This window comes from Zophobas morio, unplaced genomic scaffold (genome assembly GCF_036711695.1).
Source record: "Zophobas morio isolate AGI-343-1 ecotype UQ-CSIRO unplaced genomic scaffold, CSIRO_AGI_Zmor_V1 ptg000404l, whole genome shotgun sequence".
Lineage (NCBI taxonomy): Eukaryota > Metazoa > Arthropoda > Insecta > Coleoptera > Tenebrionidae > Zophobas > Zophobas morio.
The window spans coordinates 746-72,834 of record NW_026972508.1 but is presented as its reverse complement, the minus strand read 5'-3'; the positions used below and the strand labels follow the sequence as shown (position 1 = coordinate 72,834).

Sequence of the window (72,089 nt, the reverse complement as noted above, 5' to 3'; positions counted from 1 at the left end):
TTAAACAATTTACCTAATTCTAACTTAAACTATAAGAAAAGTTAAAAAAAAAAAAAAGAATAAAAAAACTATAATTTTTGTCTATAAAAATAAGATACACTACAAAAGTTTAGCTTTATGGTTGTTTCCAATATTAGCTTTATTGGGTAATAATGGTGTTTATATTACTTACAGGATAGAATTGTAAAAACAGCTTGAAATCTTATAGTATATAAATAGTTTATAGACTTTCGCTAACAATAAAAATATTTTAGTGACAATGAGACCTGCCTCAATAATTTTATCTGAAGAGGCCGACTCACAAAGCACGGGAGTGCGTTTGTAATGGCATTTTTTTTTTTTTGTAAAACATTTAACCCTCAAAACTCCTACAACAGCCCACAACCCTAGGGAGACCTGAAAAAACCCTGTTACAGTAATACTAATTAAATATCTAGAAAAAATAAGCAGTATATCGCAATATAATACGTTTATAAAAATATTTTATTTAGCTCGTCATAAAACTTTCCTGATCGGTCAATTTGAAACTGGGAATGTTTATTTTAAACTTGAACGTAAACACCAATCCAGTTATTTTTAATGAAATTAAAAAGGAATTCAATATAAAATAGCATTATCACGTGGTATTCCCAGCCCGTGCTACGATTATTTATTATAAAATAAACTATGATTAATACAAATTTATTAAAACTTAATATAATAAACCTATAGAAATATTAAGTAAACTAAAGAAAATGTACATTTTGTTAATAAAATCAAGTTAAAAAATTATATTTACTATATCTCTTCAAAAAAAAGTAGGAATTACTATTTCACTTTTATTATGTATAATTCCCAGTATTTCTCATTAAAATCATGGGTAATAGAAATTGTTATAATTTTTTTTATATATAAAATAAATAAGTATATTAATATAAATATATAATAATTGCATTCTTAAAAGTTCTTGACTTTCATGTAGTATCATTATATTTGATATCATTATTTTGAAATTTTTGTGATAATTATAAACTTTTTTAAAAAAATTCTATTTATAATTATTATTACAACCCAAAAAGAAATTAATTATAATAAAAATTAGTAGTTATAAAGGAAATTAAAATTAATGAATACAAATATTCATTAAATACAACGAACTTAAAGAAATTTATGATCAAAGCAGTGTTAAGTGACTATTCAAAATAAAAAAAATTTATATAATAATAAAAAATTTTTTTATATATTTTATTTATTATTTTCATTTTTTCTTATAAAATTCTGGTAAAAAAACTTATATATATATAAAAATAAAATATTACATGTATATTTTTAGCGAAACAAAAAATAATAATAAGTTAAAATAATATCTATTTATAAATATTCATGAAAACTAGAAAAAGTAAAAAAAATAAATATTTATTTTCTTTATAAAAATTGTATTACTTTATATCTTCTTCAAAATAACAAACGAAGTTATAAACTCAAAGAAGAATTTTTAATAAGAATAAGTAAAAATAATTTTTTATTATTCGGTTAAGGTTTTTTATAATAATACTTCATTATTCATAGCATTAAAGTAAACATATTAGGAAATTTTGCGTTATTACTTTTGACAGACTAACCAGGGAAGAGGTGATTAACTTGCGTTAATATATAAAGGTACGAATGCAAATATTTAAACAATTAACATACACAACATTATTCTGCAAGTATTTAAGAGCAAGTTAGTGTCAAAAGTGGTAATTATTGTCAGTATGCCGCTTGCGGGCTGTCTCTTTGCCGTACTCATATTTATTTTTCAAGGGAAATGGGTGTATTCGCAGTATGCACAAGAATCTCACTGCCCAGGGACATACACCGCCCATGAAAAAATGTAAGTATCCATGCCTGCCTTACAAATTGCTGACACATTGTGAACGTAAAATCCCTAAGACCAGAATATTAATGATCTTAATTTAAAGTCAGAAGACCTAGTTAATGTCTTATTAATAATATACTTTTGACTATAATTAAGTATCTACTCAGTAGAACTTTTAGCATTATACTTGATGTTGTAACGTCCTTTACGATAATGCATACATATTTTAAAGGTATTTAAGAGGGTGCAACTTGGATACTTTTCCACCGAAGGGAGCAAGTTTAAACACTGCTGTAACGTCCATGTAAGATTTGACTTCCATTATATCTTTATTTTAAGTTAGTAAGAAAAAGCTATAGAGTAGACGTAAATATTCTCTAGATAACATTTTTTTTTAATTTAAGTGTTTTTTTAGCGGCAATGTATTTTTTTCTAATAATAACAAGGAATTGTAAGAATATATTTACTTAGAACTATACATTGTAAAGTTTCTATCATAATTATTCCTGACTTATATTATAAGAAATTTGGTAGATAACGCTCTTACCGTCATCACTAAAAAAATGTTTGCTCGCCTTTTCAGCTTGACTTTATTGTAAGGCCATAGTTATGATCCTGTCATTAAATATTTTATTATATAATAATATTCTGTTTACTCATGCTATTCGTATTAATCATATATTGTTCTCCGTACTTTATAAAATCAATAGGCTACTAGAAAAATTATATAACTTTTTGTAAAACTATTAATAGTCTTAATAATCGTTCAGTATTTTTTAAAACCTATAGCAATGATAATAAGATATTACATGTAGAAACTTAATGAATAACAAAATAAAATCAATTGAAGACGATTCGTTTTCTCATCTCGTTGCTTTGACTGAATTGTAAGATTCCTATTCTTTTTTAAAATGCTTGTAGGTTAATTCATAGGCCAATTGATAAATTTTTATAGGTACTACCTTACTAATCTATTCAACTACAGTCCTCTTCGTTAGCTAGAATTTAATTTTTCTGAGCTTTCATACTTGCTATACATATTGTTTTTTCACTAATATTAAAGGACCAAATGGATGGATTTTAAGCTTAATAACAACCATATTAATTTTTAAGTTTTCTTCTAATATTACTACTGACATAAACTATAAGGAATTTAGGTTCTAACAAACTTACCTCCATCAGCAAAGAATTGCTTTCTGGCCTTCGTAATTTGACTTCATTGTAAGGCCATAATTATGATCCTATCATTAAATATTTTGTTATATAATAATATTCTGTTCACTCATGCTACTCGAATCAATCTTAAAATGTTCGCTGCTTACTCGATAAATTATAGTTACTCCCTTGTAATATAATTAAGAACCTTAATCGTGTTCAGTATTTTTTATATCCTATTGCAATGTTAGTAACATATTACTTGTAGAAAATTATTGGATAACAAAATAAAATCAATTGAAGACGATTCGTTTTCTCATCTCATTGCCTTGACTGAATTGTAAGATTCTTATTCTTTATTAAAACGCTTGGGGTTATTCCATAAGGCAATTGATAATTTTAAGAGGCATTACCTTGCTAATCTATCCAACTACAGCTTTCTTCGTTAGCTAAAATTTAATTTTTTCTGAGTTCTCATATTTGCTATATATATTGTTTTTCCACTAATATTAAAGGACCAAATGGATGGATTTTAAGCTTAATTATTACCATACTTATTATTAATTTTTCTTCTAATATTACTACTGACATAAACTATAAGGGATTTAAGTTATAATCAAATTACCTCCATCAGCAAAGGAATGTTTTCTGGCCTTCGTAATTTGACTTTATTGTAAGGCCATAATTATGATCCTGTCATTAAATATTTTATTAGATAATAATATTCTGTTCACTTATGTTATACAAATAAATCATAAAGTGTTCGCCGCTTACTAAAATTATATAGTTACTTCCTTATAATATTATGAAGGGTCTTAATAATTGTGTTCAGTATTTTTAAATTCTATACTTATTTTTAACATATTGTAGATCTTTATGGAATAGTCAAATAAAATCAATTGAAGACGATTCGTTTTCTCATCTCGTTGCCTTGACTGAACTGTAAGATTTTATTCTTTATTAAAAAGCTTGTGGGTCATTCCATAAGCTAATTGATAAATTTTTTTTATTTTACCTTGCTAATCTATCCCAACTACAGCCCTCTTCGTTAACTAGAATTTAATTTTTTCTGTGTTCTCATGTTTGCTATACATATTGTTTTTTCACTAATATTAAAGGACCAAATGGATAGATTTAAAGCTTAATTTTTAGCATACTTATTAATTATTCTTCTAATATTTCTACTGACATAAACTATAAGAAATTTAGGTTATAACCAAATTACCTCCATCAGCAAAGAATTGCTTTCTGGCCTTCGTAATTTGACTTCATTGTAAGGCCATAATTATGATCCTATCATTAAATATTTTGTTATATAATAATATTCTGTTCACTCATGCTACTCGAATCAATCTTAAAATGTTCGCTGCTTACTCGATAAATTATATAGTTACTCCCTTGTAATATAATTAAGAACCTTAATCGTGTTCAGTATTTTTTATATCCTATTGCAATGTTAGTAACATATTACTTGTAGAAAATTATTGGATAACAAAATAAAATCAATTGAAGACGATTCGTTTTCTCATCTCGTTGCCTTGACTGAATTGTAAGATTTTAATCTTTATTAAAACGCTTGTGGCTTACTCCATAAGCCAACTGATAAATTTTTAGAAGTACCTTGCTAATCTATTCCAACTACAGCCCACTTCGTTAGCTAGAATTAAATTTTTTCTGTGTTCTCATGTTTGCTATATATATTGTTTTTCACTAATATTAAAAGACCAAACGGATGGATTTTAAGCTTAATTATTACCATACTTATTATTAATTTTTCTTCTAATATTACTACTGACATAAACTATAAGGTATTTACGTTATAACGAACTTGCCTTCATCAGCAAAGGAATGTTTTCTGGCCTTCGTAATTTGACTTTATTGTAAGGCCATAATTATGATCCTACTATTAACTATTTTATTTTATAATATTATTCTGTTCACTTATGTTATACAAATAAATCATAAAGTGTTCGCCGCTTACTAAAATTATACAGTTACTTCCTTATAATATTATTAAGGGCCTTATTAATCGTGTTCAGTATTTTTAAATTCTATAACTATTTTATTAACATATTGTAGATCTTTATGGAATAACAAAATAAAATCAATTGAGGACGATTCGTTTTCTCATCTCATTGCCTTGACGATATTGTAGGTTTAATTTTAATTTAAACGCTTGTAGATTATCCCACGGTGAACTTTATTTGTTTTATTTTTCTGTTTTGATAACAATAAACTAATCAATAAATTAAAGCAGCATTACCTTGTTAACCTATTTCAACTACAGCCCTCTACGTTAGCTAGAATTTAAATTTTCTGTGTTCTCATATTTGCTATATATTGTTTTTTCACCAATTTTTAAGGGCAAACTGAATGGATTTTAAGTTTAATTATTACCGTACTTATTAATTTTACTTCTAATATGACTACTGACGTAAACTATAAGGAATTTAGGTTATAACCAACTTAACTTCATCAGCAAAGGAATGTTTTCTGGCCTTCGTAATTTGACTTTATTGTAAGGCTATAATTATGATCCTATCATTAACTATTTTATTATATAATAATATTATGTTCATTCATGCTACTCGAATCAATCATAAAATGTTCACTACTTACTCGACAAACTGTATAGTTACTTCCTTGTAATACTATTAAGAGCCTTAATAATCGTGTTCAGTATTTTTGAATCCTATAACTATGTTATAAGATATTACTTGTAGAACTTTATGGAATAGTCAAATAAAATCAATTGAAGACGATTCGTTCTCTCATCTCGTTGCCTTGACGGATCTGTACGTTTGTTATTTTTATTTAAAATGTTGTGGATTATCTCACGATGAACTTTCTTCCATGAGCTAATTGATAAATTCAAGCAGCATTATTTTGCTAATCTTTTTCAACTACAACTCTCTCCGTTAGCTATAATTTAGCTTTTTAGATAAATTATATAGTTACTTCCTTTTAATATTATTAAGAGTCTTAATATTCGTGTTCAGTATTTTTTAAATTCTATAACTATTATTAACATATTACTTGTAGAGCTTTAATAGATAACAAATTAAAGTCAATTAAAGACGATTTGTTTTCTCACCTCACTGCCTTGAAGACATTGTAAGATTCTTATTTTTTATTAAAAAGCTTGCGGGTCATTCCATAAGCTAATTGATAAATTTTTTTTATTTTACCTTGCTAATCTATTGCAACTACAGTCTTCTTCCTTGGCTAGAATTTAATTTTTTCTGAGTTTTCATATTTGCTATATATATTGTTTTTCACTAATATTAAAGGACCAAATGGATGGATTTTAAGCTTAATTATTACCATACTTATTATAAATTTTGCTTCTAATGTTACTACTGACGTAAATTTTAAGGAATTTAGGTTCTAACCAACTTACCTTCATCAGCAAAGAATTGTTTTCTGGCCTCCGTAATTTGACTTTATTGTAAGGCCATAATTATGATCCTATCATAAAATATTTCATTATATAATATTCTGTTCACTTACGTTATTCAAATAAATCATAAATTATTCGCCGCTTACTAAAATTATACAGTTACTTCCTTTTAGTATTATTAAGAGTCTTAATAATCGTGTTCAGTATTTTTTAAATTCTATAACTATGTTATTAACATATTGTAGATCTTTATGGAATAACAAAATAAAATCAGTTGAAGACGATTCGTTTTCCCATCTCATTGCCTTGACGGAACTGTAAGTTTTTTATTCTATTCGTTACTTTTCTTGGGGACGGTTTATAAGGCACCTTAATTTGGAGGCGACTATATAAGATAGGAATAAACCAATCGTAGGAGCTACGTTGCACTAAGTTTGCTACCCATTTTCACTTCAATCTTTGACTATTTTATGCATTACATTGTTTTTCTTTAGTACTACCACTGGAACTCCCTATTTGAACTTTTTTTACATTAATTTTAAATAAGGTGTAGTAATATACCTTACATTTTATCTTAACTTTGAACTTCTCATCTTTTTATATACTTTTAGAGATCTTGTTACTGTACGTTTTATCATATTATATAGCTTCTTTCTTGCATATACTTATCATGTTTTGTTGCTTTTGAAGGCATCTTTTCATATCTTGTTATACTTTTTCCAATCGTTTTCTAAACGTTTAGATTTATTGTTTTTCCAAAAACTTTCTGTTTGTAACATCTAAATAAACCGCGTAAGCCGAGGCTTCGCACAGTTTATCAGTCTAGTCAGGTTATTAAAGACCAATATAATTGCATTTTAGAAATAATTTTAGTAAAACTGCTTATATAATAAGACCTATCGGGGCGACGGTGTTGTTCCAGGTGTTCCTCCTGTTAAGTATTTATTAATATTTATCTTTTACATAACCATTAGGGATCTTACAGAAAATCCTTTAACTGAGATTGGGGCTAAAGCTTTTGTGGCTTCCTGGTACCCTCATGGCATGTAATTTTCTATTCCTTAGTATTGCAGTCTTACAAATTTTTTTTAATTACCTTTTAAAATTTACTAGTAAGTTAATACTTGACCAAAATTTTCTTTGCTGCTCGCGGGTGCTCTACAATGAATTAAGCTATGTTAATGGAAACTGCACTTTTAAAGGGAACCTAGAAATCTTTCATGCTTTTAATAAAGCTAAGTGCCATACATCAAGTTAGCCAGGATCTACTCACACCACGAGCAATAATACTGAAATCATTTCCTGATCTCCCTATAGTGGGGTAGGGATAGTAAATAAACTCATTTAGACGTATTACGCTCTCTTTTACATGATGGTGCCGGTATTTTCTGTATAAACCATAAAAGGCGATGTAATAATAATTTTTAATATAGTTGATTTTTTAATATTTTTCTGTACCTTACTTACTCCGAAACTCTTAGAATAAGTCTACTATATGTTTTTACTTTATCATCTATTTAGTACAACGGTGTTTTTAGTAGAGCATTGCATTGCATTAAACGTTTCAATATATCGGGATAAAGGGTTAGGTTTAATAAAAAATAATATATGGATATATGAACTTTTGACTATAATATTGCCAAAGAGCACGTAATAGCAACCCCTCTCGAGTGAGCACTCTTCAACAATGCTACCCCTTGTTATACTCGAGAAGAGAGTCAGAAGCAGTGTAAATTGGGGACAAATATTAAATAATTTTGATTTACGTGCAACGATTGCAAGTATTAAAAAAGTTTTTTAAAACAAATAGGAATTGTGCCTTCTGTTGCAGATATTCAAATACTGTACTTTCCGAATCTTGCTTTTCTTATTCAAGTCATTCAGTAGAACGAAAATAACAAAGCTAAAAGAAAAGTTTTTTTTTGTATTATGATAAAAAAAATTACTAGAGCTCGCGCTATCAAAACTTTTAAAAAGAAAAGATAGAATAAAGTAGGTTAAATAATTGCTACTTCACAGAAAACCAAATTTATTAGTACACTTGAATTTCTTATTAAGTTAACTTATCGGTAGCGTGTAAACTAAAAAAAAGTAATTAACTTTAACGAATATATAAAAAATTGTCTATTATATTAAGAAAACACAAAAGGGAACAAGCTGGAAGCGGTTAAATTAATAAATAAAAAAATTTCTATACCCAAAACCAGCACATCAGCTCATAAAACGGTTTGTAATAAATTAATTTACCCATAACTAGCATAAGTAAGAAAAAAAATTTATTGGAATTTAAAAGAATTAACTGAAACATAAAAATTAATAACTCTCTTTGCTAAATTAATATATTTAAAAAACTTGAGCTATCAAAACTTTTTGGTAGAAAACAAGCTATAACACTGTTAACGAAGATTATGTTACTAATTTTTACAAACCAGCTTATTAGCATACAAAACAAATCATTTAGTAAATAAACTATTATCAAGAGGAGAGGAAAAAACAACCTCAAAAGTTTTAAGAAATAAACTTATCGTTTGTTCATTGTTATTTAAATTAGATAATGTGAGTGAAAATCAAGTATATTAACTATTACTATTTATTAAATTAACTTACTAGCAAACATTACAAATTTATAATAAGCTATGTAGTAGTAAGCTATTATTAAGCCGTTTGAAATGAAACGCCTTAAAAGTTTTTAAAGAAACTTTTTGTTTCCCATTGTAATTTAGAATAATGTAAGGGACAATTAAGTATATAAGCAAACTATTACTTTACAAATCTAACTCTAAGCACATGATTTTATAGAGTTATGTATAGGCAGTGAGGAAAAACGCACCAAAAGTTTAAAAAAAAAACTTCCTTGTTGTTCAATGCTATTAAACTATACAAAAGTAAGTGACAATTATAAAAGTTTGACAAATTACTACGTTACAAAATTCATTTATTAGCACACAATGATTTATACTAATAATTTGGTCTAATAAAATAAATAGTGCAAAAGTATGAAGTTCCTTTCACGTTTTCATTAATTATTATAACTATTTATATATTTTTATAAAACTGAGACTAAGAGGCTTTATTGGAAGTATTCTAATTAATGTTACACTGTTATATTAATAAATATAGTGTAAAAAATTTAACTCAAACTTGAGTTTGTATTTACCTTTTACTTTACAAATCTTATCTCTATTTTTATTATATAAATAATACTAAAAAACTGTTTTTTTTCAAGTATTTTCCTTAGTAATTATTATAATATTATATATTTAAGTAGTATAAAAGAAAATAATGAGATTTTTGTACAAATTTACTCTTTTATAAATTCTTTATGAGAATTTATTTTATATGAATTTAAATTTAAATATTAAAAAAGGCCTTTTTTTTTAAAGTAATTTTTTTAATAGCTATACATTACTAAATATTTAAAAAAGAAATAACTAAAATTCATAAGTTTACGTTTACCGATCTATATAATTAATAAATTTTAATTATATAAAAATACCAAAAATCTTTTTTTTTGGTTTTTTATTGAAAAATCATATTTCAATATAATATTGATAAATAGTCCACAAGAAAAAAACTAGATTCACCTTGTGTACTTTTTGATTTGTTATATAAAATGTTATTGAATATTAAACTTATAAAATTTTGTTAATTAATAAATTATGTTATATAAGAACTAAACTAAATTCATCTCATTTTTTGCTACTCGTTATTTTTACTCATTCTAATTATTTACTATATAAATTATTACTATAAAATAATGCTAATTTATTAAATATATTTTAATCAATAGTAGTTATATTATTAATAAATAGTATGAAAGAAGAATGTAAGATGCAAATTTTCTATTTAATTTTTAAGCTTAATATACTTCATTAAATTTTTTTACAAAATTATACTAAAAGTTTTTTTATTTAAAACTTTTTATTAATCGCTATTAAAAGAGTGTATTATAAAAAAAATTAAAGTTTCGCCAAATCAAATTATTATTATATGCACTTTTCTTCTAAATAATATATATTTCTAATTATAAAACTTTTATATTGAGAAAAAATATTGTTTATATAAATAATAGTAAAGCATTTGTAATTTTTATTTAGATTTTTGGTGGAATAAAATATTGTTGTATAATTTACAACGATGCTACCGTCTTGAATATTCTTTCTATGGTTTGCGAAATTTAGCACCTTTTTACCAATCCATAACAAATCCTTATAGAAATCTTGATTATAACGATGCGTAGCGTAAATGTGTTTTATTAAACCCAATGCGTTTCATGTTTACAAAAGAGTTTAACAGAATAAAAGTAACCTCATAGAATTCAGGTAAAAAATAGTCAAAACAATTTCACAGTTTACCTTTTATAAGTTAACTCATTTGCTGTATAGTGAAGTTAAAATTTGTTAAATTAGCGGTAAATTTTATATTAGTACTGTTTGCCTTTAAAAATATTGTTATTCTCCTGAATAGCTAGGCATTCTTTTGTACTTGTGTTGTATGGCTTTTATTACGATGAACCCAAACTTATGTTTTTTTGGAACAGATCCAACGAAAAGACTATTACTTTTCTCCAAATATGATGCATTGGGACCCTGGTCAAATTAGTTGTTTTCTGTATAGAATTTACCCTGAGTTAAACTTCTCACCTTCAGGGTGCCTTTAAGTTTTAAATCTATTTATATAAATAATAAAACTTACAACAGTAAACAAACTTCATTTGTATAGGTTATAATAAATAATGCAATCCTTACTGAAGGTGTATAGTTGTTTATAAAAATTTTATAAATTAGTAGAAGGCTAAAATTTTACTATTTATCTCTATTCTATAGCAAAAGTGCCTGGTTAAAACGCCAAAGGATTTTTTTTCTAAGTTCAAAACAAGAAATTCACTTTTCAAAAATAAAATAGCAGTGTGGAAAGTGATAATTACCAGCATTGTTTTTAACTTGCATATAGGAAAAAATATATAATTACTTAAGCCTTTTTTCTTTGAGATTATATTTAAGAAAATTTTTTTAAATTTTTAGTATAGAAAAAACTAATGTTAAAACGCTTTTACAACGTAATATTTCCAATTTAAATAAGGCACAAAAGGAGCGCTAATTCATGACTTATAAGAGTAATGCGAGAGGGACTGAGCTTGTTATTTTTGTATAACAGAAGGAGCCGGAACCTTCCTTTTACCTGTTCTGCTTTTTTCTTTACTTTCTGGGAAGGCAAAGGCTCTCAGATATTCTCCTCATATAAAAGTGCTTAGCAGTTTGTACGTATTTATTTTTGTGCGCCGTGCATTAAGTATAGAATTATAGAATTATCTTAAATAGTTGAGCATGAAGTTAAACTTTTGCAAGGCTTTAGGCGACCAATTAGTATCATTAATGTTGCAGATGTTTGCTAGGTAAATATTTATTTAAGACTCAGGCTATTAATTTAGCTAATATGATTAAGAAATAATATTTCTGTTAAGACCAAAACGTTTCTAACTAGGATATAAATGCTTCTAAACTTAATTATTATTAATAATATAATTAATTACACATTTATAATAATAGGAATGTATTGAATTGAAATCTAAGCTGTTTGACTGTGAACTAGTAGGCAGCCCTACTAATCTAAAAAAATGTAAGAGTTACTCTCTATTACCAACATTAAGAACTAATGCGTTAGTTTAAAATAAAGCGATCACTCAACAAATTGGATAGAATTATGCTTTCTACATTGGAGGGGCTTCATCTCTTGATTCTATGTAGGTTTATAATAAACATCTATTTGGTTTTAAAATATTTTTTACTATTCAAGGTTGTTATGGTAATAACTGTTTTTATGCAATATTTTATCTAAATTCAGGAAGATAAACATTTAATTTATTGAGGTCTGTGAAAGACATAACAATCAAGTTTCTTTTCTATAACAATTTACATCGACCTATTATTTAAGACATAATTTCTTATTGGCTTCCCTACAGTTTTTTTCTTAAACTTAATATAAATGATACTGAAAATGACGTAAATTATTAAATATTATTTAAACTGAGTAATATACTCTAAATAAGCTAGTAGAGTTTTTGTAAAAGCTGTACTCAACTTTACGGCTTATAATTAATATAACATAAAGAAAAGCATTGAGAAACGCAAATTAAAAATAATAATTGCTATTTAATGTTTTGCATTTTTATAATAGAAACTAAATTAGTTCGATCCAAATTATTTTTTGTCAGTGCGAAAATTTAATATTTTAGGAAGTAAGAAGTCCATATACTATATTATCACGATTTCTTATACTCATGAAGATAAAGCATATGCTTTCATGCATACTATTATAAATTTTATTTTAAAACTTCTAAATTAATAATCATAAGAAGACTTTTTGAATCAAATGAAATTAAGTATATCAGCCCCCAAACGTCTTCGAGTCTCTCTAGCTTGTTAGCATTGTAAGTTTATCTATTTATATCAACCGAAAAGTATTCATTTTTAGAAATATTCTTTTAGTTGTATATTACTTTTAAAGTTAAGATCAAAAAGAAAACCTTGTATTGGAGAAGATTTCTTTGTTTTACTTCCTTATATATTAGTATTTAAGTTTCATATGCATTAAAAAAAATAGGTTATTCAATATTTCTTTTGAAGTTAAAATAATATTAAGCTTGAAAGTTTTTATGGATAAGCCTCCCGTTGTAGGGACGCCTAAAATATTAGGCGACTTTCTTTCATTATTATTTGGTACATTGTTTAATATGTAGACCGCGCCACGTAAAGCTTCGCTTTAGAAAACCTTTAGTAATTTGAACTGTTTTAGTATGCAACGAGTCATGTTACACAATGTTTCAACACTTCTCCCACTCAGCATGTATTGCGGAGAATATTTAGGTACCTGCCAACAATTTAACAGCTGCATTATAAAGTTCTTAAGCAAACTTCATAATAATAAATTCACTGCCCTTGTCGGTTCTTATTTCCTCACAGAAACTGTGGTTGTTCCATTCATTTTTTAAAATTTTCTATTTATTGTGTCCGTTACTCCGTTAAATAGATTTTTTTATTTCCTGTTTAGATTTCGCATAGATCAATGGTGACTCGTTTAGCTCTAGCTACCGTTGCGTCTATAACATATTTATGTCCTCATGTGATAGTATTTCCCAATATGATATGCCATTATACATTAGCTGTCCTGAAATACGTTGGTTAATAGTTTTGCTTAATTTTTTTACTTTCTTCATTTTTATCTTAGATTTTTAACAAAGCCCGTGCTTCTTACTCTGAACACCGTTTGCGTTCCAGCATAGGAGGCTAAAGTGGCGGCACATCTTTGGCTTAGAAACCCTCACATTTTCGATTTATAAAATATGATATATAGGAGAAATCCTTTTTAAGTAAGGATAGCTAATATGCCCATATTTTAACTGTTCTCTATGATGGACTTACACTTCATGGTATTAAACGTCGTGGTCGTAGCTCTATATTCGTATCTGTAACCACTTATAAGGAATAAGCCATTTCTCTTTTCTATTTTAAGCAATAACTTTGCCCCCTTTTTTAATAAAACCCTGTTATTTATAAAAAAGATATCAAATCCTTTTTAGTTTTTTTTAATTTACCTTCAGAAATCGGATTATGACTTGTCATAAATAGCTTTACCACTATCTAAAAAATATAAGAAACAGGATTGATAGGCCTCAGTGCTATCATTTACTGTTAATAACGTGTTTATCGTTTCAGGAATCAGTTTAGAGATCTTGTCAGTAAATAACCCCCATATTTACTGACTTTGTATGCTGTTTAAGAGTGAGAACGCTATCGAGTTTGACAAGTTACTCCATATATAGGATCCCAAATTTTAAAAAATTGAACCAGGATTTTTGTTAAAGGGGAATACTTGAGTGCACTTTGGCGTGTACGTTACACTCAAAGAAATGTTGATATTTGATTCTTTCCATTTTATTATGTAAATCTTAACTTTCTTAAAACCTGTTCTCCTCTCTCTACTTCTTAAATCCTGCCCTCGAACGCTAACTCCAAATTTTCAGAAAAACTCCGCCTTTTGAATTATTTATATTGGTTTTAATTTGTCCATCCACGAGTGCGTAACCTTCGAGGACATTATGTTATAAGAGGAATGCCTAGCAAACCGCTTTTTTTTTTTTACTGGTGGTTTGCGTTGTTGGGTGGCGCGCTCCCCGAGACCGCGCTTTGAGTCTTTTTTTAACTCTATATTACAGTATCCTATAGTCTATACTATAACAATTTACCACATTAAATAATAATATACTAGCTTCAGAGCCTAAAGACCAAAAATATGAGACTTTGATTACATACCACATTAGTCAATTTAACAATAAAAACCGAAAATACTATAATTAAAGTTAAGACTTGCTTAGAAAGGAAGTTGCTGAATAACAAAGAAGACTGTTAGCACTAAATATAAAGTTTTAGTTTCACATTTATTACTGGGCTTTGTAAGTTTGTCAGTAACTTAGAATTAAACTAAAACAGAATCAGAAAGAAATAAAAACAAATGAAGAAGAAATTTTTACAAAGCTTTTCGCGTGGTTTCACTAGCCCGATTGAAGTTTCGTTTGTTAATTCAACTTTGATTTCAAGTACAAAAGACGTTATTGCCATTGGCGAGTTAAACAAAATAAATTGTTTTTGGTTTAGATTATATGGTAGATGAAAGCTATATTAGTTACAAGAATGCCCGTGAGTACCCTTTATCAATAATTAGAGAACAGAATGATTATCTCATTCTTGGAGGGAATAAGTTCATAACACTTGGAATGGCACAGCCAGCAGTTCTTAGAATACTGTGTGCTTAAAAGTGGTTAGTCACCAATTCCCCTATGGAATCGATTTATCGCTATAGAGAGAAAATAACGAAAATTTTAATTATAACTAGGTTAATATAAAGGATTGCAAACCGAACCGTGAAAAAAATGGTGTTAAAGGACAAATTAAAGTAAATATATAGGCTGAAGATATTGAGAGTTAAAACGAAGTTTAGACAGATAAATTATTTTGGTGTATAGCGACGAATGCAACCTACACGATTTTGACGACATAGAAAGCTTCACTAATACGATTACAGTAAAGGATTTAGAATCATGCTTAGAATTCTAACTGGGTGTATGATTAAACTTCGCTCGAATACAGAAGGGAGAGATGGATTTGGAGCTTCTAGAAGTAGAAGAAAGGTTACCGCCCGGTTTGAAATACTCATGTGACTAAAGATAATCTAAACTTATAGTGATTTAAAGAGAATGTTAAAACTTTCAAAAGTAGTGTTAGAGGAATTAATACATGACTAGGAGGATCAAGAGCAAGTGGTGTTAGCAAAACTCAAACTGTAATATGCTTTTGAATATGATCTAAATCGTGGTTGGATGCATGTGTGATGATTAAGAAGTTAGTTAAGACAATGTACCATTAAACTCTACATGGTTCTCAAGAAAAATTGATAAATATGAGAGCGAAATTAAGCAAATTATTTACTACGTGTGGTATTTTTAAAGGTTTTTACCTTGGAGAGCTGGACAAAGTCTTTACGATGCCTGACGGGCGCAATAGACAGTGGATGGATATTTTTGCCCTTTGGTTACGTAAACGCACTCTGTCTGTTACTGCCGGTTTGAAAAATACTTGTTTTGAGTAGATAATTGCCTATTGTATAGTGGAACTGAATTAGACCACCACAAAGCATTTTGTGACCTGGTAAGTAAAAATAAATGTACAATGCTAGTTTAAAGCTAAAAAATCTTAATTCTGTGAAATTAGTCGTTAACTGACTAGAAAGAGTACCCAAGCAAAGAAGGATCTGACAGAACGAATTCAAGAAATATGAAAACACCCGAAAAATAAAAGAGAATTGTTAAGTGTGCTTTAAATGTTAAAATGTTGGCATATGTAGGTTACGTAATTAAGTGTTATATTTATTTGAGCTAACTATTATTATGGAAAAGGTAATTAAATTTTAAAGAGCATGGGTGGAAAAGATAAAATTTCGCAAACATATTCCAATGATGGAGGTAGGGATGGCGTTTTAATGTAGCGTAATGAAGAAAGAAGGCACTATGTTGCGTTTGTTAGTTTGAATTTTAATATAGCACCAAAAAATCATAGTACCGCGAACAGGGGAGCACTAGCAGTGTTCTGGAGCGCTATTAAACTTATGGTCTGATTAAAAGGTCTGGAGGTAGATTAATAATAGAACCCGACTATGGAAATTAATTAGTTTTGTCCGAAAATGAAATAGAAAGCGAGTCCAAGGGAAGTAAACGACTGAACCGGGGGGATTGATGTCTTTGGAAGTTAGTTTGTCATTAACCCAATTACCATTAAAGACTGTTATTATAAACGAAATAAACTATGTCTCCTGTGACTAGTTTTTCTACTTTTTCATTTTCATTTACGTATAATATTTCAGCTTTTTATTAAACATTTCCATAACATTAGCCATGTTGTAATGAATTGGCCGCCTCATTATAATCTTTAAATTCTTTAAACATTTTTCAAAGTACAGGGCAGGTTTGTTAAGTATGGGGTCGCATAAGTTAAGTTTTAACGAAAAAGTATTGAAGCATCACCAAGACCAAATTTAAAAAGCAGTGGGTTAATTTTCGAAGCTAGTAGCATACAAAAATACAGGAAAACTGAGAAATAATATTTATGTTAGTGAATCGTTTTAAAAAAACGGATATTATAATGACGGAAGGGGGGGAAATGAATACAATTTTTTTAAGAGGTAAGTTTTAACGTTTACGGTCAGGCTGAGTGCCGCTAACATGGCTGAATTGGTAAAATAAAACAAAGATCAAGGTCTGAATCCTTTCGATTTATCTAATGATGATAAGCTGGGGGATTATAAGTTATTTCTAAAAGATCCAGACAAAATCTTTAAGCCAAATAAGCCAAATATATTTACGGCGTGTAAAATACTTAATGATTAGTTTTTTGTACTAAATTATCTACTATTTTCATATATCTTGGTAGATATTTTATTACTTCCTGTGTTCATTTAATTATTACTTCTGTCTGCCCTCTTTACTTCCTCAGATACTTCCTCTGTACCTAAAAATAGGCTCTTTTTTCATATTATTTTTCGGTTCGGCAATTATAATCCCTTTAGAATTCTTATGTTGAGTTAATATAAATTATTTATTTTTAGTTACTTTGCATTGAAAAGTTATACTTGTTGACTGGGGAGTTTTCAACGCCATCTTTAAGTCTCTAAATAAAGATTACCCCTCGTTAAAGGACTCCTCTGTAAATAATGAGGTTCTGCGTTCTTGCACTGAAACTCTATACCCTCTTTTAGTGGTAGTACTTTCTGGAACTTAATTTGAAGCTGGATTTACAGTTTCTACATATATAGCTTTTAACAAACTTTTTATCTTAATCTGGTAGTTTATAACATCAAAAGGCACCAGCACAAAACACAATTGTGTTTTGACAAATAAGGAAACTAAAAAATATCAAATTTAACTAAATTTCGGACAACACCATTGGCTAAAAAATTTCGGAATGATTGGCTGAGGTTTCTCGAAGTTATATGTTAAGCTCGGAACGGCTGTTCTATATATGGAGAAATTTATTTTACATAGATCTTAATAAAATTTTTTACTCATTAGTTTTTTGTTTAAATATTAATAGATTCAATAGCCTTCTGTAAAAGTTTTGGGTAACTTCGCCACAGAGCGAAGTGGCTACTGAGCGTTTACCTGTTATGAACCCTAGCATGACCTATACCACATCTTCATTGGATAATAGTTTGATTAATGCAACTAATCATAATAATTTTCTGGCTTGCGCTTTTTGGTGCTAAGCAGACATAATAAGGCTTCCAACCTGAGGGTGAGGGAGCTTGATTCTGTTACATTCTCAATATAAAGCGCCTTTTGTATGTTTTCTCTTTGAGTTACTTTTGTTTCCATATTCAAATTCTAAGTTCTTCTATTAACCTACGGCCCTTTCTAAGTTCTATTCCTCCTGTGCACTTCTTTGGTTTAGTTGTGCATAAGCTTCATTCTTGCTCAAAGATCCTAGTTTGCTAACTCTTTTCTTCACAGATTATTTATTTACATTTTGATTTTCTTATTATATCTTTTAATCATTATAAGTTCTCCTTGGGCGCTTATTATAGTCAGAGAACCTTATGATCTTTAAGGGGGTAGCATTATCTGAAATATTTCATTGATTAATTCAAAATATTTAGGTTACTCTATAAAGGAAAGATTAAAACCAACTAGTATCCTTTCGTCCAGGTAATATAACAAGGGTCATAAGCTGCCCGTATAAGTCGGTTGTTTACCTTTTTATTTTTATTGATTCTTCTTAATGCGTCCTTTAAATGAACAATAGACCTAAACCCAAAAAAATTATAGCTAGGATCCTTTAGGATTAAAGCAAAGATGTTTGTTTTTGAAATACCGGAAGGGAAGGGTATCTTATTTCCCCATTCCGTGTACAAGGTACTCTTGAGTGAGTTTTGTGAGCAATTAATTTCTGGATTATTACTTACATTACTAAGTAAAAAACATCTTTTTTCTCGCAAAGAAGCCTCAGAAGTAAAAATCACTTTATTTTATTAGAATTCGTTGCTTTCAACTTTTTTAAAATAAAGTTAAAAGACCTTGCGACAAATGTTAGTTAACCCCGCTTTTCTTGGATTAAACTTTGACTTCGCAAAGCGAGTCATACACCTCAAACGGGGGCAATAGCTGTGTTTTACTTGCCGAAGAAAAATTTCTGGAGCAACCTCAAAAAGAGAATTTTCCTTATGCTCCATTAATTCCTTATGCATAGATATGTTCTAGAATGGAGGGGCTCACAGGTACTAGTTACCCTAATATGTTTTTTTGTTAAGAGAAACAAATTTTTAGTTCTTTTTAATAATTCCTTTTCAGTTGTAAGAGGTTTAAGGTTGTTAACTAGAGAAAACGCCGTTTTCTTTTTTTTCGAAAGTTTAAGAAGGGGAACGGAATGCTTTTACCGAAACCTTTTTGTTAGACCAGAAAGTTCTTTGGGAAGAAAATGAATATCAAAGTTCCCTTTTAGAAGAAACTCTATTAGCATTATTTCATAAACGATCAGTTAAACACATTAAGGCTATATCAAAGGAAAAAAAGCCATCCATAATCCCCAAAAAGATTGTGTTTAAGGTCTCGGTCAATACTTGCGCTTTACAAAAGTGGAAATTAGATTTAGCTATTTTTTTTTCTCAGGTAATAGGAACAATTTAGGAGGTTTGCCAAGAAATAAGAAAAGTCGGAATTCTACTCTATACCATATGAAGACTTTAGCTCTTTTAAACTTTTAATTAGGTTTTCTAACTTTACTCCTTCCTTCTCAGCTCTCTTCCTTTTTAATCTAATGCTTATGCCCTTAACAATCACTGAGTAAGAGTACCTGTGAATAAGTGGGCACGAACCTCTTCTAATCTGCTCAAGTAATTTTACTGTAGCAATTAATTTAATCATCCGCTAAGTTATAAGAGAGCAGTTTACTTCTTTTTATGGGGAAAGTCCTTAAAGTGAGGTTACAGGCAGTCTGCAAAAAATTAAATTGAAGCCATGACGCATATTTTCTTGAGAAAGAAAATCCTTTATAATAAAAATTTCTTCGTTCTTGGCTTCAAAAATTTAGGTGGAAGAATCCAATTATTTTAGGCACTTAAAGGTTTGAAGGTAAGTATAACGAATAACTTTGCTAATAAGCTTCATTGTCTGCAAGGCTTAAACTTTTTTTTATTATCATAGCTTTGAAGAAAAAAAAAACTAATAAATTTCTTTTTAAGCAAAGTTACTAAAAAACTGAAACAACTTATATATATTTCCCCCTTAAATCTTTGTTGTCTTACATCAATAACCGTGCTTTCAGCTGCTCGAAAAGATCTGTTCACTTCAGCCTCAGTTTTTTTTAAATTTAGCAAAAAGATGGAATATCTTCAAATTCACTATCAAGGAAGGGACCCTTTTTTTTGCTTACATGAAATATTATTAAGCAACCCTGTAAAAGTTGTTGCCACCAAACAAGAGGCCATCTTTCTAATCTTTTGATGAATTTATTATCTATTTACACAATTTCGGTGCAGTTTCTGGTGCTCTTTTTCAAAATATACAAAGTCATATCGAAGAGTACTACAACCAACTCTTCAAAATTATACTTCAATAAGGGCATCAATATATATTATGTAGATGTATATAAAGTTATAATATTCTTTGTTTAACGTAACTCTCCCTGGCTCTTCTTCTTCATAGACTTTCCTTAAACACGTTTATTAAAAGGGTTTGTAGGACAATAAAAACTAACACAAACACGTTCAAGTATCTTAAAAAGTTTTATAACTAACAAAATTTTGGTTTGGTTGAGCTGTTCTTAACTTCAAAGCGCGTTTAGAGATGAAAGTAACGGCTATACTTTCACTTTGAATAATTAAATATTTAAATAAGTTAACTCACCTTGGTAGATAAACTTAACGTCTACGCTAACAGAGAATAGAAGTAAATCAATAAAACTTTTCTCATTTCCCAAAAAAACTTCTCTTAGAAAGTCACACTATTTTAAAAACTAGTGACTTGATGGAATTTACAAAGCTTAATAGATATCACAATCCCTCCCCTACCCTATGAACTTCCAAGCTTAACTCCTTACAAATCTGAACTGCAAAAAATAGCCACAGATATCGGTTATCAACCGTTTCACCTGCCGTGTAACAAGGATCCTCAAAGTTAAGTATTCGTGCTGTGCCGTTTTCAAAATGCGTTAAACTAAATAGTGTCAGTGACACATTATCTCGTGTATCTGACTGAATACTGTATTACTAGAGGAATAGCCCTTACTCATATGTATGAACTAAGATACAGTATAAAATACATAATATGACTTGCAATCATACACCTTTGTTAGATGCAAATTAGGAGTACCACGCAAAGTATTTCCATACTCATAACCAGTTAAAGCATACATTAATATTTCCTGCTTGGAAATTGAATATTGTTATATTAATACATACTGCTTACGTTAAAAAATATTTTATTATTATTTGTAACTACAAATGTAAAACGTAGCTACGCATCTTTATAGATGGTTTTTTATGACAACATTTATATTCGGTTTTTCTGTGTTCTACAATTAGCTTAGAGGCAGGGCCATCCACAGAAATAGCTACGTCATCAACTTCAGTACGTCTGAAATACGTGAGCAATGCACACAACCCGTCTTAATTTTTATCTAAAGCATTCATGTCTAGTGTAGGATCCTCTACAAGCCAGTGGATTACCATGTTCTCCATTTTCTGGCTAAATATGGCTATCCTTGTTATTTGGTTGTACATAGATATGGGCGGTTACCTGGCCTTCACATATAGGTAACTCTGAGTTATTTGTGACACACACCTTTACAGTAGAACCAGAGCTAGTTGGGATTGTTTTTTTTCAGTTATCATTTTCGTGGGTCTATAATTTGCAACCTGAACAGATTAACAGCTCGGCATCTATAGTAGTGTTATAGTTTCATACCTTTATCTAACAGACCTTTGAAACATTGCAGGTGGAATACGCCAAGTTCATTATGAACAGTTGATTTATCGTATAAGTCAGCTGGATAGTGGTTTTTGTAAGCTCCAGTCTACCCGATTCAAAATTTTTTGAAAATGCAACATAATCTTGAATTAAGAGGAATCTAAAAAAGCTAGGAACGTGAGTTGTCTATTGGCAATGTTAGCAATCCTGTTTAGTTGTTGATAGGCTATTTGGTTGTGCCCACTTTGCAGGCAGACTAACACCTGTGTAATTTTTTGTCTCATTTATACTGAATGAACATACCTTATTTGGAATTGCAGTTTTTTTTTGTTCTCCAAAAATTCTCATAGTCCATTAGCCAAATTATTTTTTTCAGAGTACTCAATATTATTTACAAACATGTCAGCCGCTACTCTAGATTCAACTGCTCTTACTGCTGCTTGATAAGCTGGCTTGCTAGTCGCAATGCTATATTCGAACCACCCTAAGGAAGTAAATATTATTTTTAGTATTACAACAAAATGTTCGTGACGGTGGGTACAGAGTATATCCGTGCCCCGTTACTGCTGTAACGGAGCGGAGCAACCTAAACAATATTATTTATTGACATGCTTTATTAATTTTTTTTAACTTTTTTTCAATTTGTTAAAATATATACTTAACTATTTTTACTTAAATAATTGTTTTCACATATGTTACAGTGTAAATTGGCTGTAGGTTTCTAAAATAATATTCAAAAACAATTCTGGAGTTATATTATCTAGATCGCATCCACTTATTAGCTTAAGCAGATTTCCAGAGAACCCAGACACCATAACACCTTTTTCTGTAGCAGTTATTGGGATTGATGAACTATCACGCAAATTCCAAAATACAATCCGAGGTAAGATATACCCATGTTCTGCAAACTTCATTTTTGCCACTTCAATGTTGGTATGTTCTGGTTCTGACGCTACATCAAATTCCATATCTGTAAAGATGAAGAGTGTTTTTGGAATCTGTTCTTGAGTTAAATTTTGGGCGACACAAATATCAAGTATCAAGGTAAAGACAGCATCAATATTTGTGCTATAACCCCAAGGCATTTGTTGCAACTCTTGAATTCGTTGAGATAATGACCACTCGGGATTCACCTTGAAAATTTGCGGTACTGTATCGAATGTTATACAGCAATAAGACCATGGAGGATTGATAAGTTCCATTGTTAGAAGAGTAAGCCCAATGGCAGCATTTATAGGGGCCCCACTCATAGAACCCGAGACATCACAAACTGCTATAGCCTGGTTAAAATTTGCATTTTTGAAATCGGAGACTAGATTCTCCCACTGCTTTTCTATTAGCTTCACAAGCGTATCATCTGTAGAATATTTCAAACTTGACACAAATTCATATGGTTTAATTACTGATCCATGGGCTTTTGTTTCCTTGCTATTCACAAAACCTGTGAATCGTTCTGTGTCGTGTTTTAAAAATGAACTTTTATGCAGCGACATACTCTTAGATGGTACATGTTCATAGCGTACTTCCGACCAGAGCGGGATCACACTTTCTACTATATGATTGTACTTACACATTTTTTTGATTGTTTCAAAATATTGCCGCCTATTTAGATGCGTTTGTGTTATCAGGCATTTTCCGTCAGGGTGCACAATGTTGTTAAGGTCTGCTAAATTGTTTGCAATGGTCGTACATATTAGTGTATACTTGTCGTGATGTTTCTGTAGAGATGGCCTCCACTTGCAAGCAAGCCCGATAGGAGAATTTCTTTCCGTATTGAGAGATTCTTCATATAAATCAACAGCAAGTAATTTTGCTATTGCATTATGAAGCATACGGTATTTGATATTAGTCAGATATACGAACTTGGCGTATGCTATCCGATGTTCGCGCATAACATACTTATTTACTATATCCTTATGCTTCAAGCCATAATGCTGCTTCAGTAAGTAGTCATATTCTCGTTTCTCTTTATAGTACCGGTTAAAGGGATAATAACACTTGCCCCTATTATTATTTTTAGGTTTATATTCCCTAAGTCGAGCTCTACACAAACTAAGATTCTCTTCATATACCAAGTGAGCTGGTAAATGTCCATTGAATGCGGTCATCATCAGCAAATGCAGTAAATCTTTCCAGCAGCCAATATTAACAAACTTTTTCAAATTAGCACTTAGTGTACTAAACATATTATCGTACAACCAATATAGAGAGTATAGATATGCAGTCTTTATGGATTTGCCATGTCGTACATCTCCTAAATTTGCGATAAGTTTTAGTGTTGTTAAAGGGTCATACTCCCAAGATTGTGTTAAAAGGGATTCTACTTTGCCACGATCAGTACTTTCAACAATTTGAAAAAGAAAATCCAAACATGGGTTTTCCGATGTCGAATAGGTTTTTGCGCCATTTTCTGTAAGTGCAATAAGTCTAAGTCCTTCGACAAATTTATCTTTTTCTGCAATTGGTGTTTTCTTTTTAAATACTACTTCAGTGATTTTTTCATCTGAACCATTAAACGGCAAAGTATAATCTGCAACTGTATGGCTATGACAAGTTGGTCGAAGATATGGTAACTTTATATCAACTTTATTATCGCATTCAGCACAAGTATTAATGGCATCTACTTGCAGTGGTAGCTTATCAAGTAAATTGCTTACATAGTTATGACATGACATAATTTCCCGTTCTGAATAACCTTATAAGTGTTTCCAAGTAACTAGTATACAATATTTTATTTTAAAATTGTTAACAGGCACGTTGGTCTGCAGGACGGCGCTTCAGAAAAACTTGAAAAATTTTTTTTTGTAGCCTTTCTTGAAACCAGTTTTAAAGCTACACAGGAAAAGCATACACATGTGATTAGTCAGTTACCACATTCTGCATGGCTACCCAAAAATTTTATGATGTAATAAGAATTATAAGTTCGTTTGAAGGCATCATGATAGTTGTGTCCACTACAAGCCAGTCATGATGTGAGTGTTATATATTCTAACATATAATAAAACTCCCCACTATCTAGAACCATAAGCGGGGTATACTACTTCCACAACCGCTAGAACCATCGCTACTATCCTTTGTATTATTAAATGAGATACATCCTCGTTTATATCTAACCAGGCTTCAATCTATGTTCTCTTTAAATTTTCTAGTGTAAACACAGTCTGTAATTTTTTATCACTTAATACATCCCCATCTCCCTTGTTTTTATCTCTTTTACTAAATCTATATTAAGTCTAAGGGTACAGAATTCGCTTCAGTCAATACAAGTACCACACATTTCGGTAAACTCAGAAATAAAATTATCAGATATTAATGGTTGCCAAATTAATACTAAATCTATAGCTAGCTTATTAAAAAATTCTCTACGAATTTTTGCTTAATTCTTCTTTGTAGGAAATCATAACCTCACATCTTTTATCTGTCATATCTTTCATAAATCCTTCGCTTAGAGTGTGAAATGCACCAACATACCATTTAATTTACTTTATCCTTATAATTAACGATAATGGTTGGTGATAGAACTCGGCGCTCATATATGCATTACCTGAAGTTCCCAGTGGCAGTAGTATCCAATATAGGCACGCTACAAACTTTAAAATTTTCAAATTTTTTTTTTACATGCATGGACAGGTCTGGATCAGCCGTTGTTTTTTTTTAAATTCGTGTATAACCTGTTTCACTCATGCCCTGATGTTGAAAATTTTATTTCCACCACATGATTGGTATGCTGTTAAGAAATATATTGCTTAGTAGTCGATATTTTAATATCCTCTGCCCAGTCAACGTGATTTATAAATTTGTTCACATACGCTCAAGTGCTGAAAATTGCATATTTTATCCCAACCGACAAGTTGTTTAGTTTATGGTTCTGTATGCATGGCTCATTCAACCTTTAATGCCGTGATTTATGATTTCAGTTAACTTTATGTTTGAATCTTAAATAAAATGCTTCTGAAAATTTTGGTTACAGAAAATATTGCCTTATGTAACGTTGGATTTCTAACACTCAGCCTTTTACATTCCCATGTAATGTACAAACCAGCAGTTCTTTAAACTTTCATATAAAATTCATATATTGTTTTCTACAAGTCGGTATAGTCCAATGAACACAATATTTATTACAATCAGTGAATATATCACTTTTGCTGTAATAGCATCAAGTATATCAATTAATTCCCTATTTTCTCTGTGTAATTAATATATAAAAAATGGTTAGTCAAAAAGAATTATACAATCGTCTTCCTCACGGTTGTTAGTCATAAACTTTTATATCTTTTTCAGATTGTTGCGTTATTGAGCCATATGGTCCTCATATACGGAGTTAATATACCCCATATTTTTTATTTTTATAGAGCCACTCGCTCGTATCAGATCCTGGTATTTCAGTTGCTCATCCGTTGATCGTGCTCATGGTCCGTAAAATATTTAGAATACACACCGTATATATCACAAGGATTGTAATTATACTTACGTGTGGAAAGATATCCCGTTATCTTGTCAAAAGTTCCCTTTGCTAACCTTGTATGCAATCATCATTTATTTACACTTTAAAAAGTAGCCACGCTGTTTGCCTTCGTTATTCCTTCCTTCAATTATCCAACGTTGTATTGCCTCCTCATATATGCTCCTAGAAGGGATCCTGATTTTTTTTTTAATGTCATCCGTATTGTGGCAACACTTTCCTTGTACACTGTTACTAATTTATGTTTGAAATCCAAATAATAAGTCGCAAATATTGTAATCCTTAGCGCTCTATTAATTTCTAACTTAGAAAGGACAATTTCTTCCATAGTTCTGAAGAAATGGCTATTAATTAGAATACAGATTTATTACTGAATGCCATATTAACTATTCTAGTAATACTAGTAGTGTCAATTTTTATAAATGGTGCTAGTAGAGTCAATGTCTTTAGCAATTCTATATCTAAGTAAGGCGTTTCATGTAGAGCTGTTTCAAGTGTGTCCTTTGGAAGTTGCATCAATAGTGCAGCATTTCTTCTGGCTCCATTTCTGGTATATGCAAACAGGCTGCCTTCTGTATGCTATATACCGGATAATACATGCCAAATATGGGTAACTTGTTATATCACAACAATGGTCTAACAAATACTTGAGTGCCATGTATAACAGAGCTAACTTTGCGTTTTGTGTTTTTAATCAGATACAGACATTGTTAGCATTTTTAGATATTTTTCTCGATGATCGTTACCGCATTTACAAAATCCTATGTTTAGATTATTAGCGTTGAATGCCCGACTCAGGATATAAGAATGTTTGAGCCTTTTATAGGAAGTGGAGACCTTTATATTTTGAAGATGTCGGAAAATAAAAAATTAATAATATGACCTGAGAAGATGAGACGTCAGGGATCTGCACACAGAATTATAATAGTTAAGTTATAAAGTTGATTATTCCAAGTTATTAGAAAAAACTCCCTAAATGGGCTTACCAGTAGCCTAGTCAGACTGCACAAGAGAATAGAGAAGAAGAAATATAGAACTCTTGACCTTTTTACTTTAGAAAAATCTTAAAAAAATATATTTGTTAGATGTCCGCTGTAATACACCTGGAGATACTTACGAAAAATTTTGACTTTTTGGTAAATATGAACTTTAAAAGGTGGATGTTGATATAAATAAAAAGTACATTTTGTAAGAAAGTTAGAAACCATTTTTACTTTTTACATTTCTTAAAGGTTAAAGGCTTTATTAATTTCTAACCCGGAGTTGAGCTTTACCGTGAAAATGAAAGTAAACTTTTTTACCCGTATGCCTGACATTATGGTTTAGTGTCGATTTGTGTATTTTTTTTTAATAAAAAAATACTAAAAAATACTATCTTATTTCCTTTTTTGTCGCAAAGAATCTAGATTTATAGTATTTTTATAAAAACATGTTAGTTTTAAACAAGGGTGAGAGAACTGGAAACTACAAAAACTGAGCTAGCAGTTCAAACAGTAAAAAATATATTTGGCAAAAGATCGTCTCTAACGCTCATGGCTAAGCTTAAAGAACTGTGCAACATCACAAAATTAAAAATACATATATACTACAATATAGAAACGGGCTAGACTACCTTGCAGCAATGGTGCACGAACAATGTACAATACTGGAAATAGCCCCCTAACCTGCCAAAATTTAAGGACCTTTTAAAGATAGCATTAATCTACTGGAGCGGGAATAGGTACAAATATAACATAATATCCTTAGAGCAACACTACAGTAACAACAGGAAATAATAGATTATGACTATGCACTAAACCCCTTGCTACACGCTGAAAGCAGGCACAGCTTAAACAGTTGGGTACACTACTCTCAGAAAAATGTGGCACAAACACAACTGGAATGCACTGACATCAATACTACTAAACAAGGCGCCCAAGGGCCCTCACTGCATGCTATAAAATGCAGTGGTTACCACGATGCACAGCAATTGCGGTTATAAAACAATACAGTGCGTTATCTGTCACAAAATAATAGGCCCATAGAAAAGGCATGCATGTGTTAAAGATGTAACAACATACAATATCAGCAATATTGCGAAAATAAGAATTCGCAATGCACCTATTGTCATGAAATCGGGAACAAGGAAGTGGCTTGCAAAATTCAAGCTAGAGCCCAAAGAAACCACAGCACTTCTTCAAACTGATGTAAGGCTAGCTATCTTCTCATTATGATTTTAGATAAATCCGCCTACCCGTACATAATCCAAAATTAAGCGCTAATATATGAGATAGATAACGAAAATAGTACAATCAATACTATTACAGGGAAAGACTTACACGAAAAGGACTGGAGTTTAGCAGCATTGGACCAAGGTAAAGCTATATATGATATAAACTTCAAGCAAAACCTCTTGCCAGTGGCAAATTTAACGAAGGCGGCTTCACAACTACCTTCAGGCACCAAACAGTCAAAATCAAGCTTAGAACTGGAGACACCAAAGCGAAAAAGGCGATGAGAACCGACCTCAATACAAACATTCCGTCAGCGTATGTAATCAACCACTAACTAATGACCAAAAGAAAACCGGCAGGCTTGGAAAGCACGAAATTCAGCCTCTTAAGCATTGTAAATACGGACATCCTAATTACAAACAGCTAAAGCACAAAATGCCTGGAATTCAGCCCTTTAAAAACCAAGAATGCGAAGTGTGCATCTCCCCCGAAAAAAAGAGGTCAATGAACACAAAAGAAATCCACAAAATGAGAATAACCGAGAAATTACATGTAGATGAAAGATCTCAATTAGGACACAACTATGCAACCATTACAATCGCGGCAAGATCAAAGAAAATCTTCACAAAGTTCATCATACATAAAGACCAAGTAAAAAACCAGCTCTATGAATGGTTCAGCCCACACAACCGCCTCATCATGAACAGGGGGCTTAACAAAAAGACTTTACCTTCAGTTACGGAATAAATACGATTGGATCACAGTACAGAATTCATTGTACCAACTAACAAGTAAAATTGGAGTAAACATCCACCACACCGAAAGACTATCATCAATCATGATGAGTGAGAGAAATCCAGACCTTGTGCAACATGACAAGAACACTGCTCAAGCATTCAAAAATATGCTCGAATACTGGGACGAAGCAATGACAGCGCAGTTTTTCTCACGAATAGTTCCCTCACATCAATGAGCGCCTAACTCCTTGTGAAATCTTCGGGATAAAAGAGTATGAGACATTAAGCAGTAGAAATTACTCGAATTTGAGGCCCTCATACACCGCACCATAGAAGGAGGTAATGCTTTCAATGCCGCCCAACTGCGCAGTAGACGGATATATTATATTAAATCATAGCACACTTGTAGAATTATCAAATCAAGAGTGATAGTTTGCCTGGAATACACCCATTCATTAAAAGGGAAAAAAAATATGACGGAATTAACGGGCATCATACAACCAACAGACAATACTATAACTTTGGCCATCAGTCGTGCTCACAACATCTAAACAATGTTATTCTAGAGTGCTCCTGAACAGGCCAGACAGCCCACAAGCTAAAACTTAATCAACGAAAAGAAAGGAGAAACATAGTAAGACAAAGGGCAGGCAGAGAGTAATACGTACAATTTGGATTTATACGATTCTAAAACACCAAAATTTTGCATATCGCACACTGAACCGTTCATCATATCTTCCCGCTAAAAAAAATTAAAAATTAAAAAAATGAACACAAATTTTTTTTTTTAAGATTACTGAGCCCCAAAGTCTTGTTTCCCTGCACATGATCAGAGCGAAGTTGGGAGATTAACTCGGTACCATCGTAGCCGCCGGTTATCATCATTAATTGCATAGCTTGATGGTTGGGGAGTTTATATATACATGTAATATTCAACCGCTAAAAAAATTAATCTGAAACTGTAATCATAAAAAATATTAAAGTGGGAAAACCTGCCGCAGTGCTCGAGCAAACGCTTTGATAGTAAAAAACTCCTTTCCGCTGGAAGCCACCGCCAGCCGGTCGATCACCGTGCTCATAACCATCTCACTATGGTCCCCCAGTGGACAACACGTGGATCCGCACTAGTAAGTGTACTTACTGACACTAAACAAACAAAATAGTACAAAAAATAGTTATAGTAATTTAAAAAAGCTAAAAATATACTTGGGTATGCTTAAAAGTAATAATGATAATAATAATGACGATAATGACTTCTGAAAGAACCACAGAGAGCGTAACGAAGGGAACGTTCAGGCTCATCTAACATTTGTTTGGTGGTTCCACGAATGACAATGGTACAGGTAGCTCCCAATTGGACGAGGAAAAAATGGTTAAAACTATCTTCGCCAATCATAATTTCTTCAATGGGGACGTATGTGACCAGTTTGAGTGTTACTTAAATAGTAATTATTATTAATTTTATTATTATTATTATTATTATCAGTATTATTATTATTATTATTATTATTATTAAAGATAATAAGATTCAGGACGAATCAAAGTCGAGCAAATCTCACCGCCTGTTTTTAACGCCAATCTTTCAAGCCCTACAAATATTATACAAAATGGAAGAAAAGAAGAGAATAACCCAGAAAATATGCTGAGAAAAAACTTCAAAGTTAGCATGCTCGAGCCATGCAGCCCGCTTCACCAAAAAGTTGTCCCGGACAGATTAACTAGAGCGAATATAAAATAAATTTTAATGATTTTCTATTGCGAATATAAAATAAATTTTAATGATTTTCTATTTATTCCTATTGATGTACATAAATTTTACTTGGATGTTTAAAAAGGTTTTTATTTTTCTTGTTATTAAAATTTTATTAAAAATTTATTTCTAACTTTTGGGTTATAACTGTTATTAACGTTCTACAAAAAATTTACTTGTAAAAGTTTGTTTCCAACTTCTAAATGTTAATTACTTGATAGAAGATTTTAAAACGTTCGTAAGTCATAATTTGTATTAAAAATTTTTTATTTAAAAAAAGCATATTTCAATGCTTTTTATATTAACATTGTTATTCACTTACAAAAGCAACTGCTTTCTTTATAAAGAACTACAACAGGACAGAGAAAAATATATAAATATAATGCAAAGCAAAAAGTACTTTGTTATAATATTTTTACGCTCTTTATAATTAAAATATAATAATTTTATATTAATAAAAAAATATCAAAAAAATGAAATAAAAAACAAAAATTCTAAGTGTTCTTAAGGGGCTGGCATCTATGTATTCCTTAAACGGTTACGTGTAGAGTTTAACTTAGCCTCTTGGCACGTTAATGATTGTATGGAGCATTTCGAGATGAATGTTGAGAAGGCTGGCTTTTCCTGTTGTGAAACGTCAGTTCTTCTCGAAAAGGTTGTATCGAATGCTCTAAATGTCTCTAATAGTTTTTCTCTTCTGATGGTAATTTTTTGTTTTATACGGTTGTTTTTTGAGATAGTACTGAAAGAATTTCTTTTAAAAGGGGGTAGTAATGTCCATTTCCTCTCTCGTCAGATTCGAAGTGTGCTGTTTTGAATTCGAAGAGAGTTTGAATTTCCGATACTTCCTCGGGATATAATTAAAGTTCCTCTTAGATGTATGACTGAAAATTGGTAGACTATTTAAATTTCCTGATGAAAAATTTTTAGAAGGTTTTAAGAACATTTCTTAAGAAGAGATCATATACCGCACTCTTTAAAACAGCTCCTGAAAATAAAAATTTTAAAGGTGTTAAGTTTATCTCAGTTGCATACCTAAAAGGAGCTACTATATATGAAGAAAGAAAAAATTGCATAAAGTAGTCAAGATGCTTGAGGCGAGGTCTAAAAGGGCTGTTAAATGGGATTTTGAAGAAATGCTGGGTTTGTTGTACATTCTTCTTAAGCATAATGAAAAATATAGTATATTTAAAGCAGTTGCCAATGACTTAGCTACAACTTCTTTATTTGCTTATCCAATGTTAATTTAAAAGATGCTAGCAGGAGGATAGAAGCTACTAGTTGTCTAAAATCTAAAGTATTAGATCTCACCATACCACTCACGCATATTTTGGGCTTGGTAGATTAATTTACAGATCCACAGCAATGGATGCAGGCTTTCTAAAGCAGAGGTAAGGAACAAGAGTTTGCCGAACACTTCACTTTTCTGAAACAAATATTCGTAGTGAATTACCTCAATCTAGCAGTTGCTTGGAAAGGATGTATTCACCCGGTGATGCCTTGAGGAAACGCGCTACCGGTTTGCAGTAACCCTATGCCACGTGTGGCGCGACTGGATCAATACCAAAGGTATCCAAGACTGCGTCAGATAAGGAACCCTTGGACATTTTTGGGGATTATTAGTGTGCTGACAAACTTATTTATATTGAAAAAGTTCAATATTTGACGCTTTAGATATCCCGCATATACCAGTGTCCCGTCTTGCAGGAATTAGGCAACCCCCTTAGAATTTTGTTGATATTTCAATAGAAAGGATTGATAACATTGCCGTGGATAAACAAAATGAAACGTTTAAACACGGCACACGAGGTTGTGGGGACATATAAAGTGGATTATTGTAAGTTTTTGAAATTAACTCCAGATAGGGTCCCATTGGCAATCTAGTTAGACTACGTAAATAGAGAGATACAAAATTTCTACCTCTCTTACTTTAGGAAAATCTTTTAATACATTGTTTGATGCCTGTCGCAGGTCACCTGTAGATTTATAGAGAAATTTTTAGATGTTGGCCTTTTAAGAATGTTGTTTATAAAATTAAAAAATATTTTTTGGTGGGAGAGTCAATTTTTTTACTAAAATTTTTTTTCTAATGGTTAATGGACTTTGTTTATTTTTGGTCTGGGTTAAAGTTAAACTGTGATAGTAAATCGGAATTTTGAATGCCTTAGCTTTAGGGCTCATTAGTACATCTTTTTTACTTAAAATAGATGTTATCTCTACCTTTTATTCATTTTACAATCTACGTTATCAGATATATATTTTATATATACTTCACACTATAAAATCTTGTAAGCTAGCTTTTGCGACCAAGTGAACCGTTTTACATACTTTTGTTGGTATATCTATAAGTAGTAGCACAAATATTTTACTTATTGACTACATTACATTTTCTTTGAATTACTTTTTTTCTTAGCACTTCAAGGGTCCTTGCTATTTAGTACTCTTTACCCTTTAACTTTATTATACTTCCGTCGAGGCTCTTATATTTATCTGTTTTATTGGAGCACTTGTACCTAAATAGTTTGTCGTACAAATTCTATATTTTGCATGTGTAATAAAAGCAAAAAAATAACTGACGTTACCTTTCAAATTTATATATAATTGTTAAAATTAAGTATTGTTTGCATATTTCTAACCCCAAAAAAAATTATGTTTTTTATAACATCTAATATTAAGTTCAAATTACTTAGTATACAAAACATTATGTTAAATAAATAAAGACTTAAGCTAAAACTTCGAGAATTCAAGTGAAAATATAGGTGTTAGTGTAGCTTACAATATACAATTGTTTCCTTAAAGTGTAGTACACCTAAAGGACTAAGAAACTAGAGTTCCTTCCAAACCTCAAAGAATAATTCACTCAGGTTATTGTAACCAGATCTTTGTAAACCTATAACCAAGATTAAATAATTTACCTAATTCTAACTTACACTATTAAAAAATTAAAAAAGGGATATAAAAAACTTTAATTTTTGTATATAATTAAGGATACCTTAAAGAAGCTCAGCTTTATAATTTTTAATATTAGCTTTATTGGGTAAAAATGATGTTTTTATTACTTTCAAAAGAGAATTGTAAAAATAGTTTAAAATCTAATATTATATAAATAGATTTAAAGTTTCGCTACCTATAAAAATATTTTTTTGATAATGAGACCTGTCATCAACTTTATCCGCAGAGGTTGGCTAAAAAGCCATGGGGAGGGAGGTTTTCACGATGATATTTTTGGTAAACTTTTAAACCCTCAAAATTCCTACAATAACCCACCCTACCCTAGGGAGACCTGAAAAAAAACCCCGTTATCGTCCCTGCTGAGGTTCTGAAATTTGTTAATGATTCCACAACCAGAACGACTTCTTATTTTAGAAGAAAATAGTCAACCCTCAACAAAAGTGAAGGTAGTTGAAATACAATACCACCTTTTTTAACAAAAATTATAAAGTCCAAATCGCCTCTTAATAAAGCGCAATAAATATTAAGCGTTTTTAAAATTACTAATTTAAAAAATAAAGTATACTGTGAGTAATTTAGTCTAAATAAAATGCAAGACAACTAAGCGCAAAAATTTAATTTATCTAAATCTCCTTAGAGTAGCCATAATATATACGTTTAAATCAGAGACTCTTAAGCATTGTAAATGAAAGCCTAAATAAATACAATGCCTTAAAACCATTTTGCTTAACTTTGTTTTTCGTCTTGTTATAGAGTATACTAAGGCTAGTTAACCGTTACCATAAATAAAAATTATAGCAGTAAACAATAGACCAAAAACAGTTAAATAAATATCCCAAGCTTTAGGCTTAATAAAATTATATTCTAAATATTGATGACAAAAACTGTTCTAGCATAATGAAAACTATTGTCCTTGCACTAAAAAAAAAAATTCAAGTATTATAAAAGGCTTCAATAAACAATTATAAGCTAGTTAATAAAACTGTCATGCTTAAAATGGCATTATCACTGGTAGTGGGAATAAAGCGTAGATATATATACACCCAAGGTAGAATAAATGCATAAATATATTTATTAGACAAATTATATATAATATTAATTTAGCTGACCCGCTCTACCAAAATATGCACGCTCCACGCGGGAAGCAAAGAGCAGAAAAATTATCCCCTCCTACGTTTAATAACCATGAGCAAGCTAATTAAAGGACACACGTGGCTAACAGTACCGAAAAAAGTGAGCTCCTTCAAGTTATTGAGCCAAAACAGTATCAACAAGTAAGTAATATTTAATGTTTAACTTATTTCGAATCAATAAAAATTAAATTTATGTTAACTTAATTTTTAAATGAAAACCAAACTTTCATTCAGTAACCAATAAATCTACGCAACTTAACAACTTAAGTCAATATGTTCCACTTTGCCATTTTTGAGTTTTAATAACTTCAATTGCGCTGAGGAACGCGAAATTTTAGAAGTAAGTTTTTTTATATGCCAACTAGAGCGAGATTCATCTTCCCTAATAATACATGTAGCAATTAGAACTATATCTTTAAGTAAATTTAAAAAACTAAGAAACCAGTTTGTATTCCAAACTACGTCGGAAAGTTTAATAAGTTTCGCTTTTGTAGTTTCAGGATAAATACTTTGCAACATTGATATAGTGGGAACTTCCTTAATACAATTTAAATTTACTAATATGTATTTAAAAAATTAAAATATTAACTTCTACGCCCCCGTCCACCAGTACGTTTCCTTCACTAACATTGAGAAAACCCACAATAGCAAGTGTGGATAACCTCCACAAAGCAAATGTATCTAAAAAAAAATTTATTTATATAAAATTAAACTTAAGTAGACTATTACTCCAAGGAGAAGTAAGTCCGGTGAGGACAGTTTCCCCAGCACAAAACTTGTGCCCAGATAAAGCAACTCCTACGACGAAGGAGTCCTTAGTCATGTGCCCTAAGACTTTTAAAAAAGAACGGAATGGAACAAAAACCTAACACAGAAGAAGTAAAATAAAGTAAAACTATTTATTAGAGATTTACTTCTAAAGAACAAAAGAGCAAGTAATCAACTTTACGAGTTTGAGCATAGTTTACGCTTATGTTCAATGGGGTAATGAAATTTCCCCAAAAATGAAGCTGGATAAAAAGAATAACATAAATTCTTTACAAATCTAACTTTAAAAGATAGACTTGTAAGACCGCTATACTAAAGTTTTCCCAACTTTTATACAAGAGTGAAATTACTTGTAAAATATTTATATCTATCGCTGGATTTTCTATTTTATAGTCATTTAGGCAACTTTCTACACAACGATATAAATCATAGCCTTTGGAAACGTCAACCTAAGAAAAAATTTTAATTAGAGGTAAACATATCACAATAACCGACAAACATCTTATGCTAACACAAAATAAGCCAGAATTCGTTATTGCGGTGATACCGTTCAAAAATTTTTTAATTTTTAACGTTGTAATATGCTCATCGAAATTATTTAAATAAGAATAGTGCAGTCGGGTGCAAAAATATATAGTTTTTAAAGAAACTGTGGTAGCAAACTCCCTCATCAATCTTATATTATACCATTAATTTTTCGGACATGTTACCAAATAGTTTCCGTGAGCAAGTAACTGTGTCCATGTGGTGCGTTTATAAGGTGATTGGCGGACTCCAAACCTATGTTCTTTTACTAAAGGGCATGTCTTTAAATTTGAGAAAGCAACAATTTTTTAGTTAGGGCAAAACGTTCATTAGTAATTACCCTCATCCTCACTCAGTTTTAAAACTGGATTTGGTTCTCTTCTCCTACTTTACGTCTTACTATATTAAATGAAGCATTTTCTTTATTTAGATCAGAATAATCTGATAGACTTTTTTTATAAATCCCATAATTTAATAGAAAATGAACGAAGAAGCAATGAAGAGAAGTCATGAAGACTTTACTTATCTTCTAGGGTTTGGTTAACTTTTTTCCTCAACTTTTTTGGGTTAAAATTCTCAGAATTTTAATTTTTAATTGTCAATACATGCTCTTAGTACGAGTATTATAATATATATTAACTATAGCGCCTACGTCAATGATATGGAAGCAGGAAAGAGGCGGAAATAGATTTATAGAATTGCTACACTCCTGTAGCTCGTGCTTATATATATATATATACTAGGTAATGGTAATACTTAGTAGAGTGTATATTACATATAGTATACTATAGTCTATAGTAACAAGCATTAGTATATATGCATATATGCATATAACTAGTGCAAGTATACTACGAATATAGCATACAGTATATGCACTATACTCACTTACTAGTTTTTTCGAACCACGCTACTACTAGTAAGCTATTGTACTAGACTAACGTCTAAAGTAAACTAGATAGTACCAAAGCAGTCAGTCATGGCACAAGCCTATGCTACCGAGCGCTTTCGCATGGAGTTAGTAGCTAAAGGGAGCAGTACTCATGCAACTTAGTTGTTTCAGTTAACATATATAGCATTATAAGCAACGTACACAGCTCACCTTTTGCTTTCAGTGAGGATTACTCCGAATGGTGACTCTAATATACGCCGCTCCAGAACGTGAATTACTTTCGTCCAACAGGTCACTAGGCTCGTATGCTGTGCAAAACTCTTAGTTTCCATACCAGTACTTGATTTAAGCAAAGATTCCTTCAAGCTTGAGATAATGCAACAATCTACCTGATGCAGGGAATGTAGCACTTGCCAAATGAACCTGTCTGCTGCGGGATTTTTATCAAGTTTAAGAGTATATCTTTCGATATGTGTCTCCACAGTAGCCTGCAGCTTCCATTTATTTATCATGAGCAGGGTAACCATATTCATGACCAAACGTTTGACCTTTCACTGAATAGATTTAGAAAACCGAATGAACAAATTGCTAAACGCACAGCTAATCGCTTCGGTGTAAGTGGTTTTCGTCTGGGCCAGCGAAAGCATTCAATCAAAGAGGGTTACTAACAACCGCAAGATCATATTTAGTGTAGTACCACAGACTACTCCTTTTGAGGATGGCACCCGTCAGTCAACCTTGGCTGTTTCTAACTACCGGCAGGCCGTCGAACTAACCGACGCAGAAGCCGCGCATATATAGGTCCGATCTTTTTCGGACTCTTGTAAGATAACACAACTTAAAACGGCACAGTAATATCAAATTTCGTTAAAGTATCTACACAAATTGACGAACGTCTCAAAATATGATTAACGATCCAAGGCACAAATGCGCCTGATGCTGCCATCCAAAGAAAAGTGAGATAGAAGACGCGGTTTACAAGCATTTTTACGCTAATCAGAAATAACATTAAAACGCATCATTTAGTTTTTAAAACAGTCGTTATTGGCTATAATTTTAAGGAGACACTAAACTCCTCATGCGCGCCTGCGTCTTTAACAATACATAAATAAAAGTTTCATGTTAATAATTTTTTTATATTCAACTTTTAAGGGTCAACGCATTTGAGATTATTTTTAATTTAAAAAAAAGAGGTTTTGAGTAGCAACTTTGTTTTTAACTTCTACAACCCCAAATAATTATATTTTAATAATATTATTGAAAATTTATAAATTTAATAGGGAGTTGTTTTGTAAATTTGTCCGCCATCTTGCAATTGGAAGGTACGTGTTTAGTAGACACTTTCTAACTTAATGGTAAGCCATGTTAATGTGTCTAGTAAAGAGGTTGACTACTTTTTATGAAGTTCTGGTTTCTACTTTTTAAAGAGGCTATGAAATAAGTAAGATTTGTAAAATTAAAAAATTGTCTAAAACAGTCGGAAATTACTTACTGTAGTCATAAACAACCGAAAATATGCTAAAATTACTATGTTAATAATAATATACTCAAACTTTTTTGTTGTGTACAGTTTTAATCCGAATATTGGAAAGACCTTACAACAGTTTTTTTTACTAAATTCTAACAAAACAGTTATTAACTTGTTATAGGTTTTAAAGTAAATTTTCTTATTTTGGCTAAAGCATGAGAATAGCATTTAGATATTAGTAAAATAAAAAGACGTTACAAAGAGGCTACAGGCTTTTTGGAAATGTTTAACTAATTTTTCTTTAAGGTTATAAGATTCACCTTTACCTAGACAGATAAAGTTATTACCTAACACTTTATGTATAAAAAAGAAGGGTATTCGAAATTGTATTAGCAAAAGATTTGACGTTTATAATAAATATGTAATATATAATGTAATATAAAGCATTTGCAGGCAGACCTTATTTAACTAGTTTTAATTATTACTGTTCGCTCATCTTGAAATTTTTTTTTATCATAGGCATACGACCTGTTTTCATTATTTAGAATTTTAAAGATTGGAATACTTCACTTATAACTATAAAGTTTTTGAGTCTATGTATACTTTTCGTCTTTTGTGTTAATGTTTTTTATATTATTTTTTTTCTTAATAGATTGCTTGTTCTAATAGGTTTTTGTGTTTTCGTCTGAAAAGTTTTGAGTAAAAATGTGTTCTAGAGCGAGAGGGAATACGATTAATTTTGTACTTGTCCCTTTTTAATTCTTGTCTAGCATTACGATACGAAATTTCTACGCGTTGAAGTCGTTTTCTGCTTGCATTCAGATTCACAGGACAATTTGAAAAAAATTATTATCTATGCTGGACTTTAACTGCACAGAATTTCATGATAACATCTTATAGTTTAATTAGATATTACAATAGAAAAATTAAGGGATTCTATAGAATACTTTTAAAAGGCTCTTCACGACAAAAATTTCTTTTGTATATACTATAAAGCAAACCATCTCCTGTTACATACTTTTGTTAATCCACTTCATGATATCTTTTAACAATTAAACGTTATTCCAATGAGTATTTCCGCTGCTCCAGTTTTAACTATATATTTGAAGTTATATTACTTTACTCTATGTAAAATATTGTATTAAATTTAGGTTACATTTCTCATATGATTAAAAGATTAATAAAGTTCATTTTTCTGAATTTACCAAATATATGTCGGAATGTACCAAACTAAACCGAACAGTGGGGAATTATTAGAACAATTTTACATCCTTAATTGATTTATTTATATGCATAGAAAGATATAAATGTTTATAAGAGAATGAAAGGGTACGCATTTTAAATTATAATTAACCTCTAACAGTGCGCATCTTCCTACTACTATAAAAAACTTATTGCGACTATGGATGGAATGATGTCCTTTTCTTTCGCAAATATTTTAATACTGCGGGTATCTATCACAGCTTCCGCTACTCTGCCATTGCAGGATAGTAAACTTATGAGCCGATAGTCTTTTATGAAGTTTCATGGTTTTTTTAATTTGGAAATAAAAAAAACCTCTGCTAACTTTCAACGATTTGGAAAGTAAGATATAGTAACATCGAATTATAAAAGTCCGATTGCATAAGTTAAAGGAAGCAGATTTCCGTGCCTAAGAAGGAAACGGTTCAGTATGCAATACAGCTAGTATATCAATGCCGATATGAATAATAAGGAAACCATGATCACGATCCCGGCCAAATGCCCCACAAAAATTTATCTTTATTATAAAGGCCTTCAACCGTGCCAAGGCTGGTAAAGAAATTCCCCTAGGTTGAAGGGGTTCGATTCCTTCTGGCATAATAACGTTCGATGTACTTTTTGAGTATTTTATTCACTAAAGTCAAATGAATAAACAATTTAGGGGTAGTGATTCTCCTTACAAGCTCTATAGACCTACTTTAAAGACTTTTGACTGTTAGCTATAGAACAGAGCTTTTGTCCAGTGTTGTACACTCTTTAGTAGAGTGTGGCAAGAGTAAGCGCCTTTACCCTAGGCTACTATTCATAAAGTGACCGAAAAAGATCGGCACTATGGTCAACCTCAACAGTTCTGTTCGAGTTAGCTCCACCGAACATCATGAAGTTGAGCTACCTCTTACTTGGACACGATCTGTCACGCTAAATTACCATCCTTACAACCATAGAGGTTGTTAATGAGTGTTCTATCTTCTCCTAGTATTAATGCTAAGGAAAAATCGACCCTAGCGTCGACATCCACCTTGACGGAGCCTTATAGTAGAACCAACCTGTAGTAATATCTTCATCCGTCCCACAAAGTCGGTTAATGGACGCATTAAGACGATTGCTGTCGTAACTGTGTCAGTTACTAATTAAATAAAAAGGATTAGCTACTAATACAGACTTGTCAGCTTAGTTTTACCTATTCAACCAAAAGTGCTGATGGGTTTTACCTTAAGAACCTCGCCACAGTCGAGTACATTGTTTGGCCCCCTGTTGAGAAATGTGGTCTCTAAGAAGTCTATTAAATTGTAACTAACTGTGAGCAGTACAAGTTAAGCTCTAATATAACTAAACGTTTTAAAAGTCGATTGCCTAGTAAGCCCCTCAAATAAGTTTACTGCATTATATTATAAAAGTAGTCTGTCAAATGTTAGCTCCTTTACTTGGAGGTCCTCTAAACTCGTATAGAATGTAATTTCTACTGTTATTGTACAAGGAAGGAGCGTTGTAGTATTGGGTTAGGGCTAGGTTAGGTTAACCCAATTCAAATTTAAACTTAAATAAATAAATTATAGAAACGGTGAAAAGTAGTTATTTAAAAAATTTTATGCAAAATGTTTTCTGTTTAGAAAGTATTGTAGCTCTTCAAAAGATTTTTGGGTAATATCGACCATGCGCTCTAATAGTATAGTTTTATGTAATACAATTAAACTACCAATTTCAACAGCCCATATATATTTTTTGACTATAATTCTCCGCTTGCATCCTTCATTTAAGCTACTAAATTTCCTAAAATTATTATTTTTTTTACAATTATTTTTGTGCACTAATTTTTATAAAGCGTAGTGTTTATAAATTAAAACCTATCTTCTTTTTTTTCATAGAAACTTTAAGAAAAAGTCATTTTTTAGGAATAAGAAGCAACCATGGAATCTAATATTTTTACTATTTTCTTTTCCGGATGTTGGAAAAGGGTCAACGTAGTGATGTCGTCGGAGGCGCCACGGCCTTCCCCAGATATTAGCAAATTCGCCCTATCAACCTTCTCTCGGCAGTGGGAAATATTGTTGAGCTGCTGTCCTGCAAGCAACTAAAAGCGTTTATAGAAGAGCGCAATGTGTTAACGGAATTCTAGTTTGTATTTATGCACAATCACTAGACTACTGGACAGCCAGCGCTTCTCATAAGGAATTAAAATTTAGAAAAGCCTTTGATCGCATGTAACACGAAGGTCCTTGCACAAACTGTCTCGTGGACTCTTTACGAAAACTTGGAAGTGTTGTAAGGGCCAGTCTACCGAATTTGTATTAACACCACTCTTTCACAGTCACGCCCGCTAGCCGCATGGGTACCTCTAGAGCCTCTGCTGTTCCCCTACCCAAGCTATATCTACATGGTATCCAAATCCCTGAAAACCAACCTATGCCCCTTGCACTTTATGTCAACGTCACAGAAGTCTAAGCATCGTCTAGTTGCCCGAAGTTAATATCTCAACATCTGCAGCGATAGTAGTTGGAATTACTTGCTAGCCGGTGCTGGTAATAGGGCGTAAAAATAAATGCTGAGAAGGATAAAGCGCTAAAGCGCTTTTCATCTTAAAGAAGTGCACCCCACTGCCTCCGTCTCTCTCTTTTTTAGGCACGAATCCCCGTGGGTATAGTGGCTAACCTCTGTGTAAGTAAAAAAGACGAAGGTAAAAGTGGGAATGGTCAATATAATGTGATACAAGATACCCTGATGAACACCATACCACGTGGTAGACCCGGCTCCATTCCTCCTAGTTACGCTCTTTCGCAGCTTTCAAATTAGTTCACATTACTTGTGGGCCATTTTGGTCAATCATTTACAAGTATATACACCGTTTACACGCTGGAGGATAAACTCAATTTGTGTTTACCTTTTTAATAGTTTGGGGACTTTTTTGCTACAGGGTTCTGTTCGACTCTGTTATTCTCTTATAATATTTTTTATTCTGTTTTAGTGTTCTGTTTGATTTGTTTGTTTTTTATAGTATGCCCGTCTTGTTTGTTATTTTATACTTGTTATTGTTCCTTTATATTGTTTCATATTTAATAATTTTGTATACGTACATTTATCTATTAAATATTACTCTTCTACACAACGCCCAGCTATATTTATAGAAGTGAAGTTACCTTTTAAAGCATTATACCACGTGCTCTTTGAGTGAGATTTAGCTCTATGAATGCTAACTCTAAAGATTCTATGTCCAGGGAACATCCTGACTAGTGGTGGTTTCTTACTGGTAGAAGTTATTTTACGTGTCTTCTTCATACACAACTCACATTCTCTTAATGGGGTAAAATCCTGGTATATACTAAAAACTAAGCGCGTGCCTCTCGAAGTGATATGTACAATTTTTTTTTATCCATAGGAACATTAACTATAAAATCTTAATATGCCTGTAGAATCATAAGAGTTCTCTTAAATTATAGTTATCCTTAATAACACTCTTAATTTAAAATAGTAAACTAGCTAAAACAAACCACAAATTATCAAGGATAATTTCTAATCCCTCAGTTTGTACAAAAACTACTAAATAGAAAATTTCGCAAGAGCGTTAAAAAGAGCAGCAAAGACATTATGCCGAACGTGTAAACTTGCGAGCTATATAAAGTTATGTAACAGAGCGCTTCCGGGATTTAATCTTGGTCGTCAGTACTAAGGCAAGTTCATCAAGCAGTTTAATTCTTTTTTATATTTATTTTTAGTAAACGCCAACCGATTAATCGCAATATCTACATAATTTACAACGAACCCAATTATAACCAAAACAAAAAAATAAATAAATGGCTGCAAAGTACGAGAAAAGATTTATCAAGGTACTATATTTTACTAAGACATTGAAGAACTAAATGTTAAAATTAAACACTTAAGTACACTCGCACCTAGTTAAATTATGAAAATTTAATTTCTCACAAATACGCTATGTATCGTAAAAACAGTTTCGAGAAGGGCTTATCTAGAGCCAGCGCAACGGGGTTACCATCTCAGGTTTAATAAAAAGATTTTGCTGAACTCCACTTGGACTGATCGCACCAGTTTAGAAGATAGAGAGAGTAGTGAGAAAGTAGTGAGTCCGTGTAAAGTACCCTTCTCCATCCACTGCATAGTAAAAAAATAATTGAAAATTTATAATATTTCACTGTAAAATCAGTTTTGTTTAAATTTCTCAGTAAAGTGACTTGCATCTTAGAAATTAGTTAAAACATATCTTCTTAAATAAGTCATAAGGTCTCAAATAGTTATTCTTAAAGTAATAAGAAGAATAGTTTTTATTAATTAAATTAAATATATAAAATTAAGTAAAAATACGGACAGAGCTAATTGACTAAAGGACAGGAAAGGGCAATGAATTCAAGGGTGTTCCTTACTGTATTGTGAATCAGGTCAATAACTTAGCTTATATAATCTAACATTAAATTATATTATATTTGGGAAGTAACTGTAAGTTCCAGGAAATGAATCTATATTCCCATATCAATTTTAACTATATGTCCATGCTTACCTTTCGCTTTTATAATTGTGAATGGCGACTTAATGTAGCATATGAATGGATAATAATTATATCTTACATGTTATAAATCTAGAATAAATTTTTTTGTTCTTACAATACCGTCATATAATTAGTGTTGCCGATAAGTAAAATGTTGTATTCTTTACTTTATCTTTTATTCATCAAATTTGTCTCGTTACAATTTTACTTAGTAACATGAAGAGAGAGAAAAACCTAAATACTGTTTTCAACGAACTGAATAAGTTGCTACTTCTGAGGTTATAAGGCGTTGTACAACCAAAAGAATGATGTTAATAGAAAATATTAATATATGTAAGCTTCTTAAACTTTAATTGACTATAACTCACCAAGAGAACTAACACACAATTTTCTGAACGAATATACTAGGAAGCAAAATGAACAGGAGACAAGGGACAATGCGACCATAAAGAGAATAAACGAAACTCGAGCTCTTTTGTACCGTCAAAGCGGGCTAAATGTGGTAATAAGAGTCGAGTATAACTGTAAACGTAGTACTTTACTTTACAGCACTTGTTAGAAATCTTACCTTTTAGTAGTGTTTTTTATTAATCTCTCTAGCTTTCTTATTTATACACGTGCTATCACCTAACCTACTATCTTGCAAAGTTACTCTACGTGTTAAAAGGGAAATATGAGATCAGAAGATACTAATTTCATATAGATATGGTTGGTTATACTGCTCTAAGCTTTATAAACTCAATTGACATTAATAACTGAGAGCATCAAACATTCTTAAGAGGGAAAAGGTTGTATAACGAGCTATTGAACTTTAAGACCCCTAATTCCTACATAACGTGAAAACAGCTTTAGTACCGCTTTATAAAAAGTGGTGTTTAAAGACTAAATCTTAAATATAAATTTATTGAGTAAGATCATCTCACTCTTTAGTGTAACATCTAGTGAACACTTAAGCAGCCTTTTAAAAATTTTCAGTCTCATTTAGATTATTCTAAAAATATATTTTATGCCAGAACTTTATAATTGTAGAAACTTTAATAAAGGCGCTTATAATGAATGTCTTAGGCATTTCAGATGCTGTAAAATTGAAAATTAATATAAATAATTTAAAATGCGCTAAATAGTTCTTTGATACAATGCTATGTATACAATTTTTGCTATATCATTTACAATACATTTAGTCATATTTAAATCTAATGCAGACAACGAAGCCCATTCTTAAAGCTCTTTGCAAACAGTTAAAATAACCACTAGTCATGGGTCTAGTTGAGCTTTGTAAAATGAAAAACTAGCTCTAGTACTGCCTTAATAAACCACGAGAAGAAGGGCTTACATATAGAAATTGGGGGGTTTAACTTAGTTTTAAAAGATAATAATCATAATCTATTTAATTTTAATTTTTGTATATATATAGTGAAAGGTTATAGTAAAAGTAGAGGTTTTTGGAATTGTGCTCTGGTGCTTGATAGCTTATTTTTTGTTTGTTTTATTTTATCTTAAACAATAATTAGAATATAACTATTTCTGAAAAGATAAACTGTTTAACTGTTAATTTATAAGCCTAGATAGCCTAGCCTTAAAATTTTGAAACAATAATAAATAACATAAATGACATATATGAGAGTTTAAAATATATAAGTTTTTAACGAGATTTTTAAAGTACTGTTCTAACTAGAACCATTTACTATAGCTAAGAAAGAGTGTCTTTTTAACTTTAAAAAAAATTGAAAAAAATTGTTGAGCAATAACCGATATAGCCCGGCTATAATAAGAAAGACCACAATGATAAATAATAATGACCGCTGTAAAAACTACAAACTAAATTGTATTAAAAAAAAAAAAAAGCGAGCATACAACCGCTTTTAATAAAATATAATTATATTATGATGATTGAAGATTAATAGGCTGGCAACTAATTCTACTCAGCGCTATCAGTATTTCATAAGGTAACTTGTAGAATAGTCGAGCTCTCATTTTTAAAACTTTTAATTATTTTCTTTTTCAGATTTTTTTTAAAAATTTATCTTTATATTATATAATAATGTTGATAAAAGATCATTAATAATTCAAAAAATTTCATAAGAAACGCTTACGCAACCTTAATAATGCCTAAAATTACCAACACTTTGATTATTATTAACCCTGAAACACCTTTTACGCATAAGCAGTGCACTTACACATAATTGTAAATATAATTTATAATGTAATAGCGTTTTAAATTTATAACTGAACTGGTTTTTGAATTAAGTCTGATTGTTTAACATTAATTAAAGTCTAATAGAATTTATGAAAACATGTTTTAATAAATATTATGAACTCAAAATACATTAATATACATTTTTCTTCAAATAAGTATAATTTAGACAAATAGAAATATAATTAGATAGTAAAAATATTATGCGATCAGACTAAGCCATTTGTTATCTTTAAAAAATATTTATTTGTATTAATCTACTTTAAGATAGATTTAGGCTTTTCTTTAAAAGCGGTATAATATCTGATAAAAAAAAGGTGGTTGCCTAATAATGAGTAAGCACTTTGTATAGTAATAATATCAACTACAATATTTATAATCTTATGAGAAAAAGGTAAATATTATAAATTAAATACAAAAAAGGATGACTTCTTAAAAAGGTGTGGCTCGAGAATAATTTACATTCACAAAAATAGCAAAGACATTTAATGGAAAGCTGTTAACACTAACTCCTTGACTAACATAAAAGAGGAAAGTATAAAAACAAATTTACTATAAAAAACCACTTAAAAATCAGAAACAATTTATTTTGTAATAAAAAATATATATATATATATATATACACTTTCTTTAAATGTGAAAAAAAAAATAGTAAACAATTTTACTTTGAGTTTTAATTTACTTTAAATTGTAATGGGGGGTGTTGTGAGGGATGTTAAAATTACCAACGAATGAAGCAATTCCTTCTTGAGTTTTAAACTGGGTTAAACCTGTATGGCCACTAAAATTGAACGAATTATAGGCTTTAATGTATGGCTGGCTAATATTAATGCTATTGTTACCACTGGCATAACTGTTAATATTATTAAGAAGGAAGGAGTTATACAACGAGTTAGTAAAGTAACCACCCTCGTAAAAATTTTCTGGAATATGTCGTTGATTCAATTTATCATTTTGAGAAGTATTTCGGGAAACAAAAGGAAAATGGTCCGAATTGGGTTCTCGAACAAAGTTAGGTGCTTCTGCAGGTCGTAGGTAGCGGTGCCTTCTATTGCGTTTCCTTATTGATTTTGTTTTTAAGTTTACAGGTCGCGGTCGTTTATGAAGTTTCCAGTAAAGCCCACATGCGTTACACACCTGATTAATAATAGTAATTCAGCGTGAAAAAAAAAATTAATTTCTTATACATATACAAAGTACCACTTCTCCCAAATCGTTACGACGCCAAAGTGTAGTTTCTAAAGTTAAACAATTAGTGCATTTAACAGGGCAAGTAAACTCTGAGTTTCGTTTGTTAAATTTTCTGGCAGACTTAACAGGAAAAGGAGAAGAAAGAGTCGGTGAGGGAAGAGATATACTAGAAGGAGTAACTTCATCAGAAACATTAGGTACGTTAGTTTCACAAACATTATAAACTACTAAGGGCAGTGCCCCTGAATTATTAACATCTGTATCAGAGTGTGAAGCATAAGAGCCAATTGAACAGATACTTTCTTCCTTATTATTCTTATTAGTAATTTCATGCTCTTTAACAATTTCCTTAGTAAATTGTAAGCCAGTACCACTCCGCTTTTGATTTTGTCTATTTTTTTGGAAATTATAACCAATATTTGCATTTTCATTTTTATTACCTAAACTGTTATCTTTAATATTGCCGCCTAAGTTAAAAAATATTTCCCCTGTATAAGGCACAGCAGTTTTGCTATGATAAAATAATAAACATGAATCGCACAAAGTTTTGTTATCCGAAAGGATTTTCCATTTTTCTGAAACTTTTGTTTGACAATTATTACATTTTTTAATTTTCGAAAGATTGGGTAGTGGCTTCTTATTTACTTTCTTAATTCTTCTAATATTGTTTTCCTTATAACCTTCCAAAGTGAAGCTTTGAAAACTAAATGCGCTACGGGCTTTAGTATTAAAGCAAGTAGTTGTAACTATATTACCATTGTTATTTCGCTCCAAATTAGAAGACTCATAAAATGTACCTTTAGTATTAATATTATTACTGTTGACTTCATTATAACTGTCACCATAATTATTACTTAAATATTTTCTTCGCTGCTCTTGCACTGCAGTGAGCCAAGCATAATACCGGCTAAATTCAGGAAGTTTCGATTTGCTATATGGATCACAAAACTGTTGGTCAAGTGTGGCTTTCATAAAATGTGAACAGTCTGTTAAGGCAATCCACTTTTGCATTATTAAATTTATTTAAAGTATATAATAACTTTTTTTTAATATATCAAAGATAGTTAAAAAACGTATATATTTTACTGTCAGTTTTCTTTTGAATTATCAACAAATTTATATTCAACACTATATAAAATTAATTTCTCAATTAAAAATCTGTAAAGCGTAGTATTTTGACAATAAAAAGAAAAATACTTTGTCAGCACATCCAATCAATGATTCAACAAACTATAGATAAGGTGTTAGAAGATAGATTATATATGCTTCAATAAAAATTGTCATAAAGCGTGGCTTGCATATTTTTCATTTTTTTAAAGTTTATGCTATAATATAAATTATGTAAATAATGAAATAAGCAAATGCATATGTGAAATACAAATTTTATTATAACAATGTAATAAATAAGGCTTGTTAATTTTTAGTTTAAAGAACTTATTACCGCCACCATAAATTATATACCATTTCATTTTATCGGATATAAATAACATTTTTCTTATAATAATTTTGCTTTATAGATAAAAAATTAGTGATTATTTTGAGTAAACATATAAAATGCGGTTAGATAATAAAATTATTTATTCTGTTCTACTACTTAAAAATAGTTTTCTTTGATCAAAAAAATATAAAAATTTACTTGAAACGCCGGTTTAACACAAAATAAAATGTCATTCTTACGCACTCAATGCACACATATTTTGAAATATTTGTTAAACATGCGCTCGAGTTTGTTTAGTGGAAATTAATAAAAAATGAACTTTGCGCCCAATACTTTGTTCACGTGTTATGTATTTATTTTTATATATATAAATTTATTTCTCCTCCTTAAATATGAAATATCATTTAATTCAATATATTGAATATATAAATTCAAAATTCCATATATCCTCTTTGTTTAATATTTATCCATATAATTGATATATAAATTGATAGAAAAATTTATTTCTTTTTACTAAATTTTAATTGGAAAAAGAACTCTTTATAAAATTCCTCACATGAATAGCTATCCAATAATCCTTTATATAAAAATGCATTAATTAATTAGCCATTAAACTCATGTGAATAGTTTTTAATTAATTTTATATGATCCGTCAGCTATTATTTTAAATGAATGTAAATCTATCAGTTTAACAACTATTATTATAGTATATATGTCATTTTTAGTGTAAATGTATTAATTAACAATATTATGAACGACTATTGAAGTTTTGTTAATTTTTAAAAAAATCTATTGCTATTCAGATTAATGGCTTAATGAAAATTGTCAACTTTTATTATTATATAATATGAGATTTGATAAATAACTTTTTCATTACTAATAAATTAGTTAAAAAAATCCTAATAATTATGTTAGTTTTACTTAATAGTTATAGTATATATGAAAATTTTAGAAAAATATATAGTCAAGCTTTTATATATAAACCAACAAGTAACTTTTTTTAGGATATTTAAAGGCTATATCTTTTAACAAATAGTGGTTTTTTTCCAGTAAACCACAATTGTCAAACATATCGTGATAGCCTTCCCCGTTATTACAACTTTTTTAATTATGATGCGTGTTTAGAATTTAATTACCTTACAGCACAAATTTAAAGTTTAAATTATTGAGGGTAACTGTATACTGTTTAAGTATGCATGGCATATACATATAATAAAGGACATGGATTAATAGGTGAGGCCCGGCTGGCACGGAGTCTCCAGGTTGGCTTCGGTCTTGTGCCTAAGGTGGCCTCTCCCAGTGGTGGTCTTTAGAGGTTTTACACTGCACTAGGCCATATGGCCACAGTCCAGGCTCTATATTTTCTGTTTTTCAGTCTTTCGAGAAAGTGTCATTATAGCTCTCTAAAGAGCGTACACTGGTGGGCACTCGTGCTCCAACTTCTGCAGAAGAGGGGAATTCTGGTTAAGAGACCTAAGGTTTTAAGCAGTCTGGCCGTGCATGCCAGTTCCAAAAAAAAGTGGCTGGACTAATTTTTTGCTCTTTCTTCCTTTCTTTTTCAGTTATTACCGCGTCTTTAGTGCTTTAGTTTTACGTTGCTCTGGAAAACCAGCGATATTATAAAGGTTATAGTTTTAATCTAGAGGGCTAGAACAAAGACTAAACGTCTAGAGGGCGTTATAGCTGAAGTTATTAAATAGCGTAGTAGGCTAGAGGATGACTAAGTAAAAACTAAGTTATCTAGTTTTACTAAATATTTTAAACAGATTTAGAAACTTTATTTAAACAATGCGGAAGAACATCCTCTTTCTTTTTTGCTTATTTTTATAACCTTTAAAAATTAATTATTTTATAAACTGCTTGAATTTTGCATTACACTTATTATACAATTACTTTGTATCATTTATTTTTAAAGGGAAGTAGGTTTTTAGGGGTACTTTTCAGGCAATATAATTTTGATTCATGACTTATAACACCATTATCATTTATTTTCGGATTCCATTTAAGTACTTTTTTTTTATCTTTTAGTTAGGTGTATGGTCTATCTGACTTACTGTGAGCTCTGCGGTAATTACATTATTATATATTGACCTATCTTCTTTATTATCTTTAGAATGGAAGCTTTCATATTGTTGCGTTAATTATCGTTAAATAACATTATATAGCTGTATGTTTACATATATTTTATTTTATAATGCTATGTTAAAGTTGCCATATCTTATTTTATTGTAATTAATTAATGGTAGCATTTTTTTTCGTATTGCTTACTAATTAATTTAATTTACTAATATAAATATTTCTGATATTTCACTTATTTCGTGCGTGCTTTTTTGATTATTAGCATAATAACGTTAAATAACCACAATTATATCTAGTAATGCAACTATCTAGTAACCTGTGAAGTATTGTGTTCTAGAGTTTAAGGCCCCTGCAAGTCTTTTTCGAAGGTATAGTATAATATTTTTACTGCAGGCATTAAAACGCTTCATAAAGGAAGCTCCATCCATTCAGGGTAGTTAAAGGTCAACGTCATAATTAAAAATGGAATGTCACAAGTATTTTTTACCAGGAATACCTCCGCGAGCACAAAGTTCAGTTTTTAACTATTTAAGAATTTTACTTTTCGATTATCTTAATTGTCACACCGCCATAATCTGTTAAAATTTTCGCTGCAAGCAATGAGGAAGTGGTATCTGTTACTGTAGCGCCGTTGGGTTAATAAATTATTTATTTGAGCTTTCAATTTCAACTTATAGACTTACTCATTTATATTTTTAAGTTAATATTCTGATGTGTAAAATACGTGCTAACTGTGAAGAGCGGCTGCCTTTTTACTTATCACATGTAGCTTCGCAGGGAGAAGCATTGAAGCTGGGGACATTTTTGTTAACTAAATGTTTTTACTAAGGCAGTTAGCTCTTAATTTATTCAAGTTGAATCGTGCTTGTATTTAACTAATTCATCGCTAATAACGATAAGTTCATTGGAATATGTTGTTGGGGTTCGATAAATAGATAAGTTACGCAAGCTGAACGCATTTTAAATTTGGTTCGTTATATTTATAAAGTTGTTTTTTCCTCGATAACTTAGTATATATACGGGACTGTATAGATAACGGTTGGTAGGGGTGACTATTCTTGTCATTAAACTTGAATAATGAAAGACCTTTAAGCTACAATTGTTTAACACTGGTTATGTAAAAAAACGTTGACATCGATAGTACTAATGGTAAATACTTATTGGGACAGCAAATCCTAAACTTTAAAAAGATTTATCTTATTAAACGAAATAGAAACGAAATAAAACTTCTATTTAAGAAAAGACAGTTTTTCCCATATGTCACTCTTAGTTCTGCATGAACGTCAGGCCAAGGTTTTATATAAACTGCGACTCTAACCAAAGAAAGGTGAAAAAAAATTATGGAAGCTACAGGAGAGGGGACAATATATAAAGGAAGAGTGTTTGAGAATAGCATCTTCTCACTGTAACATACTTATAAGTATAATTTTTTAAAACGGAAGAGACATTATTTGACAACCAAGAGGCCGTTATTTTTAGAATTTATATGTTTAAAAATGTAATTTATACATCGAGCATTATAATTCAGCTCAGAAAGCTCATAGTATATACTAAATTTACGAGGAAATTTTTTATATATTTAGACCAGATTGAGAGTCAGCATGATTTTTTGACATGCGGAAATAAATGATATCATAAATTATTTAGTTGTAAACTAGCAATTTTGCAGTAATGACTGCGACGATAACTGAAAACTCAAGTGAAACAGAATTGGATGACGAAGAATTTTATGATTTATAATATATGAACAAACAATAAAATCTTAGAACCTGTGCTAGTCATTTCCACTTTTCTGTCAACAAATTCCAAGAAGGCCACTGTGTTTAAGTGGAGTTTATGGTTAATGGGAAACCGAAATTTTTCGATTGCATCATTACTGAGGTCAAGAGAAAGTGCTTGGTAAAATACGACCACAGAGTGTTTTTTAATGATGTCAAGCAAAGTGCAATACCATCAAACGCCTTGACGTTAAATAGTAAATGTTGACATACAGCCATGAGGCACGTACGGGTAACCTTATAATTTATGGATACGTGGGGTTTAGTCTAGGTCAAAGAGTGTGACACAACGAAGGGTAAAACATCGTCCTTTAATGTTAAGGAAGATGGTTATTATAAAGCTAGAATATGTTTTGGAGCATTTTTACTATGTATTACCAAGCATGTAGAAATCAAAAGAAACTATTAGTCTCCTAGTTGTCCTGGCGCATTAAAAGTGCCTACACCAAGTTTAGTTTTATAAAAATGCTACGTTAATGCTGACTTAAATGTGCGTAGCACATATTACCAGAGTTAAATTTAAGGTTTTATATTTTTTCACCACTGATTCTCGTTTTCCGGGAATCCCACCACGACTGAAGAAGGGAGAGTTGGTTTGAGGCGACCTTTTACCATAATTTAGACAATCTTTATTTACTAGCTGCGAAAAAATTATTAATATAAACAACTCCTGAGGACCAGAGGGGCTGCGGGACAAAAGGTAGTTTCATTCTAATGCTTAAAAATTTTAATACTAAGGCTATTACCTATGTAAACTTTCTAAACCGTTGGAAGTTAGCAGAAGTTAGCAAAAGTTATTTTATTTCCAAAATTGAAACAAACCAGGAAACTTTGTTAAAGACTGTAGGCCCATAAGTTTACTATCCTCCAGAGTAAATTTGCGGAGGCTGTGGTATTCGCAAACTTAATCTACTTTGCAAAAGGAACGAACATTATTCCAGAGAGTCAACTCGGTTATGAAAACCGCACCACATACCAACAGGTTCTATAACTATCAGAATGTGTCATTAAAGCCTTTAACAATAGAAAATATACCATTTTAGACATTGAGAAAGCTTTCGATTTGACATAGATGGCTTGTCTTTAAGATAACTGAGCTTCACTTTCCTAGGCCCTTAGTCCAGGTGAAAACCATACACTAATTAATTGTTCATAGTCCGTTTAGGCGTGGTTAATCTAAATCTGATGGATTTAAACTTGGGAGTTTCTCAATGATTAACTTTATCTCCGCTTCTAGTCGGTTTATATGGTAGAGATGGCCAGATCAACTACCGTATCACTGGCCCGAGATGCGGACGACACAGGAATGTTCTGTCATTTTAATCAACGACACTGGGTATTAAACACTTACAATTTTATTATTACACGCTGGAAACCTGGTTTACTAATTATAAGGTAACGATCAATGCTTCTAAGAGTGTAGCGATAATAATTTCAAGAAGCAGAGTTAATATTCAAGAGTGCCAAACTCTACATATATTTAAACTTCTATTCTGTAAAGGCCTCGTATTAGGCACTTAGGGTTATTATAGATCATAAATTTACTTGCAACACTCATATTGAGTACGACCTGAGAAAAATGATGCTGCCAAGGATGTCCCACACCCATTAATATGGTAGGCGCAGTAAACTCCACTTAAAAAAAAGCAACTTTTTTATGAATCCATTATTCGCCCAAATATGGTATATGCTTCCGTTCCTTGGGCCTACTCTAGGCATCATATAAGTAGGCTACAGATTTTTCAAAACGAACTCCTTAGAATAATCACAGTGACTGTCAGTCGAAAGAAATTAATGCTTTGTTCTTACAAATGGCGACTAAACACTATAAAGTATACAGTTAACATACCAATAGTTTAGTAGCCACTTCTGTTGTAACTCAAGGCTAGTATCACAGGTATAAAAGACCTAAACACATCTCAAGGTCGCTTCCTTTGAGCCCCAATTTATTACCATTTTTATTTTTTGTTGATTCATATTTAATATATTTTAATTCCATATAAAATAGCGACAGGATACATATAAATTGTTATTTCAAAAGGCTTAAGTCAACCTAAGTATTTTTAAATTAGCTAACATATAAAAGAAAAATAGCACACACGTAGTATATTTACATATTATATTACCCCTTAATTATTTATTTACTTAACTTATTTACTTATTTTAATCTAATTTTTCTTTATATTATATTTTTTTGTTGTTGTTACTTTTTTTCTTCTTATAACTTGTTAGCTGCTACCCAAGCATCGAAGATGACGACCGCTTGAGAAAGACTGGATCCTTCTTTACCTCTCTCATAGTTTAAAGGGGGATAAGGATTAAACATTAAAGTTGTTGTTTATTTCCATATCTACTGTAGTATGTCAGTAATTAATAATTAAAAAGGGTAAATTCATTTTCATTTTAACAAGTAATATGTATACATATAATATAAAATCTAAATTAAAACACCTCTCACTCTCACCCTCTAATCTATAGAGACATTTAAAAGTTGTGTCCTTTGGCTTAGCGGCTATACCGCTGTTTCTAAATGATGGTAAAAAATATATTAAATAGAGTTCGTCTTTAATTTTAAAAGGATTAAGGAAGTTTACGAACTTTTAAATGGCGCTCAGTTAAAAAGTTTCGTTTATTAATACTTAACTGCTCTTTCCTCTATTATGTTTATTACGAAACTCAGCTTAATTAAGTTGTGTCACTAAACTATACACTATAATATCTTACTAGTCTTTACTCTCACTTTCATTATTTTTGGTGCCTCTAAATCACTCAATTTGATTCACCTAGCAAGTTTAGATTGGAGGTTTCTCTTCATTGCTCCGAGAAAATTGTTTTATACGTTTTAAAGTGCTGTATTATATTTTAAATAGATTTTAGCTTGTAAAAATGTTGTTTCGTTACATTCAAAATTTATAGCTCACACCTTTAAGTGTAACAAGAATTTTTATATAAATTTATTAAAAACTAGTGCGGAGGTAACCTAAATCTTTAACAACTTAATTAAATTGGAGCTACCTGATGTGAAGAAGTACTGAAGTTATCATAAAAACAAACTGAGATGAGGAAGGTTCGAAGGCTGCAAACGCAGGCTGACATCATACGCAAAACAATCAGGTTACCAAAATGACTGTTTTTGCAGACTTAAAAAGTTTTTTAGAAGTAGCATATTATAAATAATCAAAGGTATAATACAAAATAACTTTTCTGGGCACTTCGATAATATATATAATTACTTTGTACACGAGCACAGCATTTTTTTAATTAACAAACTTCAAAGTAAACAGTAGTACGCACAAGCACATATATTCACTACATAGGAAACTTTTTAGCAGCAATGCGCGCATAGCAGATATTGTTGGAGGCGTCAGCCGTCAGTACTGAACTTAAACTTTGCAACTATTTTAAAATATATACTTACGAAAAACCCTTAACCCTAACCTAAACCCTTCCATAGTTTTAAAGCAACGTTTACAATTAGGTGTCATAATATTAATTCATAATTATTTGGCAACCACTACAAATTTATTTTAATAACGATCAAGGTTTGTGCTAACCCCGATTTTTAAAACTTTTCTACAATAAAATGTCGTTACCTGAACGGTTAAGGGCCATTACCTTTCTAACATGAAGGGAAACTGATTGAGAGGTTGAGGGTTTAGTAAAACTTTTGTTGTAAAAAATCATTAAAGTAAATAAATTAGTCACAAAACAGCTGGAGTCTGATAATAAGATAGGCACCTTCTCCGAGCGATGCACTTCTTGGTATTTCAACTTTCGGTTAAAAAAGTTGGCAGGGGCTCCCTTTTAGCGCTTAAAATAATAAGATACAGCTTTTTTCTAAAAATGAATCGCATTACCCTAATAAGAAAGGTGTCACAACTCGTGCTAATAAACAGCAATGATAACACGCAGCGACTAGTAAAAGTCATGAACTCCTTAATAAAAGTACTGAAGTGTAATAAGTAATATTCTTCTGCCTACATTAACTATGGCCCTAAATGCTAGCTAGCATTGCTTTAATCTATTTTTTAGCAGCAGTCTCTCATATACTTTAAAGAGAAAATGTTACTCAACGGTATAAAGATATCCTCTAATTAAAGTTACTATTTCATTATGTGTTTTAACGCCATAAAAATAACAAAAGGTAGAATTTCGTAAGTAATTACTATAGATTTTATATGGTGTACATCGCTGGTTAAAAGGTTTAGTAACTCGTGACCAACTTGAGTTTTCTAATACTAATGCCCAGGAAAACATAAAATTCTCTTTATTTTCGCCGTTTATTTTTTTCTAATATTAGTTTTTTATTTTAAGTTAGAAGTATTAAAATTCTTACTATCTTTATGTTAAAAACATTAAAGAATTTGAAGTTTATACCCTTTCTACAAGAAGTAAAATATCAAAATAAATTAAATTCTTTTTGTAGAATTCCGTATTTCTGTAATAATATATATCAACAATATCTTTCTTAAAATAATAACTAGATTTATGCATACCTAAATGCGTTATTACTCTTATTTATCCTCGTTTCAAATATACTTTGGGGATTTTTTCAAAAACTAAAGTCTAATTTATTTCGACTTATTACTATTCCATTAACATATATATATAATACAGTTTATTATATAGTTTGAATTTTTAGTTTAATTTTAATTGTTTAAAAAAAAGAATAATAAATTTCTTTGTAACTCAATTATATAATAATTATAAACTTATTATAAAGAAAGTGGTTTGTGGTTTGTTTTAAACGTATTATCCTCTCTCTTTTAATTGTTTACCTTATACTCCTAAATTTCAAAATTAAATTTTTTTTTTCACAGATTTTAAAACAAGAATTAAGACAACTCTCCCTACAAAGTTTATCGTAATTACTTTATATTCTATTTGATTTATTTATATAACATATGGAACGTAATTAAGTTTGCTTGCTTTATTATTTATTATAATTTTTTTTTACATAAATTACATAATAACCACTACTCTTTTATATGCTTTAATATTATTAATATCTTTTTACTAACTTTATTATGTGCATTATTATAGTTATTATAAACTTTATTATATATATTCTTTAAGAATATTTATTGGGCTATAAAAAAATTTTCGTTATTTTAGTATAAATTTAATTTTGGAATGTTTTTACTTAAATTGTAACTTATAATAGGCAATATAAAACTGAGCAGAAAAATAACATGAAATTGTAGTAATTAATATACGCTATTAAAGTAATTTTAAAAAGGAAATTATTTTTTTAGATAGGAAGTTAAAAATTTACCATTATTAAATGGCGTAGGGAATTTATTAGTCACACCTAGGAAGCTTATTAGAACAGGAATTATACTTTCAAAAAACTTGGCTTTTGCTAAAAATTAAATTTGCTTCCAAAAACTATAAAAAGAGTTGTTTTTATTTAATCTTATAATTTCAAAAATAAATTCAAAGCTAAATATAGGAAAAATATATATTTTTTTTAAACTGGAAAATTGTTTACTTTTATAATTGATCAGCATTAACATTTTTTTTAAAGAAAAATTTGAAGTTTCAACAAATGAGTAGAAGAACTATTAAAAATATAAAGCTAAAGGTAGGAAAAAATACTTTTTTCACAGTAAAAATGTTTACTCAATTAATTTATAAATTATCAAACATATAACAAACCTTCTTTATAAAACATTTAGAATTGCTTCTAAAAAGTATAAAAATGGTATTTTAAGCTTAATGTTGTAAGAAAAATATATTTTTTCAAAGCAAAAGTATTTACTATTGTAAATAAAAAAACAATTGATAAGCTTTAATAAATCTTTTTAAAAAAATTTAGAATTACTTAAAAAAAAGTATGAGAACATTGACATAAAGTAGCCTTTTAAAAATTTAAGTAAAATTTAAAGTTTAATGCTTTAGGAAAATATTTTAAAGCAAAACTGTTTACTATTATATTTAAAATACAAATTGATAAGCATTTTTTTTAAAAAATACAAAGTTTCAACAAAAAAGTAGTAGAACGGTTAAATACATTAAGAGAAATGTAGGGAAAATATATTTTTTCAAAGTAGAAACGTTTACTTCTTAAGCGTATAATAAATATAGAAAATCATTTAGAGTTGCCTCTAAATAAGAATGGTTGACTTAAATTAGTCTTTTATAATATTAAGTAGTAATTATATGCTGTAAGGAAATTAAATTTTTACAAGAGAAGTATTGTTTTATGTAATCAAAAAGTTATAGGCAAGGATGTAACAATATCTTAAAAAAATTTAGATTGCCGTAAAAAAGTATAAGAACGGTTGACTTAAAATAGCCTTTAAAAAATTTAAGTAAAATTTTTAAGCTAAAATGCTATAGTAAATTAAATTTTTTCAAAGCAAAAGTGTTTACTATTATATTTAAAAAAAATTGATAAGCACTAAATTATAAATTTTTGGGTAAAGTATAAGTAGGCCAATAATTTATATATTCAAAAAGACATAAATCCTAAAGCTCACTTATTGTACTTGTTATTTAAAATAAACAATAACATAAATTAAAAATAGATTAAATAAGTTATTTTTGGATAATAACACTTCTAGGAAAACTTATTGTAAAAAAAAATTTCCTTTTTACCGTGAAGTTATTTTTTTAATGAAGTATATATATATTTAGTGTAAAGTTTGCTATATCCCATATACAATTTTACTACGATAAATAAATAAAGTATAACTTTTTTATTAACTAAAATCCATGATACTATGACTCTATTCCCATATATATTTTTACACTACAATAATAATTGATCAGAGTATAACTTTTCTATTAGCTGATCTTAATTTAAAGTAATTGCTAACAAGCATAACAAGTTAAAGATTTTTTGGTATTATCTTTAAAAAAAAACTTTCTTTTCATTAAAACTAACCAAATACCAGCTTTAAAAAAAACTTTTTATATATTGTTTTTGCTGATTACCAAAATATCTAAGCATATATATATTTGTAAGTTAAGGTTTCTGTTAACCGTATTCTCTAAATAATTTTTACTACAGTATTTAACTTTTTCATTACTAAGTTTCTAGTAATCTTTCCTTGTGTAATTAATTTATTATAATAAATAAATGAATAATGACGTTTCAAATTCTATCAAGTATGAAAACGGCCGATTGCTTGCCTCATCACTTTACAATAAAGCCAGCCCTTTCCTTCTTTCGCTATCAACAAAGTTTAATGAGGTAAAAAAAAGATAGCTTTAACAAAATATTAAAAGATTTTATTTATTATTATAAAATTTATATATATATATTATCAACTCTAGAGACTATAAATTTTTGTATAACTAGCTTGAATTAAGTTAAAGTTTAATACTTTGAAACATAACTCGTTAATAAAAAGTTAATATATAATTTAGCAAAAACCATTATCTTAACATTTGAAAAAGTTTAATAACTTTTTTATATAAAGATTACTGGTTACGACGAAATTCTCGCTCTTAAAGAAAAAGTTCTTAAAGCAGATCTCGATTTTTCATCTTCACGAGAAGCATTTAAAGTTTCTTAATTATTATTATTATAATTTATCAATATTGGTAAAGTTATAATTATTATTATTACCAATAATATTATTATAACTAATTAAAGGAAGCCCAATTACAGTACAATAAAGTAATTCAAGAGCGCAACACCTGCCAGCAGGATATTAATTCCTTATTACAAAGAAAACAAATGTACTTTCTCTTCTTATTATTATTACTATTATTATTATTATTATTATTATTATTATTATTATTATTATTATTATTATTATTATTATTATCAGGTGGGGAGAAAAAGAAGTTAAATTTTTTACTGAACTATGCCAAAAAGAATATCACTTACAAGTTTTTATTTTATTTCTTTTATACAATAACTAAATAATAATAATAATAATTAAAGGAACTTAAAGAAAAACTCGATGGCCAATACAAGTCCAGCGAAGCACTAGTGGAAGCTCGCTTAAACGAGCTTATGTCCGGTAAGTTATATTATTGTTAATTAAAATTAATATTATTATTACTAATTATTATTGTGTTATTAATATATTTATTATTATTATTATTAACGTTGTTGTTATTATTGTTACTATTATTATTGTTCTTATAATATAAATTTAAGGGTTAAATGCAGTACAACTCAACAATTTTTTGAAGCTTCTTATCTGTTTTACTTGGCAAACTTTTCATAATAATAATAATACGAAGTTTAGAGCGCATTAAAGTAATTACTAAGTTTTTATGCAAAGCATATTTATATAGAAATGGCCATGTAGCAATGTGCAAACGCACGTGCTTTCTTTTTTTTAAAATTTATAATGCGCTTTTATTAATATATATACGAAAATTATTATTACTATTATTATTATATTGTTATTATTATTTAAAAGTTTTTCGGGAACGGTATCATCAAGAACAGTTATGGAGTGATAAAATAAGAAGTCTGTCCACTTACGGAACTTTGTTAGTCATGGTTACTTTATTATTATTGTTATTATTCGTTTATTTTTACTTTTTATAAAAAAGGGAATCAACTTTGTAATATTATTATTAACCGCAGTAACTTTTGAGCCGAGAAAGAGGAAAAAATTAATAAAAGGTTAATAACAATAGTATATAACAGTAGTAATAATAATAAGTTAATATTTTTTTGTTTGAATATTAGAACTCGAAAACGTACTAGACCAAAAATATAATGAAACAGATTTTTATAATAACGTTTCAGTTTATTTGAAAAGTTTCCAGCAAGAATTAGCCCAAATTAAGTTAAATTTTAAATTATTATTATTATTATTATTATTATTATTATTATTATTATTATTATTATTATTATTATTATTATTATTATTATTATTATTATTATTATTATTATTATTATTCAGATCCAGCCTCAATAATCTGAATCCAAATACAGATGAAAGCCACCAAGAAAATCACATATCACAGGAACCACGTGACGAGTCACTTATAAAAACTTATGAGAAATTTTTTTCTCCTACTAAAATTTTATTAACGAGTGCAACTTTTGCGTTAAGCTGTTTGGGATTTTATTTTATTAACAGATAAATATAAAAAAATAAACTTTACTCTATCTTTCATAAATGTGCCAAAATATTCATGTATATGTTATTCACAACAAAAATATACCCGACAGAAATAAAAAATTTTATTAATATAAATTTTTCAAGTCAATAAAAAAAAGTTGCGAAAATAATATTAATTATAATAATAATTAAAAAGTAAAAGCATCCAAATCGCGCAGTAAACTTTGCTCAATTTCATTTTTCATTTTCTGGTCTTCGCTGGCGTACAACTTGGCCTCGTGGATCATTCGTTCAATATCTTCCTGCGAATGGGCGTTTCGGTTATTCTCGATGACCACGTGGGACTCCTGGCCGGACGACACGTCTCTGGCGGACACGTTCATTATGCCATTAGCGTCAATGTTAAAAGTGACCTCGAGTTCAGGAACCCCCGCGGGGGCAGGCATTATTCCCTTTAGGCAGAATTGCCCTAGCAGGTTATTGTCACGTGTCAAAGGCCGCTCACCCTCGTAGACGGGGAATTCCACGCTCCTCTGATTGGGCGCAGTGGTTGTAAACATGGACGTCTTGATGCACGGAATGCAAGTGTTTCGAGGGACAACCACGGACATGAGGCCTCCTTCCGTCTCAATTCCCAGTGAGAGAGGTACAATGTCCAGCAGCAGCATGTGCGCAGTGGTGGCGGGGTCATGGCCGGTGAGGGCTGCGGCCTGTACGGCAGCGCCGTAGGCGACAGCCTCGTCGGGATTGATGGACGAGCAGAGCTCCTTCCCGTTAAAAAATTCTCTAAGAAGTGCTTGTACTTTCGGAATACGTGTAGACCCGCCCACTAACACAATATCATCGACTTGGTTTTTGGCCATGTGGGCGTCGCTAAGCACTTTTTCTATTGGTTTCAAACAGCCCACAAACAAATCCATGCACAGCTCTTCGAATTTAGCACGTGTTATAACCAGCGAGAAATCCTTATCGTTATAAAGCGCGTCCACCTGGATTTCCGTGCGAGCAAGCGCCGATAAATTTCGCTTGGCAAGCTCGCATGCCGACCGCAGACGGCGGACAGCACGTGGGTTGGCGGAAATATCAACTTTGTGTATACTTTTAAATTGCTCAAGACAAAATCCCAGCAAGCGCTGGTCAAAATCTTCGCCGCCCAAATGGGTGTCCCCCGCAGTGGCCTTCACGGTGAAGATCCCGCCTTCGATGGTGAGCAAAGAAACATCAAAAGTGCCACCGCCGAGATCAAAAATCAGCACGACTCGCTCATTTTTTCCTTTAGATGTGGCGGTCGGCCCGTCGAGGCCATATGCGATGGCGGCTGCGGTGGGTTCATTTATGATCCGCAAGCACTCAAGACCAGCAATCGCGGCGGCATCTTTAGTAGCTTGCCGCTGGGCGTCGTTAAAGTAGGCGGGGACAGTGACTACTGCCTTAGTGACTTTCTGATTTAAATAGTTTTCCGCCGTTTCCTTCATATATTCCAGCACCATTGCAGAAATTTGTTCGGGATAAAAGTCTTTGAGGCCGCCTAAGAACAATAAAGATCTAGAATTTATAGAGAAAATTCGGCTATGAAGAAAAAAAATAAAACCTTGATAGCGAACTTGTATAACTGGTTTATTCTTTCTATTAACTACTTTAAAAGGCCAAAGTTTTATGTCTAAACGCACCGTTTCATCATCAAAATTTCTTCCTATCAAACGCTTGGCGTCAAAGATAGTGCCTTCAGGATTCATAGCACACTGAGACTTGGCCGCCCCGCCAATATCTCTAAAGTTATCGTGGAACGATACATACGAAGGCGTAGTTCTACTTCCTTATTATATATGAATATAGGTTATTTAAAAAAATTACATTTTTTTCTCAAAATTTAGTTACAATAATAAAAATACAAAAAAGTTAATATTATGCCTTTAAAAAATAATAATATTCTACTGAAAAAGTAGTTATATATAATAAAAATGATATAGAATGCTAATAAAATGTGTTATTAACGTCACCTTGATCATTAGCAATAATTTCTACTTTTCCGTGCTGCAAAACGGCTACACAAGAATAAGTAGTGCCAAGATCGATCCCAATAGCTCCGTCAAAAATTTTTCTTTTCGTCATTTTCTTTACATATATAAACAATAAAATAAAACAATTATTTGTTAGTATAATAATAAAAATAATAAAAGTTACAATTAAAATTATATCCAATATAATTTAACGCCTTCAAACAACGAAAACAGTAAACTACAAGCGAAGGCTATTTAAAACTTATAGCCATGTGCTGATTGCTATGCTCAGCATTAAACACGTGATTAGAAACCCTCACGTGCACAACTTACTTGATAAACCTTAGGCTTTTTTTATTAGGTACTGCATATATGACAAAATCGCGTTTTGAGAATGGTAATGAACGCTTTTTGGTCTGTGCGCATCAGTTTATATAGAGAGTGAAATTTCGAGTCTATCCAAATTTATCTATAAAAAATTTTAAGGAACTGGTTAAGTTAAGCTGGTAATGATACCACATACTATTTAGATAAGCTCATTTCTTAGACCTATAAACGGGAAAATATGGGCAAAGACTATAATTTAATATATAAATTTATTGATATGTATATTCTAATAACAATTCCGTATTGAAGCCTAACTAATTCTTTACATGTAATTTAGTTAATATTTTGCTATATCATCTTTATGTATATATACTATATAGCTGTGATGATAAAGCGCATCCTTCCTCGTTACGGTGCAATGATTCGTTATGGACATTGTGGTTTTCGACTCTCCTTTAGTATAAGAAAAGTAGATTAAGCAGCAGTTGATTATAAATCAAGCCTGTAGTAAGCCAGTGCTATTTTAATATTTTTATATGTATATAACATTCAGGTGCTTCTATTCTTGTCGGTGCTTACTTTATTTTATTAAGTTTATGCTTTTATATAAGCAAGTCAAGTAAATTTAAATACTTTTATATTTTTTATTTATTAATAGAGTTTTTAAAATTGAACTGCGCACATAAAAGAGATTTTAATTTATACAAGAGTGTAAGCACGCGGTGCGCGAGTTCATTTTACAATGTTGACTATACTTGATACCTTGGAGGTTTTATTAAAGAGTACCTTCTTTGTTACCTCTTTAAACTTAAAAGGAGGCTAAGATATTTGCGTTTATGCGGTATACCATGCTGCTAATTTTAATTTTTTATATATACTAAATAACTGACTTAGCTGTTTTATTAATATAGTTAATATAGCTGATAACAGAATTTTAATTTTAAAAAGCTAGAGAAAAGGTAGTAAACTAAGAAATATTGAAGAGGCTTCAAATACCTATAACGAGTAAATCTACCAACTCTCGAGATTATTATATAAATCCGGTGAACTGCACGTACTGGTCGCAATGAAGCGCAAGCAAAAGACTACTTGACAAAGGGGAAGTACTTAGCCATTTTGGAGTATAATGTTGGTTTAGTCTTAAATACTTCGAAATCGTTGCGGTGGGAAAAATATGTTAAAAATAGATTTTAATATTTTCAGCAATTACTTGTAGAAAAAGCCAATGCAGTTGCTAAGCGAATCTTACATGATACTATTATAACTGAAGAGGAGCTCGAGAAGAAGACGATCTTATAATTATCTTCCTTAATTAAATAGCTTGGGTTTTCACTGCTGGCATATGTTGTAGGAATACAATGTATTTGGAAACTAATTGAAAAGATTAGCAAAGCGCATCATAATTTACGCAGATCAGTACGATTATTAAAAAGGTTTTCTATTAATTTACTATATTTATCAGTAAAAATAAAAATCGAAAAAAAAAATTTACAAGAATCGCCTACTTGATATTGAAAAGAAATTAGACACGGCGGCGGACGGGCCCCTTTCTTAAAAAAAACAAAAACTCATAGTTTAATGCGGTACCTCTTACTTAAACCTATGTCTGACTTAACATTGTATAGCGACGCTAAAAAAGGATTATTTGCCACTGTTTAATTATTTCTAATTTTGAGGCTACTGCTTTCAGTATTCAAACGTTAGTCCCTTTAAAGGAGCAGCGGAGTGTATCTAATTAGAATTTAAAGGAATGTGAAGAATATAAAATGTTTATTTTTATTTAGCTTGTTTATGTGGGAAACTTAGCGAAGATCACTCATGGTTTTCAGTTTATGAAATAAAGAATAAATGTAGAGCTTATGCTATTAACCAAAAGTAGAAGGCTGTGGTATTCTCACAATACCTATATACTGTTATTTATAAGTGCCCACACATCAACAGCGATATTTACAGAAACACCCTTTTTCTTCTAAAAAATATAATTTATATATTAAAACCTGGCGAGTACAAAGAAAGAAAGTTAAAACACAATTTTCCAAAAAAAAAAAATTCGAATTTCTTTACATGTTTCGTTTTACTATTAAAATGAGTAGAGGCTTATAAATGAATACGGTGAATACAGATACAATGTTCTCTAATTTGTAGTTAAATTTAAGATATTTTTAGTATACCAAACGAGTATCCCCTTGTTTTTAGCGTAATCTCTCTTGTTTAGTACTGCTCCTCGATTTATAAGGAAATTTCAGCTATATCAAAATAAGCTATTAAGAAAGCTTTACCGCATAAAGAACTTTAAGTTTAAAGATTCAGAAAATTTTAGAAAATACTTGGCAAAAGATACTCACGCTAAAATGGTAATGCATTAAAAAAAGAATTTTGTGGTATATTTAAGATTTAAATGTGCTTTAACAGAGCAAAGCAAATTTTAATTACTTTGCTTATGTTTTATAAATATAAAAAATTTGTTATCCAAGATTAAAAGCCTGTGCATTATTTATTGGTTTTAATTATAAAATTCAAATTTTTATTATAGCGACTGTATACTTTAGAAGAAGCAATAAGATGGCAGTGTTAACTGCGTTTTCTATTTTTAGTTATATAAATATTTAGAAATATAAAATTCCTAATCTTATAAGAATAAAAACCTTAAAACTATATTAGCGTGTTTAGTGTGTTTCACAAACGAAAATAATATCAAGCAATGTTACATAGAGGTATTTTTTTACCGAAAGATTATAGCACGGTTCAGTATTATAAAAGAATTCGGATATAATTTTTATTGTCAGCAAAGGGCAAGTTCTAAAAAGCTTGGCTTTGCTGAAGAAAGAGAGTGAAGCATACTAAAACAATATTAATCGACTACTTAGTTGAAGAAATAATAGGTAGAACTTGACCATTTTCAAAAAGAAATTTGGGCTAATTAAAATCTAGTTACTTTATTGTGTTGATCCGTTACACTATTTTCTCCTGAAGTTGTCTACAATAATAAAAAATCTGTAAACAAGGAAGAGACCTCGTTAAAGATCTGTGTAGTAGGTAAAGACGTGGAGACGTGGATGGACCTTTATTATATAAGAATCTTTTATGTATCAATATAACCGGAACATAAAGTTATGGAGATTAGTTTAGCGTTTTACAAGATATGAAGAGAAAGTGAATTACTGTTTATTTAAAACTAATTCTTAATGTTTTTAGGAAAATTAAATAGAGTTCATTAAATTTAAACATATTAAGGTAGAATATCTAAACTTCTATAGAGTATAAGAGCTAAAAACAACTTCAACTGATAAGCGAGTGCAATTGAATAATAATATAAAATAGAAGAAAGTTAGTTGTTAAAGGAGCTAAGATTCAAAGTCGGTTAGGTTTAGGTTAAGCGTTGAAGGAATTAAATCTTGAAAGAAAATTATTGTAAGACAAAAACTGCTAAATAAATTTTCGCTCAAGAATAAACTTTTTTAGTAAAGCAGAGTCGCTTTGGTACTAAATTCTATTTGTAGAAATGTTTACACAATTTGATCTACTGGCAAAAACTTCTTTTGAAATAAAGAACAGAATTAAGCTAAGGAGATTCTCTAAAGCGGTGAGGCCCCTTAAAAATTTACTTAACGAGAGGCACTTGCTTAATTAAATAAATGTAGAAATAAATAACGACTTGTTATAAAAATTATAATATAAATGAAGAAGAATGCTTACATATAAAATATAAACAAATCTATCCATAATAAGAGCAAAAAATAAATATGTAGAAAATTTACTACATTTCCCCCTCCCCCCCCAGAAGCCTAATATAAGTATTAGTATGAAAAAATATATTTAAATTTTACGAATAAAAGTACTTATAGACTTTCAAGTATTACTTCGTGATAGAGCAAAAAAAACATAGAAATCCCAGAAAAAGGGTGAGTGAGTAGTTTTCATATTAAACTAAAGGAAAATCTTTAAACTAAGTAACAAATATAATACCTCTAATTTTTACTTTTTTTACTTCGTAAGCGGCATTTAATTAAAAATACTATGCGAGAGGCGTTAATAATTAATATAAATACTTCTTATTACATCTATTCCTAACTACTTTCAAGCATTACTTCGTGTGTGGAGTAAAAATAAACATAGAAAATTCCATAAAAGGGTGCGTAGGTTTTTATTTTAAACTAAAGAAAAATCTTTAAACAAGGTAATAAAAATATTAACTTTAATTTTATCTCTTAATTTTTGCAAACGACATTTAGTCAGAAATACTAACTAAAAGATGTTGAGATAATTAACATAAATTTAATATTTCCACAGTAAATAACAGAAGGAAAGAATATTCTTCTGTTTTATATTTTTTACTTTTGTTGGTGCTCCATTCGTTTGCCTCTTACCAGCAAGCTAGCAAAAAAGAAAGACCGCCTAATTCGAAGATTAAAGAAAAACCCATAAATTTCATGTGGACATATTAATATATATATTTTTTCTTGAGGTCTGAGGCTGTATTTTTTAAACCTTATTAACCGAATTTTTAGCTTAACGTTGCGAGTTTTAGATTTTAAAACAGTGAGCGTGCTTGAAAAAAAAATAACTATTACAATTATATATATATATATATATAATAATTTAACAAACTCAGAATTTAACCTATATGAAATGATCTCACAATCTACACCCAAGGCAGCAACACAAATAATTATTTTTAATTAATGAAGGACTTTTTACTTTGTGTATATACAATCTGCGTATCGCTTTAATAAAACCTGTTTAATTAAGTTTAAAACGCAGTTTGATTGTAATATTTTTCATATTATTTTTTTCTTATACCCTTAATTCTTATTCCCAATCTTAAAATGGCAAGCATTTTGATATTAATTAATCAAAATATATAAGAATTTTTTTTCTTTCAGATATGATAGCATTGATTTTGTTGGAAGAGACATTAGGTGAGCTCGTGTAGCTTTGTTTTACTCCCTACGTAAATACGACTCTAGCAGCATTGCGCTTCTGTGGGCCTCATTTTAAAAAATTTTTTCTTAGACATAATGAACGCACTCTAATTTGTTTATCCAATTAATATCTTGGAGTTATATAAAGCCATTTTATTTAGCAGTAAATAGCTGTATAATTAATTGTATCGCCCGAAGTTATTTGTTATTATGAATAAAAGAAAGATTGTCTGCAGGGTCTTATTGATTCCATTTGAATAATCGATTAAAAAATTTAGAACTATAATATTTGAAAAACTATTAAATGTCCTTTGCAGAGTCCACCATAACAAAAATGTTTTAAAATCCTTTAAACTTTAATTTTTTCGTAAACTCAGTTTTAAGACCATTATATAAAACAAGCTGGCTACACATAAGCATGTTATGGTTATGGCGTTAATTGCAATTTCAGATCGAACATTAAAGCCATCTTGTTCTTGGTAGTAAGCGCTTATGAATACAGTACTTTCAAGGATAAAAGATAAAGTAACGGTATTTATGCAAAACCTAAATTTTGATTTAATTGTTAAAAAAATAATTAAAAATAGCATTAGTTGTTTTTAAGCGGTATTACCCTAAAAGCATAGTACCTATAGTCCGTGAACACAAGTTAAATAAATTACATAAAATTCCTGTTAGATTCATCATAAAACTTGTTAGTAAGAATAACCTAACTAGATATTATGGAGGTATCAGTACACAGCTTTTAATTATTATTATATTTATTTGTTTACCTCCCCTAAGATAACCACATTGATCGCGAATCTCATCTAAAATATATAAAAAAAAAATTTAAAAAAAATGCATATTAAAAAGTTACAAGCAGTCATAATAGGTATAACTTATTTTTTAAAAGTAGAGTATTATTAAAGGGGTTTAAGTACCAATTTTTGTATGTTTCCGGGTTTCTGAATTCGCTAAGTTGCATACTAGCGTTGTGGAAGAACAGAGCTTTTCTAAACCTATATACTCACACAAGTGAAATATGCCAATTTCATAACGGATTAGTTCAACTTTAATCTATATTAATAATAGAAAATATGTTTACTTAATAATTTTTCTTTATAAGTATGAATTTACTTGAACGACCGGCAGCAAAAATAAGCTGTACGTTCCTATTACTGCCGATAGAATAACTAAAATTAACGAGGCTATTAGAGAATATTTGATCGTTCTATGCTTCATTATAAAGCTAATATTAAAATTGTGCTGTTGTTAGACGCTTCATTGCTAATATAGAATTTCTATTATAATATAGGCCTCACACAAAAATTAAAAGTATATTTAAATATCATGTTAACCACTATTCTCTAAGATAGCACCTGACTTTCCTTAAATGAATTATTAAATGTTACTCATTACTAATTAAATTAACTTGTTTAGTAAATAACTTGTACTTGAAAATAAACTTAAAGTGGGCCGAAAGTTAATGACTAATTTCTTTCATCGCAATAATGACAAAAAATTTAAATATTTACTTCTTTCTCCCTTTTTATTACTCATTGTTATTTCAGTATATTCATATATAGTTTTTGGCTCCGTTATAAAAAAGGTAAGTTAAATATTTTAAAATGAAGGTTATCTGTTTTAGTAATAGTAATAATACAATAGCTATTAAGTTTGTAATAATTAAATGAGGACAGTTTTCTATTATTTAGTATTAATAATAAAACCGGGCAATTTATGAGTCCCTTAAAAGTGATAATCACTATATTTCGTTTAATTTTTTTTCTAAATGTCTTACTAAAATAAAGCTTTTTTGCTATATTATTACTTTACCAAACTTCCATAAAAGTTTTTAGTATAATAAAAATGCTTATAGAAGGCCTCGTCATCAATAAACGAACCGAATACTTTTAAAAAAAATTTAACTGATGGATAATTTGATTTAGCTAAAAGTAAAATTTTAAAAAAAAAACTTCAGTGATTACTCTCTAAAAGTTTTAAGCACAAAAGTTTTAACTTTAGAAAACATTTTTATATATATCTTTTTTTGAATTAACAATACTATTGAAGAAAGCTTTTTAACTAATATAAAAAATATAAAATCTCTATTGTAGGCAGTGTTTGATGGCACAACTTATAACATTAGAATATTAAAAATTTGCAAAGAAGTTGGCCCATGCTATGATATAAACGTTGTGTGCAAAAAATTGAAAAGAGCTCCTCAAGATGCTATCCTACAAAGTTAAGGGGTTTTCTATTATCCGTGGTGTACAGTTTATATTCTTTCGTAACTTTAATTATTAATATTATTTAAAAAAAGTTATATTTATACTCACACACTTAAATTTACTTGATTAGAAGAATTTCACAGCCTTTGTTATTATTTTAGAGGAGGTACTAATAATATTTGTATTTAAAATAATATATGTGAAAAAACTAAATGTTTTCTACTTTAATACAGTTCGCCTTTTCCTCGTGGCTGGTTATGCCACGTGCATCTCAAGTTTTCTGTTTTCTATAATAAATGTTTACTTTTTAGAAGTAATTCCTTTAATGATAGGGTATACAATTCTTATGAATGTTATTTTATTATATTACTC

The 72,089-nt window shown here is 30.1% G+C and overlaps 4 protein-coding genes and 3 long non-coding RNA genes across 8 annotated transcripts; 2 read left to right on the top strand and 5 right to left on the bottom strand.

The window, feature by feature from the left end:
* Window positions 1-6,370: 6,370 nt before the first annotated feature.
* LOC135120655 (uncharacterized) lies at window positions 6,371-7,444 on the top strand. Its single transcript, XR_010278676.1, has 3 exons — window positions 6,371-6,440; window positions 6,638-6,709; window positions 7,367-7,444. It is a non-coding gene; the product is annotated as an uncharacterized LOC135120655 (long non-coding RNA).
* Window positions 7,445-22,598: 15,154 nt separating this feature from the next.
* Window positions 22,599-24,011, bottom strand: LOC135120653 (uncharacterized). Its single transcript, XM_064044990.1, has one exon. The coding sequence runs from the start codon at window positions 24,009-24,011 to the stop codon at window positions 22,599-22,601; it is 1,413 nt and encodes a 470-aa protein (XP_063901060.1).
* Window positions 24,012-28,471: 4,460 nt separating this feature from the next.
* Window positions 28,472-29,556, bottom strand: LOC135120658 (uncharacterized). Of its 2 annotated transcripts, none has more exons than XR_010278677.1 (3): window positions 29,441-29,556; window positions 28,684-29,362; window positions 28,472-28,622 (listed from the first exon to the last, which is right to left on the bottom strand). It is a non-coding gene; the product is annotated as an uncharacterized LOC135120658 (long non-coding RNA). The 2 variants fall into 2 exon arrangements; XR_010278678.1 differs by having other exon boundaries at window positions 28,472-28,594.
* A 432-nt stretch (window positions 29,557-29,988) lies between these two features.
* LOC135120659 (uncharacterized) lies at window positions 29,989-30,363 on the bottom strand. The gene is made up of 3 exons (XR_010278679.1): window positions 30,308-30,363; window positions 30,113-30,254; window positions 29,989-30,057 (listed from the first exon to the last, which is right to left on the bottom strand). It is a non-coding gene; the product is annotated as an uncharacterized LOC135120659 (long non-coding RNA).
* Window positions 30,364-35,405: 5,042 nt separating this feature from the next.
* LOC135120654 (uncharacterized) lies at window positions 35,406-36,462 on the bottom strand. The gene is made up of 7 exons (XM_064044991.1): window positions 36,431-36,462; window positions 36,269-36,367; window positions 36,065-36,160; window positions 35,880-36,015; window positions 35,740-35,831; window positions 35,593-35,687; window positions 35,406-35,532 (listed from the first exon to the last, which is right to left on the bottom strand). Exons 4-7 carry the CDS (start codon window positions 35,971-35,973, stop codon window positions 35,406-35,408), a joined length of 408 nt encoding a protein of 135 aa, XP_063901061.1. The 5' UTR covers window positions 35,974-36,015; window positions 36,065-36,160; window positions 36,269-36,367; window positions 36,431-36,462.
* An 18,010-nt stretch (window positions 36,463-54,472) lies between these two features.
* LOC135120656 (uncharacterized) lies at window positions 54,473-61,434 on the top strand. Its single transcript, XM_064044993.1, has 9 exons — window positions 54,473-54,553; window positions 57,579-57,657; window positions 58,038-58,081; window positions 60,332-60,415; window positions 60,645-60,731; window positions 60,821-60,906; window positions 60,999-61,059; window positions 61,115-61,193; window positions 61,334-61,434. The coding sequence occupies exons 1-9, from the start codon at window positions 54,473-54,475 to the stop codon at window positions 61,432-61,434; spliced, it is 702 nt and encodes a 233-aa protein (XP_063901063.1).
* A 999-nt stretch (window positions 61,435-62,433) lies between these two features.
* On the bottom strand, window positions 62,434-64,367 carry LOC135120657 (heat shock cognate 71 kDa protein-like). The gene is made up of 3 exons (XM_064044994.1): window positions 64,256-64,367; window positions 63,847-64,071; window positions 62,434-63,783 (listed from the first exon to the last, which is right to left on the bottom strand). Exons 1-3 carry the CDS (start codon window positions 64,365-64,367, stop codon window positions 62,444-62,446), a joined length of 1,677 nt encoding a protein of 558 aa, XP_063901064.1. The 3' UTR covers window positions 62,434-62,443.
* Window positions 64,368-72,089: the final 7,722 nt, after the last annotated feature.

Excerpts from the sequence above, each read along its gene's own strand:
- LOC135120653 (XM_064044990.1), bottom strand. The coding sequence starts at position 24,011 with ATGACCGCATTCAATGGACATTTACCAGCTCACTTGGTATATGAAGAG.
- LOC135120657 (XM_064044994.1), bottom strand. The coding sequence starts at position 64,367 with ATGACGAAAAGAAAAATTTTTGACGGAGCTATTGGGATCGATCTTGGC. Across the intron at positions 64,072-64,255 it reads AATTATTGCTAATGATCAAG|GAAGTAGAACTACGCCTTCG; the intron begins GTGACGTTAATA and ends ATATATAATAAG. Across the intron at positions 63,784-63,846 it reads TATACAAGTTCGCTATCAAG|GCGGCCTCAAAGACTTTTAT; the intron begins GTTTTATTTTTT and ends TATTGTTCTTAG.
- LOC135120654 (XM_064044991.1), bottom strand. The coding sequence starts at position 35,973 with ATGACTAAGGACTCCTTCGTCGTAGGAGTTGCTTTATCTGGGCACAAG. Across the intron at positions 35,688-35,739 it reads TGGTGGACGGGGGCGTAGAA|GAAGTTCCCACTATATCAAT; the intron begins GTTAATATTTTA and ends AATTGTATTAAG. Across the intron at positions 35,533-35,592 it reads GTAGTTTGGAATACAAACTG|GGAAGATGAATCTCGCTCTA; the intron begins GTTTCTTAGTTT and ends ATGTATTATTAG.
- LOC135120656 (XM_064044993.1), top strand. The coding sequence starts at position 54,473 with ATGGCCAGATCAACTACCGTATCACTGGCCCGAGATGCGGACGACACA. Across the intron at positions 60,732-60,820 it reads CTTCACGAGAAGCATTTAAA|GAAGCCCAATTACAGTACAA; the intron begins GTTTCTTAATTA and ends AACTAATTAAAG. Across the intron at positions 61,060-61,114 it reads AAAAAGAATATCACTTACAA|GAACTTAAAGAAAAACTCGA; the intron begins GTTTTTATTTTA and ends TAATAATTAAAG.